This window comes from Micropterus salmoides, unplaced genomic scaffold (assembly GCF_014851395.1).
Source record: "Micropterus salmoides isolate LMB-PRFRI ecotype aquatic unplaced genomic scaffold, ASM1485139v1 Ms_hic_scaffold_8, whole genome shotgun sequence".
Taxonomy (NCBI): Eukaryota; Metazoa; Chordata; class Actinopteri; order Centrarchiformes; family Centrarchidae; genus Micropterus; species Micropterus salmoides.
This window is the reverse complement of record NW_024044570.1, coordinates 2,088,301-2,160,389: the sequence shown is the minus strand read 5'-3', so window position 1 is coordinate 2,160,389 and position 72,089 is coordinate 2,088,301. Positions and strand designations below refer to the sequence as shown.

General features: G+C 41.4%; 4 protein-coding genes across 4 annotated transcripts in view; 2 read left to right on the top strand and 2 right to left on the bottom strand.

Annotated features, from left to right (window-relative positions):
• Positions 1 to 1,323, bottom strand: part of fem1b (fem-1 homolog b) — an 11,769-nt gene extending 10,446 nt beyond the window's left edge. The window contains exon 1 of the mRNA XM_038705718.1: positions 582 to 1,323. Within this exon, the coding sequence (XP_038561646.1) occupies positions 582 to 829 (248 nt within the window). The 5' untranslated portion in view covers positions 830 to 1,323. The remainder of the gene's footprint in view (positions 1 to 581) is intronic.
• Positions 1,324 to 14,780: 13,457 nt separating this feature from the next.
• LOC119893700 (ceroid-lipofuscinosis neuronal protein 6 homolog) lies at positions 14,781 to 29,004 on the top strand. The gene is made up of 8 exons (XM_038706021.1): positions 14,781 to 14,944; positions 15,632 to 15,833; positions 17,583 to 17,681; positions 17,770 to 17,958; positions 19,976 to 20,031; positions 22,809 to 22,931; positions 28,300 to 28,428; positions 28,736 to 29,004. The coding sequence occupies exons 1-8, from the start codon at positions 14,781 to 14,783 to the stop codon at positions 28,881 to 28,883; spliced, it is 1,110 nt and encodes a 369-aa protein (XP_038561949.1). The 3' UTR covers positions 28,884 to 29,004.
• A 4,257-nt stretch (positions 29,005 to 33,261) lies between these two features.
• calml4b (calmodulin-like 4b) lies at positions 33,262 to 48,359 on the top strand. Its single transcript, XM_038705087.1, has 5 exons — positions 33,262 to 33,375; positions 33,472 to 33,502; positions 34,451 to 34,591; positions 45,299 to 45,487; positions 47,726 to 48,359. The coding sequence occupies exons 1-5, from the start codon at positions 33,373 to 33,375 to the stop codon at positions 47,821 to 47,823; spliced, it is 462 nt and encodes a 153-aa protein (XP_038561015.1). The 5' UTR covers positions 33,262 to 33,372; the 3' UTR covers positions 47,824 to 48,359.
• Positions 48,360 to 65,088: 16,729 nt separating this feature from the next.
• Positions 65,089 to 68,346, bottom strand: rxfp3.3b (relaxin family peptide receptor 3.3b). The gene is given in 2 exon segments (XM_038707172.1): positions 65,089 to 67,411; positions 67,414 to 68,346. Coding segments are annotated over 2 exon segments (1,203 nt in total). The 5' UTR covers positions 68,075 to 68,346; the 3' UTR covers positions 65,089 to 66,869.
• Positions 68,347 to 72,089: the final 3,743 nt, after the last annotated feature.

The window sequence follows — 72,089 nt, the reverse complement described above, 5'->3', positions numbered from 1 at the left end:
TAATCAATCCACCAAGATAATAATCTTCAAATGAATAGATCACTGTGTAATAAGATAAGATAAACGGGCTCATCTATGTCTGAACTTTGTCTCCAAAGCGACAAATGTTTCTTTAATAGAAAGTAGAATCCCGTTTACAGCGTTGGCCCAACAGGGACGCCGTTTCCGGAGAGATGTTATTGAATTTTGTTTTTCATGCTGAGAGCAACACAGAGAGATGTTTTTTGAGAAAGAAATGATCGGTTTTATTGTCTGGTGGTGGCTACTTATACTGTGACATGCTGTCAGTGTACAAAGCTGCTGAGTCTCTCTCTTTGTTATGCTTTGCTTATTTCTGTTTGCATGAAATGGTGATTGTGTTTGTTTACCTCCTGTGGTGTGGGGGTCAGAGACGTGAGGTATAGGTCATCAAATTGGAAGAATAATGCCGTATAGGAGCACTTTGATTAAAAAACTGCACACTTTTACACAAAAAATTTGATAGAAATCTCAAAACCTGGACGAATAACTGCAAAGTTTTCTTCATGTCACCAAACCCACAGGAGGTTAAAGTGTAAGAAACTTAACCTGGCAGCTCTTACCCGTCAAAGCGAACCGTCCCGGTCTGCTCGGTGTCCACCCTGTAGTGGTCCAGGAGCAGCCGGACCACTTTGTCGTGTCCGTTCCGGGCCGCGATGATCAGAGGAGTGGACCTCTGCCCGGCCAGCTGGGTCACATAGCTCAGCAGATACTGGGTCTCCGCCTCCGAGTGGTTGAGCAGCAGCGCGGCCAGGGTCAGGACTCGGCCCTCGCTGGCTGCCTTGTACACGTAGCCGGCCAGAGACTCCATCTGCGCCCGACAGGTAGCCAGGACCTCCGCTTTCTTCGCAACTGGCGCCCGCAATGTCCAATCCTCCAAAGCAAGCCGCCTCCCATTAAAATGTCGAAAGCGGCCCCAGTGCACACATGAAAAATGTATTTTCTCCGTTATGGCTACAGGAGAAACGTTAGTAATACCGACTGGTGAAGCTTTAAGCTTAACTGTCCGATGCCGAGCGTCCAGCTTCTGGGTCTCCGGAGCCTCTGGAGTCAGCTGGGGCAGCTAGCCGGTTAGCTACTGTGCTAACGTTAGCTAACTGGTCAACACCGTCTTCAGCTTCCGGGTTTGATTAGACAGAGCCCGTGTCGTGTTACTCGCCTTTAAAAAAAATACATCATCTAGTGGGGGCTCTGTGTAAAACTCAAAAAAGCGACAAAAGATTTCAAGAATAAACACAAACACTTTCACCTTTCACACTAACTACTCACTTGCCGGAAGTTACCGTTCAACTTAAAAACACCTCCAACAGGAACTTTGTCCAGCAGATAAACGTTCCGCCACTCGGACTTCCTCCCCCCTAAAATATCTTTATTTCACAATTTAACTGTAATTTAAGTAGTTAAATGTATGGCGCAATATTTAGAGTAAATCATGGAGGAATGCAACAACAACAAAAAAAGAAACAAGATATAAAAATATGAATAAAACTTTATTAACTAGCCTAAATAAGTACAAGGTAGATAATTATTTTTAATGGCCTGGAAACTATCTGTTGCCTGGTTAAAATACAGAAAAGGTTTTCTGAAAGAGAAGGGGGATTACGACTTAAGTGGAAAATCAGCTTTCGAACAACCAGGAAAAGTTTCTGTTTATTCTGTCAGTGGCATTTAATTGTGGAATAAACTAAATGATGTCCAAACACATTCCGTTCTAAAAAGATGTTCAAAGAAATCATATTCCAGAGGTACAGAAAAATACAATGGATCTATTGAATTATTTGATGTATGTGTATTGTGTTTGTGTTAATAAACTTATGTGAATATAATTATATTTGAATATGTATTTTTCTTTCAGCATAGATTTTTTAGTTCTCTAGATTTATAATTTCATAATTGTCTTATTAATTATGGTATATGGGGTATAAAATTAAATAGGCTACAGCTGTGTAGCACACAGAAGCTGTGGTCACTATCTATGGAGCACTTGTCTCCTTGTCTGTTCGCATGAGAGGCGCAGAGCGACCCCGTGGGGCCAGGCGACCACGCAGGCAGAGCGTCGCTTCCCATGTGAAAAGACCTTTATGCTGCTCCTTGATAAAAGAAAAATGTTTCTGCTGATACCTGTTCAGAAAAACCCCAAGAACACTGGACTCTGATGGGAACTTGGGAACAGCTCTGAAATAGAGAATGGTGAATAAATAAATAATAAGTGGAAACCAGTAAACAGGTGGCTGATTAGAGGCAGAGTTACTGGGATTGTTCCTGACACTGTGAGTCAGAAATCAGCTGTTCATCAGAGTGATGGCTTGTGGGAAGAAACTGTTCCTGAGTCTCTTGGTTTTGGCGTACAGTGCTCTGTAGCGCCATCCAGAGGGGAGGAGCTGGAACAGGTTGTGTCCGGGGTGAGATGGATCTGCACTGATGTTTCCTGCCTGTTTCCTGACTCTGGAAATGTATAAGTCCTGAATGGAGGGCAGGTTTTCTGCAGTCCTGACTGTCCGTTGTAGTCTGCTCCTGTCCTTTTTCAACAGTGATGGAGGTGCAGAGGACAGACTGGATGATGGCTGTGTAGAAGTGGATCAGCAGGAAGTCCTCTGCTGGGCCTTCTTGATGATAAAAGGAAGGGGACATTAGTTCTCTGCATTTAACACATCCTATTTAGGAGCAGAGGGCTGCCATGGTACGGCGCCCGGGGAGCGGTTTGGGGTTCAGGGCCTTGGTCAGGGGACACCTTCGCCATTGGTTCGGGCTTGACTCGATTCGGCGACCTTCCGGTTTCCAAGTCCTAACAGGCATTAGCAGGCATTTCCATGCTGATGCAGAGTCGCCATCTGAAAAGCTCTTTTCACTGTAAACCAGGGTTTATTGTTGTTGTATGTGCAAAAGGTTTTGGTCGAAACACATGTGTCGTCACAAAAGCTGATGCAACATGTCACAATGTCAGTTAGATCATCCAGGTCTTTGGCTGCAGCCTCAAAAACACTCCCACCAGTAGAATCAAGGCAGGCCTGTAAATCCAGTTTTGACATGTTGGTCCATCTTCCAACCACAGAAACCACACAGAACCAGACAGCGATCGGAGAGTCCCAGGGCTGCACGGGGAACAAAGCGACACGCGTCCTTTAATGTTGTGTAGCAGTGGTCTGGTGTGTTAGTTTCCCTGGTGGGACACTAATATTAGGGATGCAGCAAAATGAATGAAAATCCGAAGCCGAATATAATGAAAAAAATTGCAGAATACTGAACAATTACATTCACATTTTTTTCCCTTTTATTTTCCCTTTTTTTTTTTACCGCTGCATAAATCAAATAGTCAAAATGGGCTTTTTACTCAGTGTTTCCTACAGTATTTAGAGAGACTATGGTGGTGGTGGTGGTGGGGGGGCGGGTCCGGGGCCCCAGAGGGTCCGGTAAAGTAAATTACATGAGTCCATTTCCTTTTAATGGACACATGTAATATGTTTTATACTTTCTGTGAATATAATCCAATCTTATTTCCATCATGTACCTGTGCCTGATCGCCCTGGGCTGTTTCAGTTACCATAAAGGCTTGAATAAGTGCGCACTCCAAATTTAGGTGCGGCTAGCTTAATCTCCTTCTCACAGACGAGTGACAGAAACACTCAAAGAGGTTCTTTTCTAAGAAGTCAGCCACAGATAGAGTGGATGTGCTGGGAGACTTGGATGCTTCCACACTGACGACTATTCGGTCTTTTGACTTATTAGGCCGAACACCGAAAGTGATTTTTTTTTGCCATTTTCGGCAGATTAATTTTGGTGGCCGAACATTCGGTGCATCCCTAACTAATATGCTGTCTGTACTTTTAGAGGTCACGACTGAGGTTTGCTCTGTTAAAGTCCCGAGAACACTGGATGTTTTTTCTCCATGTTTGCTTTCTGGTCGGCCCAGATGTAATTAAATTTAATTTTCGATGTATTTATACTTTATTGTTATACAACACAAGGTCGTATAACAAAATAAAATAAAGTTTGTAGTCTCTTCCTGCTACAGACACAGAGCTTAACAGATAATCACATTTATATTAAGATATGGTAACATAAATGAAAAATGAAATAAAACAACATACAGTTAGCTATTTCTATACATATACGAATCCACCCAGAACATCCCAGTGCATTTTTTTTAATTTGCATCTGGGGAGAATGTAAACAGCAGCAACAAGACGATCATATGAAAGTTTCATCTGAACAATAGTCCATCTTGACTGAGTTGTCTTGTATGATGATGAATAAACAACCTTGTAAGGCCTCTCTTATATTATATAGTTTGAATTCTTTCTCTACTCCTTTTCTTGCTTTTCTGCGGGCTAAATAACTTACTTGGGATTTAAAACATGTAAGAGAAATGATCTTAGTTACGATCCATGCTGAGTTCTGTGGTGAGGAGTTCCACATATTCACCCCCTGAACACAGAGTTCAAAGGAGGTGAAAGGTGAAAAGTTTCCCACGTCTGCACTCGGCGGAGCAGCTGCCAGAGACGAAGGAGTTTCACACTTCAACTTCAATGTGAAAACGCCATGAGATGCATGAAATCATTTTCAACCTTGCTGACACATTTCTACATGTTTCATCAGTCCAACCTTAGCTAGTGTACTTCAAAAACCAGTCTGATACATTATTTATCAACTTTTAAATGTCTTCCATTGACTGGCAGTGAAGACTAAAACCATGTTGACGCAGCTTTTCTGCATTACGTGTTAGTCAGGACTTTTCAAACACATAGTACATCCAACAGTCAAGTCATTTGTTTATACTGCCAAAATCAAGGGCTTTAAAATTTGTGCAACATCCAATTTAGTCTCTCAGTTTAGATTAAAAACAGACAGTTCAACCTAATGGAGAATAGAGAGAAAGACAGATGCATGCAATAGCCAGACAATAAGGGATGGATATCGCTTCTCGATACCTTTATGGTAGCAACCAAAACATCCCAGTATCAAGTAGAATCGAAAAGTTTCCAGTCAAAGCAGTGCTTCAGTTGATACTTTTTGTAACCACATCGTGGCAAAAATGTACTATTTCTATAGTTTTGCTTGGAGCCAAACACGCAAGCAACCCACCAAAAGAAACAAGATCACACATTTTTTTTCCCTTATGTGCCCGCACCATAAACTGTACAAAAGCCTGCACACGCTCAGTCCATGCGATTTTAACAGCCGCATTCGTCACTGCATAGATATTATATTGTTTATCTGTTAATTTTGGCTCTGGTAACATTGCAACCTAAACAACCTACTAAAATGTAACGTGAAAACAGGACAGACTGCTGATTGGTCGGCGGGGGAAGCCTGCTGTGACCCGCGGGAGGAGCGCGTGAGGCCGGCCAGCCGCCCGCTCACAGAGCCCTCTGCTCCCGCCGTCACACAGACCACTGCAGCAACGGCAGAGGAAAACACAGCTGGAAGCTTTTCATACATAAGGTTCAAACATTTTAGTTTAAAAAAGAGAAAGCTGTGTGGGTCGCTGGTGTGTGTGTCGCATTGAACATTATGTCGCGGCAGTTGTGTGTGGCGTCGCTATGACGACAAGCTACTTACTATCTCTGGGTACTATCTGCAATGGAAAACGGAGCAGGGCCGAGTAGAGTCGAGTCTATCGATTTGCGCTATGGTAGCATTTTTTTGCAAGGCAGCACAGATCGTCAAAACACCGGCAACAGTTCAACGTTTAGTCCTAAAAGACGATGCAACTCTGGAAATTCACAATCACAACCTGTAAGTTTGCTTTATTGGTTGTGAATTATATTTAAAATAAACACGGCAATGTAACTTCACAGACTGTTCAAGTGCGGAGTTGTTGTAAACGTTGGCTAACGCAGCTAAAGTTATAGCTATAATGCTAATGTTACACCTGATGTGAAAGCTACTGAGTAAATGTTCAAATAGTTTGGCCAACTTTTATATAAAATTGAGCTGAGATATGGTGATTTCTGTAGTGGTTTATGGTAAGATGTGGAACATGATGTTTTGGACTTGTGAGTAACTTCTACCATCTGCTAGGTTACGGTCACAGTCTGAAGCGGCTTTGATTTGGATCACACTACTTTGTTTCTTACGACCCGCCCTTCTCTGCTTCTGGGAACTGCGCATGTGCAACTCCCAACAAAGATTTTGTACAAGTAAGATGCATCACTCTGTAGCTCAAGAGCGGAGCGTCCAGCTGCAGCAATGTGCACCATGAGAAAAATATGGTGTAAACCATGTAAACCTGTTCTTTTACAACCCCTAAATAAGAATTTGAACCTGAAAATGAGCAGAATACCACCTCTTTAAAAAACTTTCAAAACATTACCTTAAATTTGTTTCCCACAACGTTTTCGGTCACTAAACTATTTCACTCCTCCTCCCTCATTCAAATATATAATATAAAACTCCTGTATACATTTATTCATTTAGCTGACGCTTTTCCAAAGTGACTTACAATTGCTATACATGTCAGAAGTCGCACGCCTCTGGAGCAACTAGGGGTTAAGTGTCTTGCTCAGGGACACAATGGTGGATGGGTCACAGTGGGGGATTGAACCCGGGTTTCAGGCAGGCAGGCGTCTTACCCATTGCACCATCGCCACTAATACTACCCGTGCCGTGAGGATGACCTAGGAGCACAGCAGTTTATTTACATCTGAAGGACAGAGGACACTCGTTTGAGGACCACCAGGCGCACATTTTAGACATTTTAACGAACCGGCGGTATCGACGATTCTGGCAAACGACCCCTCTGAGGTTAAACAGCTGAGTTTCCCTGCCAGTCAGTCAGAACTGAAGAAGTCCTTTGGATGAGGGATGAAACGTCTTCTAGTATCTTTAACCAAGTCCAGTTGCCTTGACTTTAACCTTCTTTGGATCACTGTAAATGTGCTTGTGATGGCTAAAAGGCTATAAAGCACAGCTCTCTGACCTTTACAATCTGTAGGTCGTAATGAAGGCCTCTACAAATTGGACTGTACTGACCACCACCTGCAGGGGGAGTCTGAGCTTCTACTCTCAGGTGGGACTTTCAAAGGCTGTTGTGTTTGCACTGCAGTTAGTAGGCTACATTTGCACTAATGATTGGTACTAAGCACTTGTTGCACTTGGAAATTAGCTCACTTTTGTTTTTCACGTGAAGTGATCTTGTACTGTACTCTTTGTGTTGTATTTATGATGGATTGAATTTGGATGGATTTTTTAGACCTGACTACAATCAAATTTCGCCTAGTGGGATAATACATTTTGACTTGACTTTTGACTTGAACATTCAACTGCTGTCCCTTGGCCTGATGATTAAACAAACTGTTTTAAAATGAATTGTTTGTTTCTTTTGACATGAGTTAGCTGTTTCACCTGCTAATTCAAATCTTCATATATTAAAAAGGAAATTCAAACATCTACAATTCCAGCTGGGCAAACTCCATCTGCGGAGGAACACTGGGTGATATGACTGAAAGCTCTAACACCTACTAAATTGAATGTGAGGTGATTTAAAAGGGAAAGCTGATATGTGGTAGTAGTTTTCTGACTGTGGATTTAAATCCTACCATGAAGTTCTCGTGATTGCAGCTTCCAGATGTCCTGCGGTGTCAGTCCGCGTTGTTAGCGCTGCATTACCAAGGCAGCTCTGAGCCTCGCTGTCTGACTCACTGAAGGGTTTTTACCAGCAGAGAAACCGGTGCAGTCAACCTGATCTGACAGCCAATGAACCGTGGGTGATTTGACCTCTGACCTTCCTCTGAGAATCATCTCTGAGTGTACATCTAGGCCAGTCTGAGCGGTCTAATAACACACTGTATTCATGTGACAATGACTTGCATCCTCACTAGCTTATCCAGGTGTTTTAGTAGAGGCCTCTCTCCACAGTGGAACACATGAACAACATAAAACCAGATAAATCTCTTCTTCTTTTTCCTCTTTTCAGTTTGCAAACAACAAAACAGTCGAATCATTCTTTCATGGTCTCAGAATAACATAGAATAGCAGCTGCATCGACATGTAATGAGTGATGACAGAACATGTTAGACAGTCAGACCTGCGTTCAGTCAACCATATTGTTCTCATGTAAGTTTATGGATTTGGCAGCTCTGCATTGTGAGAGGCGTATTGATGCCACCTGTCTCAACGTACAAAAAACGTCCATGAGGAGCATGCGTCTCGTGGAGAAAACTGAATAAACGTCTCCAGCAGCAGGACATAAGGCATGAAAGTGGATTCTGAGTGGGAATAAGTGGGCAGAGAAAATGGATGAGAAAGTCGAGGCGTTCACAGGCATCTCCATCCTTCTGTGTGCTTTCAACTGTGACTCCAGCAGCGGGTGCGTTTGTGTGTGCGTCCCATTGGCTGTTGCTGAGTTACAGAGACCGTTTTGCACACAGCGTGAATGAGACTGACTTTACCAGACATCACAGAAATAGCACGCTGAATTCAGGATGGAATATCTACAACGGGACACAGTCGCTGGATCAGTAACGCTCAATTTTACTGATTTAAAGTATTTCACACATTTATTAGACATCAACCTTCATAACAAAACAGATTTTTAGCCTCCAAAACAAAACACGCTAACATTTTCTGACCTGTCCCCTCTAGAACCTGCAGGGCCGAGGTTCAATCAGCGGTGGAAAGTAACTAACATCTACTCAAGAACTATATATTTAAAGGTTCAGTGTGTAATACTTAGGAGGATCTATTGACAGAAATGCAATATAATATCCATACTGTGTTGTCAGCGGTGTATAAAGACCTTACATAATGAACTGTTATGTTTTTACAACCTTAGAATGAGACATTTCTATCTACATACACCGCTGGTCCTCTCACATGTTGCGTCGCCGTGTTTCTACAGTAGTCCAAATGGATAAACTGCTCAACAGAGCGCGTTTCATCACTACGTTGAATCCGTACAAAGACAGAAGAACTACAAGAAACGTTAGCAGTAGACTGGTTTATTAGAATTAAGAAAAGAAGAGAAATTTGGACAAATGGAGGACCACACAGTGAGCACAAGAGAGCGTGTCGGAATCATCAGAATCTTTTTTCCTCCTTTAAATCTTTATTGCAAAAAGAGAAATAAAGTGTACATGGGACATAAAGAACACACAGAACATACAGAACTTTGATTTGTGTAAAATCACATATTGCATTTACAGATTTTGCAAACATGTAATTTGTAATGTGGTTATAAAGGTTAGTTTGCTGCCCATGTAGAGTGAACTTGATGTCTGCGTGTTGTTTATACGCTCTGATAATATTAATCCAACACATCTTTGTAGCAGAGTCCATGCTGATTCCACATTCAGACTTCAGAGCACATGAACACACACTAAAGTCGGAAAAACACTGTGGTATAGCTGGTTCATTTGATATGAGAGCATTTCATCAAATCTGAATCAAATAATAAACCTGCTCATAAACTCTGAGGGTTTTTAAATTCCTGATTAACTGTGTTAACTGTGACCCACCAGATGCTGCAGACTGCCGTCTCTCAGCTTTCTTTCAGTCTCATTAAAACACGTTTTACAGGTATTCACCATCTTTACGATGAACCCCAGTTGGAGCATAAGCTTCTAACCGATTTAATCTGAAACCAGATTAATGCTGTCTAATAAAACACTGGGAGGAGGCTTATACAGATTACAGGCTTATCTGCTGGGAGATCAACCTGCGGTTTAACTCTGAGGCCGCTGTGTTTTATCATGAAATCATTCAGCTTTGTTTCAGTCCAAGGTCAACTGTGAGGAAACATGTTGGGCTTTTGCAGAGACACAAAGAAAAGTCCAGAGAGGACACAATGAGGACGGGGATTCTCAGAGAACATCACAAGACAGAAGAGGATTTACATGTGAAAGCTAGTGAAACTGTAACTCTTTGAATTTAGTGTAGAAACAGACGTCCAGCTGGAAAAGAGAGATGCAGCCATTCAGCCGGAAGAGACCGAACGTAGCTCTGCATGCAGCAACTTTCATGTGCAGGTTTGTAAAATTAATTTTTCATAATTAGTCCCACCCTTAATCGACTATTCCAGTCATCTCTAATGATTCACACAGCTCGGTGATGATTAAAGATGCACCTCCTTCCTGGTTTTATTTTGGCACCTGAACCACAAAAGGTTCTTCCTCACTCACTACTGAAAAACAACTCGGATCACAATTGAGTCATTTCCTCCACTCTGTTTGGGTGAGGTTAACCTCCTGAGTGGATGCTTTACAGACAAACCGGTTTGATTGGATGGATTTCAGTCATTCTTCTGTGATGGTACATCGGCAGGAGCTCTTATTCAGTGTCATTTTGATTATGCGTGCCTGTCTTGGTATGCAGGTGCACCTATGATTCTTAAAAAGAAGCTGCAGACATTGCAAAAGAAACGAGGGTGATTGGTCCTTAAACTTCCATCTAGGACACTCCTCGCTCCTTTCATCAGCCTTAAATGGCCGAGGGTAGAAGAGCGAGTTTCACAAATCAAAATGTGTCTTCAGGCTGATGGCTCCAGAGTACTTGCACAACTACTTTCCCAAAATCAGGGCATCCCGTAATTACACCACAAGAGGGAGTGTAACTGATTTGGTTGAATGGGGAAGGACACTTTCCTGTAATCAGCTGCATTATGTGGAACGGGTTACCGATGAGCATTAAGATGATCAACTCTTAAGTCAGCTTTAAGTCCTCACTAAAAAATGGCTGAGTGCTGATTGCCCTCATAATGATTATAGTATGATAGTAAATAGTTTGCACTGTAGTCAATATGCTGTTCACACTAGTTTTTACTTGCTTTGCAAAGGCTTATCTAATTTAATTAAAACTGAATGCACTCATATAGAGTAAAGCAATGTTGTGACTGAACAGTCAAATTGTTATTATTTTTCCATTTCTGAAGTCTTACTTTACCTATGCGACCGGGCTGGACGGGAGGGGAGCAGCTCTCCAAACTTAGACTGATCCTCGTTATTGCTGAAATGTGATTGGCACAATGGCGGCGATCAGAGGAGTTTCCTTTCCATCCAGTTTTTGTGACAAGTGCGACAGAGATGTAAAAGGTGGCAAAAAGAAAGAAAGAGGAAAAAGGAATTGGTGGTGATAAAAAAAATAAAAGAAACAAAGGCGTCCCTTTGTGTTGAAAAGAGGTGGAGACAAGGGGCTCAGATAACTGGTATGAAGAGACACTTAGCTTGTGATACATCATGAGACACGTTATTAGGTTTATGAGAACGAGAAGATAAGATCCTTAAACAGCGTTTTAAAGATATCCCCAATGTTGAAATTTTGATCATTAAAGGCTTAATTTCCTGCATTCTGGTGACAGTTTCTGCACCAATTTATGGTGGAAATATTTTTATTTATGTGAAAGGAAACACAAAATGTGGTAGCACGTGACATTTTAAAATATATCGATATAACAGAATCTCAGTCAGTGCAGCTCTCAGTCATTCTGTGCTGATTTCAGATCAGTTTCTCCTTTAAATCAACTTTTGTCATGTTCACAGGGAGAGAACGGAAAACTTGGCCAAAAAGAAACTGTGTCAAGAAGTTGTTAAAGTTACTGCACGTTTTTGGGTCATTTTATAATCTGCAGCTTGCGTTTTTTTTTGGACAATGCACATTTGTTTCTTCTATATTTTATTTGCATCTCATGTTTTCTTATTGTGCTAATAAACCTTTTTTTGAAGGCATTTTCATTTGTTATGTAACTGCAAGCTATATTTCTTGTGTTTAAAAACAAAAACAAATTATGCTTTAAAAAGTGATGGGGACAAAATCAGCTATCTCAAAGAGTGGTGGGGACATGCCCCCAGCGTCCCCAGTGTAAATGACACCTATGAAAAGAAGGAACAAAGCAGCAGCTAACCTCTTACAAGATGTTTGTCTCAGTCTCATGTCTGCATGTATTAGCTGTTTAGGTCATATTTATTACTGATGTTCTACTCGTGCATTATGTAGCAGCACAAGCAGAGGCAGAGTCCAGCTCAGGGGAAGCTGAGCCAGGGAGAGGCCTGCACAGAGCTGAAGAGGAGGGCTTTGATTTTTTATGCACACACACTGCTCTATTTTATGAGACTACATTGTAGTTTTTGATTATATTAAAAAAACACACTCAGTTTCTGGGGATGTACAGTATTGTGTGTGTGACCGGTTCATGTGAGCCTGAGCTGGTCTTCTTGAAGGTCTTCATCATAATCTCATTCATTTTATCCCACAAACACACTATTATTATATTATATATATATATATATTATATATATATATATATAAAAACTACAAAAAAATATTTCTTGCTCTCAAAGGACGCTTGCATAAAAGGCAGAATTTCAGTCGCAGTCCATCCCTGTTGGATTCTATGTAGGACGTCATCTTTATGAATTAACATTATTGAATATTGGATTGTCAATTAGATTTTTTTTTTAAAGAGAAATGATGTTGCCTTCCCAAAAAGGATCACAATAGAAATAAGTGGTTTGGCTTTATTGTGTTTTTATCCTTGTAATGTTTTTTTGTAGTTGGAGCATCTCTTAGAGAGCGCCACTTTTATATTTACAATCAGTCAATCAACCTTACCGTGAGGACTGGAAACCAATAGAGAAAAAAAACAATGGAGATTTTGAGAATGAACTAAGAATGTTTTGAGACAAAAGCCCTAATCTTCCACCTCAACCACACCCATTTCTGAAATGAAGTGTGTTTCCTTTTAACATTTTATTAAAGAAGAAGATGCATTGGAAATAAATAAATAACTCAATTATCACAGAGGCTGAGGTGTTGATACAGAAAGACTCCCAGGTGAGGTACACAATGCGATGAGGAGGCTGGAACCTTCGTCACATTAACACATGAAACCAACAGAAATGTCTGATTTCCGTAACGGTCTCCACGTGGTTTGAGCTTTGACTGGAGCTCATTTAACGAAGGCCTCTTATTCTTCTTCTGCGGTGGTTAAACGGCAGCGACTGGAGAATCAGCTCCACCAGCTGTTTATCTCCATGAGCTCATGTTCCCACAGCAGCAGTGGACGGAGACACACGTTCTCTCAGGTTTGTGCTAAATTCGGATGGAAACATGACTACTGTCACACATTCTCATTCATGCGTTCATCTCATCAGGACTGGACTATTTGACTCACTGAAAAACTCCAGCTGCTAGAAGTCTTACTAAAACCAGGCTAACACCTGAGCACATGCACAGGATCTGTGCTTCCTTCACTGGCTCAGGTCAAACTACTTATTACCCAGAAAATGCTTTCTGCTTAGCATAATCTCATTATTCCAAAGAGTAATGATTTACTGTGGGCAGAGCATTTTCTTCCCGTACCCCACTCGCCCAATCAGAGAGACAGATTTTTAATCGAGACTGAAAACCTAATTATTTCTGTGCTGAAATTATCAACTCATTCTGTGATAATCTTTTTTTATGAAGTGCACGGAGACACTGTGGGATGTTACACTTGAAAAACACACAGTTTAATGACTTACTAACGTCAGGACAACAGAATAATAAGAGTCTTTTTACCCCGCAGGAGATAAAAATTCACCATCCACTTGAACATCTAATTCCACAAGAAGAAATTACTTTAGTCTTTATCCCCCCCCCCAGTGTTCCCACCACTCTGTCGTCCAGTAAGCACTGAGCCCAGCTGGGTGTGTAACCTGGGGTCGGTTTACAGTTTGAACATGAAATTTCACAAATATATTACACTTTGAGAGGAAGTCTGAATTGTGTTCTGTGCTGTTGGTTCGTGTCTGTGAAGTTTGTCCTGCTGATGTATTCGTCGCTGGCTCCTCTCTGAAAATGAGATTGTGGATGTCAGTAACCTGATTACATAATGAATGCAGCAGGACATTAGCCCGTCCTCTGCTGGGTGTGTGACAGATGAACGGATGAGATTAGAGCTGGACGGAATCCACATTCACAGAGTTTGAGGATTTTAGGAGGAGAGCATACGTCAGGTCACGACTTTGGCTTCAGGCCTTTTCAGGACTCATCAAACCCGCTCCTCTGTCAGCCCGTAGACCCAAAACGTTATCGCTTTTTAGCCATGCGTGGCTCTCTGGATGGAGATGTGGCATAAAGAGCGAGAAAGTCCGCATAAGGAGGTGAATGGATGAGTCAAACCCAGGACTTTCACACACACAAGACCAGCTTTTAAGTCAGCTGAGTTTTAAGTTAAATGGCGTTTCTGAATCACTCGTTCATTTTCATGAATTACCTAACGTACTTACTTTAAGCCAAACCAGAAACTTTCCCTAAACCTAATCAAAGTGTGACCGTTTCACAAGGTTAACCACGTGTTAACTTAACATCACATGACTTACATAACGTAGTTAAGGCCTGTTGCTGGACGTGTTATTATTTTTCCAGTCAGAGTTTTGACAAGTCCCGCCCTACTGTGCTGTGATTGGCTAACACTCGTTGACACTACTGATGATACTGATGATAATGTAATAATACTAACACAAATCTAAATGTTTCAAACCTTTTTAATCTACAGAGGGAGTGCAAAAAAGAGTGACAGACTAATTTCAAATCCAAAAATGTAAATACAGATAAGAAGCTTTGCTTTTTTGCCTTTAGGAATGAGCTCCAACAAAACACTTCCTCAAATTCAACAGTCTCTAAAGCAAAAAGCAATTAAAACTGCAACAGCTAGTTTTGCAGTTAAAAAATAAATTTAGATTTTATTTCCCCCCAGCCTAAACCCTTGTAATTTTGAACTTGTTGTACTGTTATACCTGCTTTGTACGTTTGTACTGGAACTTTATACAACTAACAGCATAACAACAATGGATGGAGGGGCACAGTGGGAAGAGTCCATTATTCTGGATTGCTGCGACACACCTCTACAGCCTGAGACCACAGCCCGAGAAACGCCCGCAAGCGTTCGGCGGGGAGGTGGGCCGGGCGGCTACGCTCGCTGTAGAGCTAGCATCCGATCACAAGGACACAGGCAAGTGACGAGTACTAGCCAATCGCAGCACAGTAGGGCTTGTCGAAACTCTGGCAAACTCTTGCTGGACTGATACTTTCTGACGGTCATTGATGTTGTTTCTGGAGGAATTGACAAATAACCTATTGTGTAGTTTAGGTATGAGGACATGTTGTAAACATTATACCTGCTAATCATCAGCGTGTTGTGGCCTTTTGTCTTTGTTTGGCAGTCGATAGGGTGGAGAGACAGGAACCATGGGGAGAGAGAGACAGGACATGCAACAAAGGTCCTCGACCAGAATCGAAGGCTGAACGTTGCAGTTTGGTGCCTTAACATCAACTATACCAGATGAAAAGTCATTACAGTTCATCCTGAAGGGAACACGAAGGCCTGAACGCTCTCATTAAGAAAACCATCTAATTATTCAGCTCTAATTAGCAAATGAATCAGGAGTTTATATTTATATTTTTTTTATATTTCTGTAGTTATGTTTATGTGTACTCTTAAGCACAGATACGTACCAGGGCAAATTCCTCGAATGTGAAAATGTATCTGGCAACAATTCATTTGTCCTACTTTGAGTTGATTTGGTGCTTTCACGAATGTCTTTTGAATCGTGTTGCTAACTTTTTACGTCGGCATCATTTCAGATACGTTTTGGTTTCTTTAACTGCATTACAACATTTAGGATCTCCTTCATGGCAGTCGGAGTCGCTGGGTTCAGATCAGTTGGTTAGAAGACCTTTGTGCTCGTCTGTCTTCTGTAACGTGTTCTGTGTTCTGCAGCCAGTCGGCCGGTTCTGCTGCGATGGAGTCAGTTCTGTCAAAGCCTCGGTTCCACCTGGATCTCTGGCTGAGCTTCACCGTCCAGAACTGGATCCTGGATGTGGGCCGGCCTGTTGTCACGGTAAAAGGATGATAACTGGCGATAAGTCCTGCAGGATAAATGTCTTGTTTCCCTAATTACCCAAGACTTTATTGAAGAAAAAACACAAAAAGAGAAAATTATCCTTTCTATGTTGATCTGTTTTTAATTTGTTTATTTCCGTTTAATGGATTTTGTTTTCCTGCTGTGTTTTCCAGTTTCAATTATTTAAGATTAAAATTCAGCACTTCATGATTATCATGATTTGTCATGGCATTATCAAATTATCACTTTCTCTGGTTCCTAATTCTTTTAAAGAGGGTGGGTTCAGGTTGAGTGGGACACTGTTAGTGCTGAATGTCTGCTGGACAATAAACAGAGGTCTTGATTGGTGAAACCACCTCACCCAGAAACCCTCATGGTGAGAATGCTGATAAATTAAACTTTTTATCAATTATTCAAATCAATTATTGAACAGCAGTGAGAGAGAGAGGAACACCATTGTAGAAAGGATGAAAGCTGAAGGTTACTGCATTTATTTCAACTTAGATTCATTTTTATCAAAACCCCGTTTTGAATCTTTTGATTGGTGGACTATAAATAATCGAGGAATAGACACATATTCGGACCTAATGACTGTGCCAGTAAATCTGAATGAATTATACTTTGGTGCTCATTGTCTGTGTAAAATGAATTTAACGATTACATTGTGGAGAATCTTAACTGCTCTAACAATGTGCAGCATGTCCATACTGACAAAAGTTTTAACATTTATGTTTTTATGCAGAATCCAAGCAGCTTAGAAATAAAGCAGGCAACTTGGTGGGCTTCAAGAAATTTTATACATCCAGAGAAAACTAAATAAACTATCCTGCATTTATTTGTCAAACAGTGTAGCCACACCAGGACAGGAAAGGGGACAGGCGCCTAATTGGGACTCTGCTTTTAATTAAAGTTGCAGTGGTAGCTCAAATCTTTTATTAATCATCCTACAGAAAATGGCACGCACACCACAGTGCAAGGGAGAGAGACGGAGAAAAGAAGTGAGAAACAGCAATCTGTGTGGATGAAAGACAATTAGAGGAGCTGTAAGAAAACATACATCAATGAGGTTAGACCCTCAGGGTAAATCAGCAAGTCTGATCTCCTTTAATGATCTTTTGCTTTTACAGTATTACAGCTTTTAGTCACAGCATTGATTAGTCAGTGTAGCTGACTACTGAATACTGTGAGTTATCTAAATCAATGCATATATGAAATTTAGATTAAACAGAAATATCTGAAAGCATATTTTGCATTGTTTGTTCATGTGCATGTGTTGTTTTAAAGCTAAAGTCAGCGTCCCACTCTGTCCCCAGCAGGACATCAGAAATAGTCCCTCTCTCAGTATTTCATTTTCTCTTTAAAGCCCCTTAAAACCTGAAATTTATTTCACTTAAACATGAAATATTTATGACTCGTGTTGAGTTTAACACATGAGTGAGAAGAACACATAGACTGAAAGAAAAACTGAACTCTCCCTCGTGAAATAACCAAACTGCAGAAAATGTGTTTGTGTAGGATCCCATCGCTCACAGTTGGAAGCTGATTGGACAAAATGAGTTTTCAGGGCCTTAAACTTTTTTTCTAGGTTAAAATATCCCCCCAATGATCTGGTACAGCACTGACAGCTAATGGTAAAAGTTTTTCTGAAAGAAGCTACATGTACTCAAACTGATAAATCTAAATGTTAAATGTAAGTCGTGTGAGGGAGAAATAAAATGCAGAATCCATGTTTCTTGCTGCCTGCAGCTCGTCTTCCCAGCAGACTGGTTTCCTCTGAACCGTCCCGGTGCTGCAGAATACCTCCACCTACTGTACAACATCACCACACCGCTCATCCTGCTCAAAGTAAACGAGACACTCACTGAATAACAAACTCGTGTGAAGATGCTTTTCTTTCGTGAGTCAGATCAAAACACCTGTTCTCCTGATGCAGATGCTTGAACGCAGCCCCAGGACACTGCCCCGCCATGTCGTCCACCTCGGCATCATCGCCGTCATCATGGGAACCAGCCTCCACCTGGCGGCCGACTCCATCATCAGACGGCTGCTGCTGATTGGCTACGAGCTGCATCTGTCAGTCAGAGAGAATCCAGTCATGAAGAACCTGGAACCCTCCTCCCTGGTGGGTTCTGCAGCTGCACATTAACACGTTAATCTGTGTTTTAGATTGATGAGTACACTATATTTTAAAAGGAGGGAATATCTACAGTCGCAGGAAAAAGTATGTGAACCCTTTGGAATTACCTGGATTTCTGCATAAATTGGTCATAAACTGTGATCTGATCTTCATCCAAGTCACAACAACAGACAAACACAGTCTGTTTAAACTAATACCACACAAACAATTATATGTTTGCACGTTTTTATTGAACACAGCGTCTATACATTCACAGTGCAGGGTGGAAAAAGTATGTGAACCCCTAGGCTTATGACTTATAATAAAACTAAGTGGAGTCAGGAGTCAACCAACCTGGTCTCCAATCATTGAGACAAGACTGGAAGTGTTGGTTAGAGCTGCCCTGTCCTATAAACACACAATTTTAATTTTGCTATTCTCATGAAGCATTGCCTGATGTGAACCTCAAACAAAATAGCTCTCAGAAGACATAAGATTAAGAACTGTTGATTTGCATAAAGCCGGAAAGGGTGATGAAAGTATCTCTAAAAGCCTTGATGTTCATCAGTACATTGTAAGAGAAATTGTTTATAAATGTTTAGCACTGTTGCTACTCTCCCTCGGAGTGGCTGTCCTGCAAATATTACTACACGAGCACAGCGCAGAATGCTCAACGAGGTTAAGAAGAATCCCAAAGTGTCAGCTGAAGACTTACAGAGATCTCTGGAACATGCTAATATCTCTGTTGATGACTACGATAAGTCAAAAACTAAACAAGAATAGAGTTCATGGGAGGACACCACGGAGGAAGCCACTGCTGTCCCAAAAAAAAAAACATTGCTGCACGTCTGAAGTTTACAAAAGAGCACCTGGATGTCCTATGGCACTACTGGCAAAATATTGTGTGGACAGATGAAACCAAAGTTGAGATGTTTGGAAGGAACACACAACCCTATGTGTGGAGGAAAAAAGGCACAGCACACCAACATCAAAACCTCATCTTAACTGTGAAGTATGGTGGAGGGGGAATCATGGTTTGGGGCTGCTTCACTGCCTCAGGGTCTGGAAGGGTTTCTATCATAGGCTTATCAGGAAATTTTGCAGGACAATATCGCTGAACTGAAATGGTCCAAAATTCCTCCTCACCGTTGTTCAGGTCTGATTTGCAATAACAGGAAATGTTTGGTTGAGGTTATTGCTGCCAAAGGAGGGTCAACTAGTTATTAAAACCAAGGGTTCACATAATTTTTCTCAGAATGCCTGAGAGCTGCACTACATTATATTCTGTTAGATTTTTAATTGTTAAATTCAACAGCCTGAAGAAACAGGTTTGACTTTGATGCTTGCAGCTAGTGGTGAAACAACTAGCCTCACAGTCAATCAATAGTCTGTTATTATCACCTTAATGGTTTAGTCAGTTATCAAACTGAATACAATCACCAAACATAAAAACAGCGTGTTAAACTTAGTTTAATCTAAATCTTTGGAGGTTTCAACTGCTGCTCAGAAACCTTAAGATAAGACTTGTTAGTTACTTCATAATTATTAAATATTTTTTTACTAGAAAATTGATTGATAAGTCATTAGCAAAAATAAGGGCCAGATGCATCCCCTCTTTTAAATATGAATTATATGTACCTGACTATTAGTGCCTGAGTGATTTGGACAAAATAATTTCAACCACACCACACGGTCCTCATCAGCAAATTTCATTTTACCTTCATGTGAGAGCTGAGATGATTACTCTATTAACTGACCGAAAGTAAATGTATAATGATTTCCAATTTACAACAATTTACAACAGTACATGTGTCTGATGCAGCCTCCGCCATGTGGAAAATTACAAGTGAAATTGAATTTGCGAACCTGCCTGTGAGGACGTGTCAGGAATAAGAACAACACAACAGACCCACAATCTCGGGGACATCATGAAAAAGTTTTTCCTGTAAAGACACAACGAAGGAAGAGAACATCAGTCTCTCTGATAAAGGCTCAGAGTGATGAACGTTGTTTTGTTTTGCAGATCGACTCTTTTGAGCTTCTGTTTTACTTCGACGACACTCTTGGTCATCTGATGTGGTAAGAAGCCCCCGAACTATTTTTTATTGTAACTTACCAATGTTCAGTCGACACACCAAACACCATGAAGTCAAATGTAAATCGTTTTCCAAAAATGCAAGAAGATATTTAAGTTTGGTGATATTTTAGATTTTTATGTTTTTGACACTGTCTGACTTCCTGTCTGTGTCTCTCAGCTCCAAGTCCAAATAAATATTAAATATGACCAGACTTATCCTTTAATGCATTTGTTTATAAGTTATTCATACTGCGGTCAAATATAGTTTCTTGCTGCCTACCAAATTCTATCAATACAATGATAAAAAAATACACAGTTACAAGTAAAAGTCCTGCATTTAAAATCCAGCAGCATCTCCTGTGACTGATATCTGATTCTGTCTGACATTAATCGATTGTTTCTGCTGAGGTATCAATGTTAGAGCAGCACATTACTGCTCAAGGTGGAGCTTTAACCACTTTATATTAAATTAGCAAAAACAAAGTTCAAATCTACTTTCAGTTTTTGGACTTTTCTTTCAATTAAATGAGCTTTTGGATCAGTTGAACAGTTACTGAAATGAAATCATCATGCAACTGCCAACAACTGAAACACGACGAGGAGACACTCATTAAATTTCCATGTGCACGTGTATTTTACAAGCGTGTGTAAAATGTAACTAAAGCTGTCAGATAAATGCAGTTGAGATAATATTTCCCTCTGAAATGTAGCAGTAAATCTTCATGAATCTGTTAAATTGTCAGTTTTGGTTTACCTGTGAGATATTTGTCACACTCACAAATGAAGGAAGCTCTCACATTTAATACAGTTCTTTACTGGCACTATAACAAATTTCAATCAATGAATCACATTCTCTACTCACTCTCTGTATTGTGATCTCTGTATTGTGAATGTAGCATGTTGCACACAACCACCTGCCGGTGTCAAAGAAATTGTACTATTTGATTTAATACAAATTTATTCACAAATATGAACCATGTAAGCATTTCGGAAACACAGACTTCCTTTGTTTTCATTACAACTTTATTATTTACTTTTATCTTCTCACACATTTACATTTATTCTCATTTATAGGAATTTACAAGCGTTAGCCGGGTTTTGTCGCATGATCACCACTAACTGTAAATCAGTGAAATAATGTGAAAATGGCAACAAGAATGCGTATCGCATCACCTGAGTGCTTGTGCCCTCATTAAAAAGTCATCTCTACCAAAGGGTTCCTTAATTCAAGTTGCCAGAAAAGGCACAGTGAGGCTGGGGGCGTTGGGGGCCACTCCCCCTTGGCCTGTAATCCCAACCCATTCTCATCCAACAAAACTATTTAGTTAGGTTAAGGAAAAAATGGTTTGGGTTAAAATAACTACATTACTTAAGTTACGTAAGTTAAGTAATGTTATTTAACTAAAAACAATCAATGTTGAGTTTTTGTTTCACAAACAAACACCAGTCTCCTGGGTGAAAGTCTGGTTGCTGATCCATCCAACACATCTAACACATCCAACACATCCTCACCTCTGTGCGTCATTACTGACACCTTCAGACAGCATGACAAAGTGTAGATATATAACTCTAAAGGTACCCTTCAGCGTCTGTTTGAAACACCGCAATTTCCTGGGTCTGCGCAACACAAAGGAGTCGACATGCATACAATCACTAACTTACATTTAGGCACAAACCCCTGTGATGGTTAGAGTAAGGTTAAGGTGCTTTGGGTGGTGGTGGTGGTGGGGCTTTCCACGTCTCATGCAGACATGAACAATGACGCTAAAGGGCCTCCCCCAATGTGTCGAACCATGACGCTGAAGGCTTCCATGTGCGCCGAAGGAGGCGACAAGGCGTAGGTGTCTGATGCTCTGGGAATGAGAACGGGCTGGCAATCCAGCTTTATCCAACACACAAGGCTGATTATTCTGCATGTTCTTGTTGTTTGCAACTTTTTAAACGCATTTGTTTGGGACTATTTTTAACCAATAGTGTTTTTACAGGTGTTCCTAATAACATTAACAATGGCTCGTTCTAAGTGTCCCAGTTGTCCAGTGACACTTGTGTGGCCCTTGCAAATAATACAAATGTCTCTGCCACGTAAATTTCATTTCATATCATGCACAAACCTGGCACATTGCACGTATTGTTAATCTTTGTAGTTATGTAAATTAAAAATATATGTACACAATACTCTCTTCTGTTGCAACACGTCTGCACAACAAACCTAGAATAATGCACATGTAAATATCTGCGACGTTGTTCTTTCTCTGCAAATAGTTGTATAACTTTTTAATATTCTTATATAACTTGCATTGTCTATTCCATATTTATATATTTCTACTTTTATTTATGTTTGTCTACATGTAGCACCTTATCACCAAAGCAAAAACCTCGCATGTGTAAAACACTACTTGGCAATAAAGCTCCTTCTGATTCTGTGCTGAACTTTGTAAACGTAGATAGCTTAATGCCTGTAATTACACTGACACTCCAAGGATGTTTGCTATTCCCTTTTCAGGTTGACTGGACCATTAAATATTAAAACAGTACTGTATGTAGGCTTCTCTCAATGCAGATCGTGCCAAGTTTAAACTGACTTTGTTGTTTAGCAAGTTGAGTTCACGAGTGCTAACTCACAAGACAACACAAGCGTTCCTGGTGTCAGCACACTGTGTATATCAAGGACTTTGAATTGGAACAGTGGTGACTGGTGAAATTTGACAATCTATAAGCACACGAGCGCAGACTCAGAAAGGCCTAGTGTTTTTCTCTTTCTCCTCTCTGTCTCCTCCAGGTATGTTCCTCTCTTCCTCGTCCTCTTCCTCTTCTTCAGTGGTGGTTTTAGTCACAGGAAACATCAGGAGAAGATGCCGGCAGCAGCGTGGATGCTGCTTATACCCAGCGCTGCCTACTACTGGTAAGCCTGCTTTAGATCCCACAGAGGGGCTGTCCTGTAACTGAACCGTCACAGGTTCAGTCCCTGTTTATTGTTTATCAGGATCCACATTAGTTGTTGGCAATCAGCAATGTTTGCACTTCATACAGCAAACAAAATTACGAGGGCTCGGCACGTTAACACATTATTAATTAACGCAGACAATTATTTTATCACACGTTAATGCAGTTTTTATTATTATTATTTTGAAAGTCTGTTGCTTACTGGCTCTGGTAGACTACGCTGGATGCAGCGTGTGGGAAAAGTAAGACAGCGCCGCTAGTAAACGGCAGGCGCTCTATTGAGAGTGCGCTATACAGCTGTAGCCTATTTAACTTAAATTAACATTATAGTCTACATAACTTCACCTGACAGGCCTACATCTAGTTTTGAGGGGATGCTCTGCCAAGCGAATGCCCTCCTGTTGATGTCCTGTTTAGTTAAACAGTAATAGATTCTGGAAACTCCAAACAGCGAGGATCAGTCTCTCTGCCAATGATCTGTGCTGCGCGTCGCAAACAAAAAGTTTGAGACAATTCAACTTCAGCAGCGGACGGGCGTGTGCATGAGGCTATGCATATTCAGAGGGAATTTACATGGCAGAGCGTCCCCGCTCTGAATGCAACTGAAACAGAATGCATCAGGTAAAGCGCACAGAAGCCGTTGCCGTGGTTACTATCTGTAGAGCGCCTGCCGTTTACTCGCTGGCCGCTTGTCTCCTTGTCTGTTCACATGAGAGGCGAAGAGCGAATATGCAGGCGGAGCGTCGCTTCCCGTGTGAAAAGACCTTTCTGCTGTTCCCTGATAAAAGAAAAATGTTTCTGCTGATACCTGTTCAGATCAAATCCCAAGAAAACTGGACTCTGATGGTAATTTGTTTTACCAAGCTAGATAAAGGTAATTCCCTGGCAGCGGCAAATAGCTTTGGTTTTATATTTGATTAGATTACATTAATGTTTAAGTTGATATTTACAAGAAATATTTTATTGCCGCTGTGTAAAGGGAATACTGCTGGGAAAAAGCACCTTATTTGTTTACAAACCACATGTTATTGCACTTGTGTGTTTATAGCAGTACATTTAAATTAAAAGTGGCAACACATTACTTTAGAATTCATTATTCAATTTCGCACATAATAATGTGATTAATCGCAAGAAAATCATGCGATTAATCGTGATTTCTTTTTTTTTTTTTTATTACTGCCCAGCACTAAAAATGACATCAAAATGCTATATATCCAAAGCATTAAAGAATTACAGCAATTTAAATCAATTGAAAATAAAATGATCAATAGTAATAAATCAAAAGGAAGCTTATTTACTTCTTAAACCTTTTGTTGTAAGAGCAGATATATTGTTTCCTGTTTAAGTGGAAGAGAGCTGCAGATCACAGACTTCATGACTATTATGGTGGTGTTTTTACTACATCTCACCAGAGGAAAACTATTTGCTTTTGCTCTCAAATAGTGAGAAACAGATGGAGCCACTGAGGGAAACATGTGTTTGCTGGAGGTGGTGATTAAGTCCATTAGCGGGCTGCAGGTGCATAAATCTGCATTTACTTTGTGTTGAGAGCGTTGTGTAAACTGTGTGAGGAGGAAGCGTGAAGTCTGGTCTTGCATTCTGCACTTGACTTTGGCACATTTATATTCTGAGATGCTCTCATCCAGACAGACGTCCTGCGAGGCCAACAGCAGAAAGAGATTATATTCCTTTTTCATCAATATAAACACAATCTGAATCTAAAGAGCTCAGGGGCCGACCGGCTCCCTGCTGAAACGCTGCCAGAAAAACAGGAAAACAAACAAGGACATCAAAATAGAAGTAGTTGAAAGAAAATGTTAGAGAAGCCATAAGAAGCTGTGAAGTTATCAGAAAACTACATGCAGGCTAATAACCACGAAGTGTGTTATTTTTTCATAACTACACAGAGTTCATTCAAAGAGAATCGATGTTTTGAGGTAATGTTTTTAAATATGTTGGCACTGTCTTTTCCAAGCGGCTGAAACCTTCTGGCTATCAGGATGAGTTTAGACCACTGAAGGTGAGATGAAAATGCTGTTATCTGAAAATGATGCACACATTCAGAACACACTATATTCTCAGTAGCCATGGTATTAAAAAGTGAATTCAAAAAATGGATATCAAGAATAAACATGCACAGTCAGTTTGTATCGTCACTGCAAATAAACTTTGCAAAGAGAAAAAGAAATGTTTTTTTGTTATCTATGATCCTCTGTAAACGCCTCACCACCATCTGCAATTTATTTAATATTATGCCACTGAGCAGGTCTAGCTTGTTCCTTTGTACATACACAACAAAATTATAAACACTTTTGTTTTTGCCTACATTCAAGACTTTCTTATGCACACAAGAGGCCTGTTTCTCTCATATTATTCACAAATCTGTCAAAATCTGTGTTAGTGAGCACTTCTCCTTTGCCGAGATAATCCATCCACCTCACAGGTGTGGCATATCAAGATGCTGATCAGACAGCATGGGGATTGCACAGGTGTGCCTTAGGCTGGCCACAATAAAAGGCCACTCCTCTTCAATGGCTGTGCGAAGTTGCACAGGTCAGGTTGAGACCCCGATGAGGACGACGAGCATGCAGATGAGCTTCCCTGAGACGGTTCCTGACAGTTTGTGCAGAAATTCTTTGGTTATGCAAACCGATTGTTGCAGCAGGTGGCTGGTCTCAGACCATCTTGGAGGTGAAGATGCTGGATGTGGAGGACCTGGGCTGTTCTCTGAAACGCCTTTCGAGACGGCTTATGGTGGAGAAATGAACATTCAATTCCCGGGCAACAGCTCTGGTGGACATTCCTGCAGTCAGCATGCCGACTGCACGCTCCCTCAAAACTTGCGACATCTGTGGCGTTGTGCTGTGTGGTGGAACTGCACATTTTGGAGTGGCCTTTTATTGTGGCCAGCCTAAGGCACACCTGTGCAATCCCCATGCTGTCTGATCAGCATCTTGATATGCCACACCTGTGAGGTGGATGGATTATCTCGGCAAAGGAGAAGCGCTCACTGACACAGATTTAGACAGATTTGTGAACAATATTTAAGAGAAATAGGCCTTTTGTGTACAGAGAGTCTTAGATCTTTGAGTTCAGCTCAGGATGAATGAGGGCAAAAACAAGTGTTGCCTTTTATAATTTTAATCACTTAACCCCTAGTTGCTCCAGAGGCGTGCGACCTGACATGTATAACAATTGTAAGTTGCTTTGGATAAAAGCATTAGCTAAATGTAATGAACATCAAGTACGTTTTGTGAACACACTGCATACTCAGAACCTGTTTGGGATTAGTTTGCTGTCTGTCTGGAGTCTACAAGTATTTAAGTACAAGTTTAAGAGGTAATGTTTTCCATGTTCAAACCCTAGTTTAGGGTGTTAGCATACAAACATTAGCTAATTAGCAGTAAACACACCGTAAAGCTGAGGCTGATGAGAATGACATTAACATGTTGACCTGATGATGGCGCTACATGAACAGTCAGAGGATCATAAGTCATTAGGTGTGTTTGGGCTGACTTGGTCATCAAACATGAGTTGCAGGGAGGGGCTATAAAAACACTGCTGTAAAGTCAGACACCTCCCAAAATCTTTAGCTCAGAATAGTCTTTCCTTTAACTCTCAAAACATTAAGATCTCAACTTTATCTTTTTGAGATCACTTTTGTTACAAACCTCAGATTGAAGCCCAGGGGGGAGGTGGTAAGTACAATTAATTTGTTCTAGGGCAGAAGAAAACCAGGAAACAGGAGTAAGTTAACCAAAAAAAGGATTTATTTACAATATTTAATGTCTAAAATGCACTCGGAAAACAACTCCCAAAAGGGAAGCCAGAACAAGGGTCCTTTTTAAAGGGAACTAAGGTATCGGATAAACACAAAAGGAGTGATAGCTAACTGGCACACAAGCAAACAACAAAAAACAGTAAATCACTACACTTAACCGCGAGACTCCCACTGTTGCCACTACCGGTCACTGTCTCTGCCAACAACCACATGCTCGCCGCAGACTCCAAACACTCAGTAACACTGTCTCTTTTGTTGTAGACCACCATACTCTCACAGACAGCTTCCTTCACCAGCCCTTATACTCTCCACTGATTAGGAGAGTGGAATCAGCCGCGCTCCTCACGTTGCTGGCTGCAGCATTGGGGGCGGGGCAAGGTGCTGCTGGTGGCAGAGAGGGAAAACACACAAGCACAACATCCCATATACACAAATGGCTTAAAATCTGATTTGTTGCTCCTAAAAGCCCCTTAGGAGAAAAGATAAGATAAGGAGAGACTGTGTTTTTGAGACTTGGGTAAGACAAGTGGATACTGAATTGAGATTACAATATGTGAAATGGAAGAGATCTTATCATTGTATCTTTTTGAGGTCATTAATGTCTTTCTTTTTCTCCAAAAAAAAAGCAGTTCAGAGCACAAGGGAGATATTGGAGCTTGATTCTAATGCATTACGCTCTATGCTTGGGGAACCTTACTAGAGGGATGTCCTGAGCTGGGTTTGAACCTCGGTCCTGAAGTTGTAAGGGTGACAACACTGCCACTGCACCATCTAGCCACAATTAACAGTAAAGAATAGATTGTCTTTAAATATAGTACAAATTTTCTTCTGATTTGAAAGAGGAGAAATACCATACTCACAATTAAAGTCCTTTAAATTCTACTCAGAGTATTCTAAAGTGAATGTACTTAAGTTTCAAAAGTAAAATTCTGCTCATTCTGCATGACATTGTTGTATCTCATTTCTTACATGCATTCACTACTTTAACAAATTGAAATATTAAATTTGAAACTGTATTTTTTCATTGACAATATAAATGTTATTCTTCTTTGCAGTAACTTGTAACTACAGGGTTCAGATGAACAGCAATAAATACAATACAGGATTTGAAATACAGCAAAATGTCCTATATACTGTGTGTCAGTATGTCAAGTAAGTATACAGACCAAACCTCTGCACACCTGCGTGTGTGTGTGTGTGTGTGTGTGTGCGCGCCTCCAGGTGTTAGTAATAATTGATTAGGTAGTTCTCAGGTGTTGCTGCCTAATTACTTTAGTCAATGAGGTCAGCACTTAAGGATGAAAGCAGAATTCAAGAACCACTTCAGGGGTTTTAAATATGAACAGTACATCCTTCACATTATTGCTCCATAGTTATTTTTATTTCTCAAATAAAAAAATAAATTTAGCAATTTGAATGGGGTTTTTTTTCCCCCCACAAGTTTGGTTTTTAAACATCTTTGAGCTCAATAACATCTGCTTGGAAGGAAGTTAACAACAGCAGAGCAGTGAACAGACACATTAACTCTCCCTGTTTCTCCTGTCAGGTACCTGATCACTGAGGGACAGACCTTCATCCTCTTCATCTTCACCTTTTTCGCCATGACAGCCACAGTGATGCACCAGAGGAGGCGCGGCATGGTTCCCGACGGCAACGGCCTCTTCGTGCTCTACGGGTATGACACACTAGTACATTTTGAATGAACATTTTACACACTTAAAAAGGTGCACAGTCATAACTTCAGTTGCTCTAAAAAGCAATGAAAGTTAACTTGGACACATCCCAGAAACCTTGGCCAGGGTGGTGAAGCCAGGGGTTTCCCCTTAGGGGTTAAAGTTTTCTTCAAAGATTTTTACATGAAACCAAATTTCGTGACAACCTGTCCAAGCTGTTGAGTCATTCTACACAAACAAGATGACACAAAACAACCCGTGTGTTCAGATACTTTACACAGATGTCTGTTAACGCGCTCTGGTTGGTAGTTTCTCTGCAGCTCTGTGTCTGGTGGCGGTCTGGGTGGCCTGTCTGTGGAACGACAGCGTCCTGAGGAAGAAGTACCCCGGGCTGATCTACGTCCCGCAGCCTCGTGCCGTGTTCACACTCCACCTCGGTCAGAAAACCCCGGCATAACAGAATTTCAAAAGACAAGTTTGAATGACAAAAAGCCATCACTTTAACAGAAAGATGAAGAAGCCAAAGTTGCATAGTCCATGTCAGGAAAGGGCTTAATAAACCTTTTATCACTCAAACAGCAATGTGTCACCTGTACCTGCAGCAACCCCCCACAGCTACACGGCCCAGGGGCTTGTCTTTTTTAAATATAGTAAAATATTGTAGTTCTCAACATGGTCTCAGGGCAGATTTCACTAATAGAAATGAAAAGTGAAATTAAACTTTTTTTAGTTTAAAGTTTAAACAATCAGTATCACAACTTATATTTAGGATCTAATGCCTCTTTTGCACCGTATGGTACTAGCTCGCCTCGACTCTACTCCTTTTGTTGGTTTTCCAACAGGGAAAAGTTGTATCTGCACCTATTACCTGGTTCCAAGCGAGCTGAGGCGATACTAAAATGTGACGTGAAAACATTGGAGACCACCGATTGGTCAGAGAGAACCTTCACTATTCACTATCATCATTATGCACGTCAGAGGCCAGCTACAAAAAGTTTTACAATTTTCGTACATTATTTCATCACTAAATCATCCATCCATCATCAGCCGCTTATCCTGCGTACAGGGTCCCAGCCGCATGTCTTTGGACGGTGGGAGGAAGCCGAAGCACCCTGAGAGAACCCACACAGACTCGGGAAGAACAAGCAAACTTCACACAGAAAGGCCGGGGCAACCGGGATTTGAACCCACAACCTTCTTGCAGTGAAGCAGCACTATCCATCGGACCACCGTGCCGACCCCTCACTAAATCCACTAATGAGAAATTTTGAGGTCAGTTTTGAAGTTGAACAACTATGTAGATTTCAAATATTGGCAGTTTTACGAAAATTGATGTTGGATCGAAAATGTGCTTAATTGTTTTCGGAGTTGAGGAGCTCTGCAAGTGCTCACGGAGCCCTCTGGTTCCACAGTCCTACCGACTACTGCAGCCAACGTCGCAGAGACTCCAGCAACAACAGCAGAGCAAAACCCAGTTGTAAAATTTCCATACCGATTATTCTGTCTTTACATTCTGAGTAATGTTGTTTTAACTTAAATCAAGAGATGAAGTTAATTTTTAACTTAGGTTAGAGAGCCGGGGCCACACTTAAACCACACCTCTAGTCACCTGACGAGCCTATCTATACCCTTGCTACTCAGCCGGCCTCATTTGTCTCTGATTGCTCGACCCCCCCCCCCCCCCCCCCCCTCCCATTCAACTTCCCCACTCATCCCTCCCTCCCACCCTCCACTAGGTACTGTCTGGGGGGCCAGTAAATTATTTGGGTGGAACCACTTCCGAGACGGAACCCCCACTCTGAGTCTCCTCCGCCCGGTCATCATGCACCCTCCCAACCGGGCTATCAGACGGCATCCTTCCCCTCTACATCCATTTATCTATCCGCACATTCAGAATATTCAATACACCTTTAAATGACATACTATTGTGCCGTGGTCCTTGCTAGTGAAACAGCTGGTGTGTGTGTCGTGTTGTACATTGCGTTGCGGCAGTTGTGTGAGGCGTTGCTATAATGACCAGCTACACTGAGAGGATACAATCTGCAATAATAAATGGAGGACGGCGGGCCAAAGTCGAGTTGAGCTGGTACCAGTGGAAAAGGGGCTTATCTGTGGACACTGCAATGTCAAGGGAGGTCTACAATGCGCCCAGTCAGTGTTACGTTGATGAACCCCAATCAGTCTGTTTAATTAGAGCTGGCTGTGGGGCTCGTGACACCACATGGCTTTTGATGAAAAAGCCTTGGAGTGCTTTCAGCAAAGTAAATTAAATGTATCAACATAGTTTTGTGTTTGGTTTTTGTCTGTTTGCAGATGAAACAGACCTGCATTTTTCTCAATACGCACGTGTTTTCATCCTACTGTATGTCCATATGGCGTCTGTGGTCTGAATAAAACAGTACTAATTAAAATAAATTGAATCCCCACTTGGTTGTGTGACTGATGTTCAGCTGTTGTTTGTTTCCTCTGTGGTTCCAGAGAAGCTAAACTCTGTTTCCTGCTGATTTGTGTGTTTTCTCTCCATTTGCCTGTTGATCTCTGATGCTTTTTTTTTTTGAGGAGGCGTGTGTTTCGAATCGCATCTGAGTCATTCACATTTTGGAAGGAAAAACATGTTTCATATGGAACATTAAGATTCATCTAGTTCAGCTGGGAGGCATCTATACATTATTGTCAGTATTCATAAAGAAATCCACCTTTAGAGAAAGCACAGAGACAGATTTCTACACCAACAGCAGCAGAATATAGACCAGAGTGCAGTAATGAGGAGGGGGACTATCTTACGAAGAGAGCAAGGACACAGCCAATCTCTGCTCCTGTTTCCCTCTCCATCTACACAGCTCAAACCTTCAGTTGTCTTAAGGGTTTTCTATCAAGACAGAATAAATGTTGTGGGTTTTTCACATGGACATGTTTCAGATCAAATAAATTGAAATATTAGACAAAAATAACACAAGTAAACACAAAATACAGTTTTTTATTATGAAAAAGTGATTGCCCCCCTTTTAGGAAAGCTTAGTTCAATATCTCAGCTGCCACACCTGTTTTCAATCAAGAAATCACTTAAAAAGGACCTGCCTGACAAAGTGAAGTAGACAAAAAGATCCTCAAAAGCTAGACATCATGCTGCGATCCAAAGAAATTCAGCAACAAATGAGAAACAAAGTCATTGAGATTATCAGTCTGGAAAAGGTTATAAAGCCATTTCTAAAGCTTTGGGACTCCAGCAAACCACAGTGAGTGCCATTATCCACAAAGGGTTTTAACATGAATCAGTGGTGAACCTTCCCAGGAGTGGCCGGCCAACCAAAATTACCCCAAGACCGCAGCAATGACTCATCCAAGAGGTCACAAAAAACCATAACATCCAAGGAACTGCAGGCTTCACTTGCCTCAGTTAACATCAGTGTTCATGACTGGGCAAACATGGCCGGCATGGCAGAGTTCCAAGACGAAAACCACTGCTGAGCAAAAAGAACATGAAGGCTCGTCTCAGTTTTGCCACAAAACATCTAAATTAACATCAAGACCTGGGAGAAAATACTCTGTGGACTGACGAGACAAAAGTTGAACTTTTGGAAGGTGTGTGTCCCATTACATCTGACATAAAAGTAGCAGCATTTCAGAAAAGGAACATCGTACCAACAGCAAAATATGGTGGTGGTTGTTTAATGGTCGGGGCTGTTTTTCTGCTTCAGGACCTGGAAGACTTGCTGTGGTAAATGGAACCATGAATTGTGCTGTCTATCAAAAAAAGGAGGAGAATGTCTGGCCATCTGTTTGTGACCTCAGGCTGAAGCGCACTTGGGTTCTGCAGCAGGACAATGATCCAAAACACATCAGCAAGTTTACCTCTGACTGGCTTAAGAAAAACAAAATGAAGACTTTGGGGTGGCCTAGTCAAAGTCCTGACCTGAATCCGATTGAGATGTTGTGGCGTGACCTTAAAAAAGTGGTTAAGGCTTTTTCACTTTTTCACACAAGGCAATGTAGGTTAAGATTTTTTCCCCCTTAATAATAAAAACTTTCATCTAAAAACTTTGTGTTTACTTGTGTTATCTTTGTCAATTTGTTGATCTGAAACATCTAAGTGTGACAAACATGCAAAAAAACAAGACATCAGGAAGGGGGCAAACACACTTTTACACCACATAGCAGTCACTTTAGCGTCATTGTTCAATGCCTAAAGTAGGCCTAGTATAAATAACAGGAACGTCACAGTAAAGAGGTGGTTGGGGTGGACGGGCGGGGTCAGAAACTGGACTTTCACCCAGTGTTTGTGGAAGTCTGGTTACTTATGTAATTAATCACGTAAGTAATGCAGTTATTTTTATCCAAACTATGGTGTTTTCCTAAACCTAACCAAGTAGTTTTGGTGCTTAAACCTAACCAAATTGTGATAATTGTGACATTAAACACTAGTTTTATTTTTAAAGTCCGTCGTTGCTAACTTGACAGTGGAGCCCTACATGTGCAAAAAAACTAAAGGATAGGGCACAAACAAGGCTAAAGTTGGGATGAAAACGGGTTGAGGCTTCAGAGGTCTGGTGAGCTCACTTCTTTCTGATTCCACACCAATAGATTTGTTTCATTTTTATACATCACTTGAGGACATGTTTCAGACTTCACACTGCTCCCTCTGAGACACTGAAGGCTTTACGATACTATTAAGACATTTGCAGTGGAGCTCCCCAACAGCTAAAGTCATGTGCATGTGGGAAATCTGTGGAGTTCCCCTTTTAATGCAAGAAAAATTAAAACCAGTGTGGCACTGAGCTCTAACAGCGGGGGTGGGGCATCGGTGACTTTCTTCCTCATGGAGTCCCAGCCAGGATGCTCCATCCACTTCACTTACGTTCCTCATCTTACACCGGCTAGGATCAGTTTCCTGAGCTGAGTAACAGCCGGCAGAGTTCAGACCATCTGCCCGCTCACACACAGCCACAATGGTGAGATAATTACTGAGCCTTCTTTGATATTTTACCTGCAACCTACTTTCTACTTTTCCCCCATTCACTCGTGCTGTTTTCCTCCTTTCATTGCAGGCGAAGTTCCTGACACAGGATCAGATTAACGGTAAGACTCTCATACATTTCTGGTTACAGCTGGAGCAGTAATGTGACACGAGCGAATTCCAGCTTCCAGCTATTAGAATAAAAACTGCCACTTTGCAGATGACTGATACGTTTCTTTTAATGTAATGTTTTGGCAACGCCGGGAACAAATTCAGTCGTTTTTATGAGATTATTTCTCACAGACAAGCCGAGCCAGAAGCAGCAGCGTTGGTATTTAATCAGAGACAGCAGAGTTTTCCGTGTGCCTGCCTCAGTACAAAGCAGCACTTGTTCCTGTTCACGCTGAGCAGAATCACACAGTAATGTGATTAAATACAAAGGTTTCCTATCTGAACACAGATTTTAGACTAATGAGGAGAAATTTAATTCAGATCTTTGTATGTGCTTGAAAGAATACAGGAGTTGTTGTGGATTTAATGGTTTTGTTTCTATCAAATAGATTTGAACTCACTAGTTAATTGACTGGCAGTCTGTCAGCTTTAGATTAATTATTTATTAAATGTTTATTGGTGTTAACCAGCTGTTTGCGGCTGAGCAGGAAGTATAACCACTGCTGCAAAAAACAAAACTAGCAACTTAAACTCTATTCTTTTTTGCATTTTTCGCTCTAGTTCCTGGTGAAGATCTTCATAAGTCTCCATTTTTACGTATTTCTATTAAAAATATTGCATAAAGGATTGTCTAGAAACTGGAATAGAACTTCTTTGATACGTTTTTGTTGAATAATATATTAATGTGATGCTGCAAGACACCCTGAAGATCTAGGCAAACCTAAAACTGTCTTTAACGTAGGATTAAGAAGGTAGCTCTGATCAGTGTGCGTATAATCCTCTTTGAACCTTCATGACTTTTTCATCCAGCTCCTCATGTTTATTCATGCTGGATGTGTCCAAGTCTTTGCTGTTCTTTTCTTTGCAAACCTTGGTTGTGGTTGATTGTGTTGTTGCAGACTTTAAGGAGTGTTTCTCTCTGTACGACCGCCAGCGGAAAGGGAAGATCCAAGCCCAGGAGCTGATCAAAGTGATGCGATGCCTCGGATCAAACCCCACCCCCTCCGAGGTCCAACGACACCTGCTGAGCCACAACATAGGTACACCTGTGGCTGTGTCACCTGTCTGTGGTCCAATTTTTCTTTCATCCACTTGGAATTGTATGGAACATTATAATCTAAAGGCGAAAGTAGACCACAGAATAAACTTTGAATGATAGCCCCCTCATTTGAACAATGAAGCATAAACACAGAAATAAAATTCATACATACATAAAATACATTAAAACATTTATAAATTAATAAATCAAATGAGAAAGTAAAATAGCGGGACTAATACAAATGTCATAAAGTTAAACACAAGTTAATAAAAACAAATTAATTTAGAAAATGAAACATTTATTTATACTTTTTTTAAAATATTATTTTGGTGCATTTAAATGGCTTATTTATTAATTGAGTCATTTAATTATTTAATTTTATTTGTTTATCTTAATTTATTTTGGCAATTTAAAAGTAAGGCAAGGCAACTTTATTTGTATAGCATATTTCAACAACAAGGTCATTCAAAGTGCTTTACATAAAACATAAAAGCAACGTAAAATATAATAAAAGTTACAGTGTTACAATCAGGGTTAAAAGAGTTAAATGGAAAATAAAAACAGGCTGAGGGGTTGAGCAAACAATTGAGTTACAATCATTTTAAAAAGAGAATAAACAGAGAAGTACACAAATTAATCTACTCTCTCTAGCTAGTCTGTACTTGGGTCCATGGCAATCTTTGGCGCCACTGAAACTCCAAAAACCCTCAGAGACTACAGAGAAACCAGGACATGTCTGTCCGCAGGCCACTTTGACCCAGTTATACTCTGGACCCACCTGCGCGTTTACAGGTAGACAGAGGTTCCTGCAAATCACACAGGCGCGAGATTTAAGACCACTTCCTTCACTCTGTTCAATCTCGCTACCACAATCATCCAACTCAACTACCTACTCATTTCTCACTGTGTAAATATTTAATTAAAAGCAATGGTAAAAAGCTAAAAACAAAAAAAAAGAAACAGGACAGTAAAGGTTACAGTGCAGTGTAAGTTATCAATAAAAAGAAAAATCTTAAATATTTAATAAAAGCAGAGGTAAAAAGAAAAGTCTTCAGTCTTAATTTAAAAGACCTGACAGTTTCAGCAGACCTGCAGTTATCTTGTTCCAGATATACGGAGCATAATAACTGAACGCTGCTTCACCTTGTTTAGTTTTGACTCTGGGGACAGAAAGCAGACCTGATCCCAGACGACCTGAGAGGTCTGGATGGTTCGTAACGAAGCAGAAGATCAGAAATGTATTTTGGCCCTAAACAATTTAGTGCTTTGTAAACTAACAGCAGGATTTTGAAATCAATTCTTTGACATAAAGGAAGCCAATGTAAAGACCTCAGAACTGGACTGATGTGATCCACCTTTTTGGTCTTAGTGAGGACTCGAGCAGCAGCGTTCTGAATCAGCTGCAGCTGTCTGGATTTCTTAGGGAGCCCTGTAAGGACACCGTTACAGTAGTCAAGTCGACTGAAGATAAATGCATGGATAAGCTTTTCCAGGTCTTGCTGAGACATAAGTCCTTTAATCCGTGAGATATTCTTTAATATGGCTCCTCAAATTCAGGTCTGAGTCCATGACTACACCAATATTTCTGGCTTGATTTGTGGTTCTTAACATTATTGATTAAAGTTGAGCACTGACTTTCAATCGTTCCTCCCTGGCGCCAAAGACAATAACTTCAGTTTTATCCTTGTTTAATTGAAGAAAATTCTGGCACATCCAATCGTTGACCTGCTCAATACAGTTACTCAGCACCTGTATGGGATCATAGTCCCCTGGTGAAATGGTTATGTAAATCTGTGTCATCTGCATAATCATGGTAAAATATTTTGTTGTTTTTCATAATCTGAGCCAGTGGAAGTATGTAAATGTTAAACAAAAGAGGTCCCAGAATGGAGCCTTGGGGAACTCCACATGTCATTTTTGTCAGCTCAGATGTGTGATTACCTATAGACACAAAGTAGTCCCTCTCCTTTAAGTAGGATTCAAACCATTTTAGTACTGTGCTAGAAAGTCCAACCCAGTTTTCAAGTCTGTCTAGTAATATGTTGTGGTCGACCGTGTTGAATGCAGCACTGAGATCCAATAATACTAAGACTGAAATTCTGCCACTGTCAGTGTTTAAATGGATGTCATTGAAGACCTTAACAAGAGCCGTCTCAGTGCTGTGGTGTGGTTGGAAACCTGACTGGAAGACATCAAAACAGTTATTTAGTGCCAAGAAAGCACTAAGCTTTTGAAAAACAGCCTTTTCAATGATTTTACTTAAAAATGGGAGATTTGATATGGGCCTGCTCATTAGTGAACTGTCTAGATTGCTCTTTTTTAAGAGTGGCTTAATGACTGCAGTTTTCAGGGCCTGTGGGGAAAAAACCTGAGAGGAGAGACATGTTGACAATTTGTAGTAGATCTGAGGCCATGCATTTAGACACATTTTTGAAAAAACCTGTTGGCAGAATATCAAGGCAGCATGAGGAGGATTTCAGATGTTATGTCCTCCAGGTTTTTATGGCTAATAGAATCAAATTGTCTCATGCTATATGAATTGTTTTTAAGTGGACACAGGGACAAGACATATCCTGTTACTGACATGGAGGCACTGATTGCTTGTCTAATTGTTTGAATTTTGTCTGTGAAGAAGGAGGCAAATTCATTGCAGGCCCTGGTGGATAGAAGTTCAGAGGCTACAGACACAGGAGGGTTGGTTAGCCTGTCCACAGCAGCAAACAGGACACGTGCATTATTAGTGTTTTTGGTGATGATGTCAGAGAAGAAGGACCGCCTTGCATTAAATTATAAATGTGAAGTCTCTCTTTATAGATGTCATAATGAACCTGGAGATTTGTTTTCCGCCACCTGCGTTCAGCTTTTCGACACACTCTTTCTTGAGTTCTACTCAGCGTGGCATTTCTCCATGGAGATCTTCTCTTACCAGAGACCACCTTCACCTAGGCTGATGCAATGACATCAATAACATTTGTAATTTTAGAACTGAAATTATCTGCAAGCTCATTGACTGAGACCCGTGAGAGGGCGGGTGTCGAGGAGAAAGCCTCAATAAATTTTTCACTAGAGTTTTCAGTGACATGCCGTTTTGTGATCACCTCTGTTTGTACATTTGTGTTCACGCAGATAACACTCTCAAAGAAAACACAGGAATGATCAGAGAGAGCAACATCAGTCACCACAACCTTGGAAATGTCCAGACCCTTGGAGATGACCAAGTCCAAAGTGTGCCCCTTATTGTGCGTGGACTCTTTTTTTTTTCAGTGTCATTTTTAACTTCAGCTCATTGTGAGCAGCACGTGTAACAGAATTTTAAACTGAAATGCACCATGGGAGTCGTAGTTGATTTCTCTCCTTCAGTTAATGTGCCCACAGATTTCTTGTATCTTCGAATTTTTATCAAATAACTAGATATTAAGATATTTTCAAACACAGTTGTTCATGTTTTGTTTTGATGATGCATCCAGGAGAGTTTCATGCTGATCCAAGCAGTAAAAGCGCTCCAACTCTGCATAACGTAATAACGTTTATGGGGAATTTGAATGGGAACCAGAGGAAATAAAGTACACTGCTGCTCCTTTTCACTGTGTGATTTTGGCTTTTTCCGAAAGAAAACATGACTCATTGTGAGACATATACATTCGACAGCCGATTCGAGAGCCAAAGACAGTCCAACCGATCCAACCATGAAATGATGCAACATACACTGGCAAACGCTGTTAGCTTCAATTTTTGAATGAAGATGAGAAAACTGTGTCCCTTTATGGCTAAAACTTGTTTTGCTGTATTTTCAAAACATAAGGAGGGAAGCAGATGCTGCTGATGACCACGAATTCATCACACCATCTGATGTGTTTTAAAAATCTGTTTATTTTATTCTAAAAGTCTGACACACACTGTGATAAATGTTTATCAGACCCACCTCACGCAGTGTGACGCGTAATAAACCTGCCAGATGTCTCTGGCTGGGAATTCTCTGTATGTTTTTGAGACATAAAACGGGCCTGCGACTAACTAGCAATCATTTAGGATATGATATAAAAAAACCCAAGATGCTTGTTTGTCTGTTCTCCAGTTAAAACTTTAAAACTCAAAGATATTCATTATTTACAGAAATGTAAAAACATAGAAAAGTCAACCCGTCCTCACCAGAAAAACGGTGCTATAGGTCGATGTTGCAGCAGCTTGTTACGACCCGTTTCACAATGTTTTCCACGTGTTAAACAGAATGTAACGTATCAAGATCCAGTATGCCTGTCACTGGACTGGTACTTACCAACGCTCACTTGTTTTGGTGCACGTGACAAACGGAATGAGGACGTGTTGATAAAAGCAGAACATCTGAGGAGATGGAACCTGTAGATTTTTGGTGATAAAACGCTTGGTGATATCGACAGCTGGGATTGGCTCCCCACGACCCTGTACGCAGGATAAGCGGTTGACGATGGATGGATGCTCTATCGACTGACAGATTAATCAACTAATGTTGAAAATATATGAACACACACAGAGAAGGCAATCGAGTCATGCTGTGAAAGTGCTGCATTAAAAAGCCGTCCGTGTCTCTGCGTTACAGCACGTGTCGTCACCTCGTTTGACATAAACATGAAGGGAAACGAGTGATTCCTGCGTGATGATGAGGAAACACAAGACAACACGACACCCTGAGGTGACCGTGAACCACAGGGAATCATGTTGTCTTCCTCAGATCACAGATCCTCTCTGATCTTATTTCATCTCATTTCCATCATCATTACTGTTTCTGCGCAGGCTGTCATCATCCATCCTCCCTGAAGGACCACAGGAATACTCAGCAGGAGTTTCAACCTTAAATAATAGGAGCAGAAAGCACCAGAGCACAAACCCCTGCCAAGAATACACAATCATCTACATTTATCTTTGGATCAGGATCCTTTAACTCCCTCATAAAACAAACTTCAAGGCCCGCCTTTCTTCACCTGCGTAACATTACAAACATCAGGAACACCCTGCTTAGAAATGCAGAAAAGCTAGTCCACGCATTTGTTCCTTCTGGGCTGGATTATTGCAATTCCTTATTATCAGGATGAATAGGTCCTTTTAGACCAGGGGATGGGCAAATGAGTCTGGCACTGGGCCAAATGTTTTTCAAGACATTAGATGGTGGGCAGGCACATAGTCAATTTATCAATGATAATCTGTGTTGTAAGGTGTCTTTGTTTAGCTCATTCAGTAGTGCTCTGACTCCCGTGCGAAGGGTTGTCTGTGCAATCCCCGCTTGCTGTTATTAGAATAGATCGTTTTACATGTTCACAATTAAGTATGTGCAGGAGAGTCCCCCCCCCCCCCGGTCCACATCAATCTACGGACGCTTATTTTCATTTCCCCACTGTCACCAGGCAGAGAAAATTCCTGCATTTCTCATTTAGGGGAATCCCATCTCACATTTTCTGATGGCTTTTTCAAAGGTGTGTCAAGCAAGCCAGAGACTCTCACAACATAAAGTACTGCTGCAAAGACGTTCTCGCGTTTTTATTTTGTAGCCACAATTGCTTCAGATTTAGTACCAGCTGCTATAATGTTGTTTTTTTTTTTGCTGCTATCAAAGTAATCTGGCCAGGGGCCAGATTTGTTGCTGGTGGGCCAGCTTTGGCCTGCAGGGCGCCTATTGCTGACCAGAATACTGTGGCAAATGTACTGACAAGAACCAAGAAAAGAGCTATTTCTCCTGTATTAGCGTCTCTGCACTGGCTCCTGTAAAATAAGTGCTGTTGAATTTAACACCTTCAAAAAGACACTTTAGTAAGTAAACTTTATTTATTTATTATATATATATATATATATATATATATATAGCACCCTTCACAGACAAGAAGGGTCACAAAGTGCTTCACAGTAAAAAATAGAATAAAATAAATAATAAGCTTGTCTAAAAAGATGTGTCTTAAGGTGTTTTTAAAAAGGTTTCCACAGAATCCAAGGCTCTCACGGCTAAAGGGAGAGCGTTCCAGAGCCTTGGAGCCACCTCACAGAAAGCACGATCACCTCTTGTTTTATAACTTGTTCTGGGGACAGTTAAAAGGGCCTGGCCAGAAGACCTCATAGAGCAACCAGAAATGTGTGCATGCAACAGATCCTGGATGTAAGAGGGAGCTTGACCATGCAAGGCTCTGTAAGTAATGGTTAAAATTTTAAAATGTACTCTAAAACCAATCGGAAGCCAATGAAGAGCCTTAAGCACAGGAGTAATGTGTGATCTCCTGTTGGTTTTCGACAAAAGTCTTGTAGCTGCATTCTGTACAACTTGCAGTCGGTCTATGGAGGATTTGTTTAGACAAGTGTACAGTACATTGCAGGGCATTGCAGGGCAAAAATCACCATCTCAGTTTTGTCTGTATTTAGTTGCAAAAAGTTGTCCGCCATCCATTTGTTAATGGAGGCTAAGCAATTGTGCAACACGGACAGTTTGTCTAGGCTATGAGGACTAAAAGATAAATATAATTGGATGTCATCAGCATAACAATGATAAGATATGTCTTCAAAGCTACCAATAATCTTTCCAAGAGGAAGCATATACAGACTGAACAGCAGGGGAACGAGCACAGAACCTTGGAGCCCACCACAGGACAAAGGAGCAGAGTCTGACATATATGTTCCTATGGACACAGAGAAACTCCTGTCAGAGAGATAGGAGGAAACCCAGTCCAGAGCTGATCCAGTAATGCCCACAGTTGTTTTCAGTCTATCAGAGTTCATCAGAGATCTAATAGGACCAGCACAGAACATTTACCCCCATCAGCAGCCATCAAAATATCATTTGATACCCTAAGGAGGGCAGTCTCAGTTGAATGGTTTTTTACGAAAACCAGACTGAAATTTATCAAAGATATTATGGGAATCCAAAACATTATGTAGCTGGTTCGCAACAACCTTTTCTAGAATTTTCGAAGAGATGAGTTTAAAATTGAAACCAAACATGGGCCAAGTAGATGTATGGATTTTAAAAGCAAAGATGTGGGTAAAATATCGACAGGGCTTTGTGAAGGTTTCATGGTGCCCTCTAACTTAATGATGTCATTCAGGGTAATGGTGCAGAAGGAGTCCAGTATTGAAAGTCTGTGATGTTTAAGTATATGTGGGTTTGCTGATGGAACAATGCCTGCCCTGACAGCTCTAACCTTGTCCACAAAGTGAGACAAAAAGTGGCTGCAGTCAACATTTGAAAACACAGGGATAATACACGCAGCAGGAGAAACAATGTTGTTAATGGTCTCAAACAGAGCTTCAGGGGTTTTTTGACAGGCAGATTTCAGGTTAGTAAAGTAAGAGGATCTAGCATCCTTGATCATTCCGTTTAAGTCTATTGAGAGCTCTTTAAGATGCAGGCGTTGGACTTGGAGCTGAGTCGCTTTCCATAAACGCTCAGTTCTCTGACAGACACGCCTCAAGCTGCGAATGGCGTCATTCATCCACGGGGATGTTTTAACAGAAGGAATTTCTCTAGTGTTAAGAGGCGCCACTTTGTCCAACAGCAGGGCGCAGTGATCATTAAACGCCTGTGCACAAGCGTCCGCGTCATTCGAAATAAGAACCGAGCTTGCGTCAAATGCGGCTGAAAATTTCTCAACAGTAAGCTGGTTAATCAAACGTGAGCAGGACGCTCATTTAGCAGGCAGAGGAACCTCATCACAAACAAGATCAAATAAGATGCATTTGTGATCACTAACTACAGCTTCGATGCACACATTATTAATGTTTAAACCGTGAGAAAGAACAAGATCGAGCGTATGTCCCAGAGACATGCTGAGTGAAGTTAAAAGATTCAGTAATATTTACAAATTCAGAAGCATTTTTGCAAGTCATATCATCCACATGGATATTAAAATTAAAATGCGTAGGACCAGAGACATGCTGAGTGAAGTTAAAAGATTCAGTAATATTTACAAATTCAGAAGCATCCACATGGATATTAAAATCGCCAACAATGCTCACTCTGTCCAGCTTAATAATGGATGATAAGAAGTCAGAAAAATCAGTAAGAAAAGAGGCGGCTGGCCCAGGTGGCCGGTAGACTAAAATACAATAAAATGTATTTGAACAACCAACCTTAGTCATCTGTAGTTCAAAAGAAGAGTACGTGCCAGCGCTCACTGACTGGCAGATAAAATGTTTTTTAAAAACCACAGCAAGACCTCCACCACGGCCTGTGAGTCTCGGCGTGCTGATAAAATTGCAGTCCACAGGACAGAGCTCATTCAACTGATAGTATTCCATATCCTTCTGCCAAGTCTCTGTGAGCAACAAGAAGTCCATGTTCTTGAAGGTAAATAAATCACTGAGCAAAAGAGACTTGTTTGCAATTGAACAGGCATTTATCAGACCCATCCTGAGCGGTGCAGGAACACCTGAAGCAGAGAAAGAGGCTCGCGGCGGCGACCTTAGATGCACGGAACACACACCGCGGCCAGTGGTAGGGTTTCTCCAGGGCACGGGACCAGAGTCCTGGGGACGTCAGGGAAGACAGAACGAAGACATGAAGGTCTGGAGTCGCAGTCAAAGACCCCCAGATTCAAGAGTTTTTTCAGATGAACCTGCCTCCCTGCCCTTTTTCCTCGCTTTCTCTGCCGTCTATTTGTAGGTCGTATTAGGCTCTCTCCCTGCCGCATGCAGACAGCAGTTGCAGTCGGACAAACGAACGGGGCTGCAAACTCACCTGTACCACTCCAGGTACATCTGTCACCGCACTCCGCCATGGAGGATCGGATCAACAGCAGTGTTTGGTGATCATACACCCATGCAGTAGACACAACGTTTGTTGACAAACTTAGTAGCAATATAGCGCAGGAAACAAACAAAACGAGTAGAGACGAACAAACAGCCGCAGCGGCGAAGCCAAACACAGGCGCCATACCGGAACCGGAAGTGAGGTGAGCTAGAATGTGACACACCCTGTTAGTCCCGCTAAAATGCACATCCGAGTATACACCTGAAGCCTTAAAATGATGGTCTCTTCAGAGGGGTGTGGTTAACCACAACCTACTTAAAGGTTCAGTGTGTAAGATTTAGTGTCATCTAGTGGTGAGGGTTGTAAATTGCAACCATCTGTCCAGTCTACCACTGCCCCCTAACCTTTCAAAGAGCGCAGAACAGCACAATCCATCATAAACCACACATTTGAAAAAGTTTTTATACAAACATTGACAAGGGAAACACATGATTATGGACCCTCACCAAAACTGCCAACAAACATATTTGCAGACCCCTGCAGTATATTATTACTACTTCTTCTTCTTCTTCTAACGTACATATTCAACACAGTGATGAGTGTCTGCGCTGCCTGAATTCTACCAGAAGTAGAACAAGAAGAACGTAGTGACGAAACGCGCTCTGTAGCGCTGTTTGTCCGTTTACTCCTACTTTCAAGTATAAAAGCAAGTTATTTAATTTCTCAAAGCTGAGAATCACTCTCACTCTCCCAGTTATTTCAGACAGAGGTCTCCAAGTGGTCAGGAGCTGCCAGCAGGGCTTGTGATGGTGCTGTGGAGACTGGAATCATGCACAAATATTTCAGGAGAGGAAAAATGTTTCTGAATTATTTGACGACTCGCAGTTAATAAGACGAGTCGGACAGCACAGGCATAAACTTTTTTTCACCATTCAGTGTGAATTTATCTGAGAATATTCTTAAATAAGGAAATCTCTTCAGTGATTGGTCCTTGGCTACATCGTCATCCAAAATCCTATTTGCGGCTCAGCAAAGTGTCGTGAATCAGCTCTCAGACCGACACTTAAGATTTAGTCCTACACTTCACTCAAATTAGGACTGAGATGATTGATAACTTTTCAGCGCAGCTTTGAGCCAAGAATTATTTTCCTCTTAAGTCAGTTCTTAGCAGAGTTCCTGTGAGTCATTCTGAGAAGCTTGATAAATGCAGGCTCTGGTATCTTGAAGATTCAGCAGATGTCTGTGACTATTTTAATGAAAAGCCAATCAGTATATTTCTCTCTATGTTGGACTCACACAGCAAACAAGCGTATATATTTGGAAATGTGTTTTTTTTAATAACATTACAACCTTTGATGTACAAATGATTCTTTAGTTCTGCTTTTGCACATTTCAGAACGTCCTGACTTTCTCTGCTTTAAACTCAACTTACTGGAAGAAACCGGCTTATTCGATGTCTGTTTACCAGCTTGGTTTTTTCTATAACGCTTTCTGTTTCAAAACCGGTAAGATAAACTGAGCAACACGTGGAGGTCAAGCTGAAAAACAGTTTCCGTTCCTGAAAAGCTTCACCTTGACAGCAGCATTATTTTCATTTTATTTTATTACGGTTTTAATATTTCTCTCTGTGTACATGAAATGCCACTGATGTTTGACTTTCTCTTGTCTTATCTTTGTATAATACATATTTAAATACATCTAAAGGGAAATTCTGTGTGTACCAGCTGGAACACACAGCTCACAGTTTCCACCCATACAGTTTATTCGACATGTTTAAACTGTCACCATCTTATCTAACAACGCCGCTCTTTACATTCTGTTTCATTGCTTCAGTGTTTGAACAACTTATTTCATAGTCACTGAGTGATATTATTTTTTTCCCCCCTTAAGAGAATCCTTAAACTTTTCCTTCTCCTCGTTTTTCATGCAGAGATCAATAAAGTTGTGTTTTATCTATACATCTGGTGACATAACAGATACTGTAAGTACATTATTTTTCTGCAGATTGGGGCGGAGAGCTGGACTTCTCCACCTTCCTGAGCGTAATGCACCGGCAGCTCCAGCAGGAGGCGCCGGAGGAGGAGATCCTGGAGGCCATGAGGATGGCTGACAAGGAACAGAAAGGCTTCATCCTCGCCTCGGAGCTGCGATCCAAACTCACCGGGCTGGGAGAGAAGCTGACAGATCGAGAGGGTGAGAAGCATTTACAGACACCTAAACAAATACATTTCATTTAGAATAATATCACAAGGTTTACATGTCTGATCCTCTGAGTTCCTGTCAGTTTTTAATCCCCCAGTGTTTAGTTGTTTTGCTGTTTACTTTGAACTGTTGTTCCCAAACCTATTGTCTTTGTTCTATTATTCTGCCCCCCCGTTCCTTCATTTTAATCCTGTTACGTGTCGCCCCCAGGACATCAACAAAAACTTAAGAGGTTTTGCATCCAAGTCTGGTTCCAAGTGGGGGATTTTAATTTCTGCAGATAATTTGAAAAAGGAGCCGTAGAAAAGAAGAAAATAAGTAAACCATTAACATTTTACGAGATTGTGTTTAAAGTGATCTACTGGTTTTAGTTTCAGTCTACTCAAATGGGATTTAGTTGCACAAAAACACATTGCAGAAAATCTCAACATTAAGTGTCTGTGTGATGAAACAATAAGACAGATCCTCTAAAGGGACCGTCTGATTTCCTATAACAGCGCTGTAAACCCACACAGGTGTTTTCACTTATTCTGGCTGATTAGACCTCTGCTTGGAGCAAAGCTGCAAATACATGAGGTCACCAAACTTCACAAATCAATAACAGTGATAAGGGTGTAGCTGTTGGCACCCAGACAGGTGCAACAAAACAAACAGAGGCCTTTAAATGATGCCGGGCGGCTGCTGTCTGTTGTGCTTTGAAACATGTATAGATTTCCATTTAACAATGTCAATAAGCAATTTCTTTATGTCCTATCTTGTTTTTTATGTCTCAATGTTTTTCCAGTTGTTTATTTTGTTGTTGTCTGTTTTATATCTCATCACTTAATAAAAAAAAAGATTTTCATTTAACAAGAAGAAACATTTGTCAGCCACCGAAAGTTATCGCTGCATCGTCTGTCAACAATATCTCTCATTTATAATGACGTGAACAATGTTTAACAGTTGGAAAATGGAAATTACAGCAACTGTTATGACATGAAGAGGGAAGAAGTCTCTTTACATATGGCCTCGCCGTGAACTCCAATAAGTGATCAAAGTTGCCCACACAGCCCATTCTCATAGGGCGTAATGCACGTGGCAGCCTTTTACGGCATAGTTGGGTGTTTGTTTCTCATACGAAATAAAAAATCAACATTGATTCTTTTTATTTATGTTACGTAACTTATAAGAAATGTTATTTTTTAGTTATGTAATTTAAGTCATAATGTAAGTAGTGTAATGTAGTTATTTTAACAGTGTGGAAGATTTAGTGTCATCTAGTGGTGAGGGTTGTGAATTGCAACCATCTGTCCAGTCTACCACTGCCCCCTAACCTTTCAAAGAGCGCAGGACAGCTACGGTGGCTGACACAGCACAAAAGGTGTCTCTTTAGTTCGTAGTCCATTATAAACCACACATTAGATAAACTTTAGACAAACACTGGCAAGGGAAACACGTTCATTCTCTCTGTGATTATGGACCGTCGCCAAAACTGCCCGCCATATATAATATCTGGCCCACTGCCAGATTATGGTGCTTTGATAGCAACAAAAAATATTAATGAATAAATACTTTGATAGCGGTGCTGAAATAGATCTCAGTCATGGCAGCAAAAGTTACACACATAATCACTTCCTCTTTAGTGGTTTTGCCTACAAAATAAAAGCACAAGAAGCTTTGTTTACTGTAATTTATTTGCAGTTGAACTGAGCTTTTACTTTGAAAAATTCTGAATGACATTAAAAGAGTCTGTAGCTGCTTGGCACACCTCTGAAAGAGCCGTGAGAGAACGTGATTCCCCTAAATATCCTCTGCCTGGAGATACTGGGGAAATGAAAAAGCATCTGTAGATTGATGGATGAGGATCAAACACCGAAATAAAAACAGTGCAGCACATGGCGTAATGTGAGCCTGAAAAACAGTTCCTGCAGAATCCATTTGTTGAAGAGAGAAACAAAATGGTCCCAAGGTGGGATCGAACATATAACCCTCAATCTTTTCCTAAACTTATGCAAAAGCTGAACTAAAGGATCCCAGGGTGTTAAAAAGCCACGCCAAGGGGTCTTGACCAAGTGTCCAATTGTGACGACCTGGAATAAGAATGTGTTGAGACATGCTTCACCGAAAACCACAATTTAATGCATAAAACATCTCCTACGTAGAAAATTTGAGTTGATAATAAGTTCATATATTACATTAACATACAGGTTCATTAAACAAACTTTGATCGGCCTTTCACTCTGGTTTCAGTGGACGAGCTGCTGAAGGAGGCGGGTGTTGGAGCTGACGGGCGGGTCCACTGCGAGCAGTTTGCTAAGGCGGTGACACGCTCCTGTGCAAAGCGCTGACATCACAGTCAACATCCCCGCTGCAGTGGAGACACTGAGCTGCTCCAGGCGAACCTCTGTTCAACCAGCAGCTGTTCCTCAGTGCAATCTCTCATTTAGCATTTCTTCATAATTAGCATCAGTCATCCTGAAAAATAAAGCCTGTTCCTGGAGTTTCCTTTTCATATTCTCAGACAAATTACCTTTTAAAAACAACCAAAAACAGAAGAATGGATTAACTTGTCTGTGTTTGTTTTTAAGCTGCAGAAGTTAGAATACTTCCAACTAGCTTACCACCTACAGTAGTTACGTAGCGTTGCTTCCAAGGCCAAGGAGCGTATCATTAGCTAACGTAACTTATTGTTTAGTGAAATAACAGGTAAAACAGTAGAAAATTCCCCATTCAGGACACAGACATCTTGGATGCCATTACATCAGAGTTTAGGCTAACATTAGCAGGTATTTCCTGATGACACTGATTAGTCCTCATTATCAGAGCCTTTTGTCTCGTAAATGTGAAAAATGTTGTATGAATAAACGAACATACATCGAACCTCTGCGTTGCTTGTCCAAGTTTCTGTATACCTTTTGCCTGGAACACATTAGCTTTAGCGTCTTAGCATGATATCCTGTATGTTGCCATTAAGACAGCGAGTTGGAGCTTTGCAAGGGGAGAATTTAAATTCAATATTTTAATGTATTCATAGTTCAGTTCGGTGACCTGGAGGGCAAAACAGCAGACCAACATAGACGCCGCAAAAGCAGTCAGATTTTATTTGGATCACCTTTCAACTTAAGAAAAAGAAAGATATGAACACAACACAAGTGTTGGATCCGTATAAGGTTACAGAATCCGCTGCCGCATATCTACCATTAAAAACCGCCAGGTTCCTGCCGCCGCTCAACTGCAGTAATGTTTACTTTTACCTTCTGGGTAATCCCTCACCTAACACAGCCCGGGCTTTTCTCCTCCTCGATTAGTGCGTCTGAAAGCACAACAACCATCCAGCATTTTGGCAACGCAAATGTAACAAACTCAAAGTAACAGTGCATCACTTGCTGAACATCTTTTTCCAAGGGAGCGTTTTCCTCGGAATGTGACGTCACGTGAAAAGTATGAATTGGTGCATGTTTCATATCGGTCAGACTCACATTACAGGAGATACTTTCCCATCCTCAGGCATAATGTTGTTTTTAAGGCCCAGTCGCACACAAAAGGGTTTTTCTCCTTCATTTGAAAAAAGAATCTCTGTCTATATGAAAAAACACAATTGAAGTGCTGTCAACAACCCAACCAACAGGCAGCGATATAACGCTTACATTAATAACATGTTAGCCAATCAGAAGCCTGACAAAATATTTCTGGTAGGCTGCCAGCAACGGCAGGAAGGGGGCATCAAATATGTGGACTGACAGCAGAGTGGAGTTATTTCTCATTATCACACTTAAATATAAAGTTAGCAAAACAAATATGTTAGAACGAGCAGTGTTGGGTCACGTCCGCACAAAATGTCACCCCATGTAAACAAAGGAGACGACGGTGCGCACTCTGACGTCACGAGGCATCGACACTGCATCAAGAGTTTCTGCAAATCTTCACCCTGGCAAGAGTTTTCAGAAAGGTTTGTTTTCAGTGACCTTAAAAGCAGTTGACGTGTGGACAAAAGGCTAAGTTTTCTGAAATATCCATGTATGTTCAACATCTCTGCAAATCAGGAACCTGGCACTTTGCAAACATCTTCTGTATGATATGCTGTGCAAACACAGCTTGGAACATTTCATGAAGGGGAAGATTATTTCACTGTAAACCATCCTGTCATTTCCTGTTAGTAGAGCTCCATGCGTGGAAACTACATCAACTCGGTTTTGACTTTGCTGTAGTGAGGATACAAAGCACTGGAACCTTGCTCTAGAAATGCACAGTGACATCTCTTCTGGTCTTATGTAATCGCTCAAGGAGAGCATGGATTTAGGAATAAACTGCTCTGTCAGAGTCCTCTGGTTTAAACCTGCTCCTGAGGGACATTTGGACGACTTCAATCTCTCTTTGAGCCTTCAGGGGCAGCTTGTTCTGCATCTCGCTGTGGAGTGTTCATTATTACTCACAATAAATTACATACTTCTCAGGATCCAGCTGAATAACTTTCACCGCTAATAGTCACCTCCAGGCTTTACCAGCTGGTTGCCTGTGACTCGTTAATGCTGATTATCAGGCACTTCACCATAAACAGAGTTCACCCAGGCGTTCCACTCAGCCAGACTTTTCACTGCATTGGTCTTCACAGTCAGCCTCGCTAACCTTGTCTCTTACTGAAGTCACTGGAGGGAATCCTTTTGGAAAATTACATGGATTTATTCACAGAGTCAAATAAATATTACTAAAACAGATTCTGAGTTAAGTTAATAATCCAAAACTGTTTCACACAAATACCAGTTTTTCTGCTAATTATGATAATCTGGTCTTAATATCCAAGTAGGGTTGGAGTCAATGAAAGTTCGCTCAACTTCGCTTTGAAAGCTGAACTTTTTTCATCTCCTCTTTGGCTGAAAAGACAGAAACAGTTTAGAGTTGACAACCATTAGCACCAACCTGAAAATGAGATTAAGATATGAAATGTTAATTAAATGTATCTGACAAACTGAAATAACAGGTATACTTAGATTACTCTGTGTTATTCATAAACTCAAATATCTTAATTCAGCTAAATTGATGAGTTTAAGATTTGAGTCTCCTAATATTTATGTGATTCGAGGGGCCAGATTTATTTCCTGTGTGTGTGTGCGTGTAGAAATTCACGTGAACTTTCACATGAACACCTTTAACCTTCCCAAAATTTCTATTGGCTGTCTGTACAAATTGTTGAACATAAATTAAAAACCAGGGCTGGGTACGTTAACACGTTAATTAATTAACACCAACAACTATTATTATATCACATGTTATTGCAGTTATTGTACCGTGGGTCACAGGAGGGGCGGGATGTTGATCAGCCTGCAAATCACCACCCAAACAAGCAGCGGAGGCTTCGGCAGACCACGCTGGATGCAGCGTGCGGGGGAAGTAAGACAGTAAACACCAGGCGCTCTGTTGCAGCCTATTTAACTTCAGTTAAAATTACAGGCTACATAACTTCACCTGAGAGGCCTTCATCTGGTTTTGCGGGGACGCTCTGCCGTGTGAATTCCCTCCTGCTGATGTCCTGTTTAGTTAAACAGTAATAGATTCTGGAAACTCAAACAGCGAGGATCAGTCTCTCTGCCAATGATCTGTGCTGCTCGTGTACTTCACACTTGCTGCTGAACACAGACTGTTTCTGCTGCTCCCTGTTCAGAAAAAAACCCAAGAACACGGGACTCTGATGGCAACTTGTTTTAACGAGTTAGATAAAAGGTAACACCCTGGCAGCGGCAAACAGCTTTGGTTTAATATTTGATTACATTAATGTTTAAGTTGAGATTTACAAGAAATATTTTATTGCTGCTGTGTAAAGGGAATACTGCAGGTAAAAAGCTCCTTATTTGTTACATTTAAATTAAAAGTACACAATACACTACTTTAGAATTCATTATTCAATTTTGTGCATAACAATAATTAATCACGATTAAGAAATGTAAATGTTGCCCATCACTAAATTAAATTAAATCAAGCAATTTAAAAAGTTAAAAGAAACAGTATTCTACGACATTGATACGGTTAAAATGGATATATAGGACAAGATAGAAAAGAAACTATGCATAAAAATGAATAAAAATGCTGTTTTGTTGTATTTAAGTATGTCTTGAAGTGATTTAATCAGGCACGGTGTTCCAGAGCTGAGGAGCTCTAAGTGTAAAAGCCGGGTCACCTTCAGTCTTGAGCCGGGACTTAGAAACAGCTATCAGAGCCCTGCTGCCTGAGGATCTGAGGCTGCACTCTGGCTCACAGGGGAGCAGCAATTCAGCAATGTAGCTGGGAGCAGAACCAGGAAGTGCTTTAAAAGTGATGTGAAGCGAGGCTAAAACAGGACTGAATGCAATGAATTACAGTAATCCAACCGAGTCGAAATAAAAGCTCAGATGACCTTCACAAGAACAGGCCGAGAGAGAAAATACCTGATTTTTTAGATGTTTCTTTACTGGAGTTTTTTTATCGAAGGGATGGACAGTAGCCACATTGGGAACAGGCTAACCTGCAAAATAATCACTTATGCACCAAAATGCCGGGTGAGGCCGGTGTGGATCCATCCTCTGGTTCATAACCTTACAGGACGTCATTGAGAAAGCTGTCCAACAGTAAAACAGCACACACGTTTAAGACTTTTCCAGGTGTTGTGGGGACATTTACATTAACAGTTAATCCACTGGGTCTTTACTTCCTTGGATGGTGGGAGAAGATGAAGACTTCTGTGTGGTTCCAACAGAAAGTGTTTGTTTCCTGTGTGAACTCAATTTTAACTCAAGTGAAGCTATATCCACCATACTTAAATTTACGTTTACACTTACTCATTTAGCTGACGCTTTTATCCAAAGCGACTTACAATTGCTATTTATGTCATAGGTCGCACGCCTCTGGAGCAACGAGGGATTAAGTGTCTTGCTCAGGGACACATTTATGGATGTGTCAAAGTGGGGAATTGAACCCGGGTTTCTCACACCGAATAAGGTAACCAACCTACTTACTTTTGTTGCCTAAACCCAACCAGACTGCTTCATAACGTTAACCAAATGTTTTATTTTTTATTTGAAGTCCAACCGGACGTTGCTAACTTGAGCTGATGTAGCATATTTATTGTTATTTTGACCATGGATTCCTGCACATCCACAAATTTTGCTAAAGCCGGACTCAACAAAAACAACAGTAGTAGCCTAGTTAACGCAATAGTGTAAATGTAGCACGAGGTTATATCCACAATACTAAGTTTTAAAACGAATACGATCTCCGTCCTCACCAGTGCTTTAGCTGCGTATCATAGTTGATCTCCGTCTATACTGAAACAACTGGGAGTTGTCACAAAGTAAATACCAATCCATGTGTAAAAATGTTATTTACACAGTACAGAATATTTTAATAAAAACACCAAAACTTAAACTCTGTCAGCAGCATCGTGTTTCTGCTAAGAGCCAATCAGGGAGCCAAACGTGAGCGTCTGCGTCATCGTTTTTAAAGTCCTCCGTTTTCACCAGTTCGCACTAAAACGCTACCCCGGAGTTTTAAGACAGAGCTCAAAGTTTTAGATAGAAGTAGACAAAAAGGAGACATCTCCATTTGAGTTAGCCATTGCCGATTTTGACGGCTAAAGACAACAGATTAGCTGTAACTACCTAGATAATTAACATTGACTTAACTTCACTTTCCTTTAATTGTCAAATGACCAGTGTCAGTGCAAAGTGTGTTCTGCACAACATGGAAAAAAAGCCATTTTGACGCTGCAAGTTGGAAAGGCCATGAAATGGACACGATCCTCCAAACCAAGAAATGCACTCCTCCAAATATTTATTCATCTGTGCGCACGGATTGTTAAACCAAACACACGCTCCATATATAGAAATTCAATATCTGTGGGTTTACGGCTGATTCTGGCCACCGCTCTGTGTGTCATGTTTTGAAGCAATTTGGTCACCTTGAGGAAAATTGTTATGTACTTTCATGTAAATCTACAGTGAAGACCCCTCCAACAAGTGAAGCACACACTGTGGAGTCTCTCATGTGGTGGAGGAGGGGGGAGACTTTTGCAGTCACTTGACAGAGTTAACGGAGGGGACAAGATTTATATGAAACACTTTGGGTGACCTTGTTTCACCATAATGTCACTTCATACAAAACACGCGTAATTAATCTTGTAAAGTGATAAAATCTGAAGCTCACAGCCAGACTAACGTGTGGGCAGCCCGCTGCTGAAAACACTTCAGAATGAGAGATGAGTTCAAGGGTGAGAGATTTGTTTTAGTGATAAACGAGGGTGGCGAGCTTCATCAGTCACCTCAGTGTGACTGAGCACTGGTGTTTCTCGATCAGACAGTTGGAGGAGCTGCACCTCGATGACACTGGGGACATGCATTAGGTTTTCACGCCATGTTGTGAATGTGAAATGCATCAGGAGTCTCCAATTCAGGCATTTGGATTTGTTATATTTGACAGAGTGTTAAACTGTGTTTCATATCACATAATTACTTTGAGATGAAACGAGCACTGAGCCGGCCTGCCCACTGGCTTGGCAGTAATCATCGCCACACGACACGGCACATCAAGTCATTCCTCTTGCTACATGAAACCTTGTTAGACGGCTGAAATTATGAGACAACGGCCTGGAGGTCTGACCTGACACAGGCTGGATTCCTCACTTCCACTCTGAGCTCATGACCTGCAGTAACAAGTACAAACACCAGGGGGCGACTGTCTGCCCTCAGCCTGCAGAAGAAATAAACACCGACAGTGTTAAAGTGCTGGCAGCAAAATAAAATTCACACTCATGATTTTGACTTCAATGAAACAAACACCATCACAGAAAGAACATTCACTGCCCTCTGGCTTTCCGTACAAACAGCAAATGAATACTAGAAATATTTTTAACTAACTTAACTTTCATTTGTAGATAATGACTCAATTATCTCTTCATCACGACAAAAAACTGCATTTTTATCTATGAGAAGATAATGATGTAGTCAAGAGGTGATCTTAAACTCTTAATTATCATCATGAAAACAAATGTTTCATCACCTCGAGATAAAAAAGCCTTGTGGTCTCTCAGAGTCTTTCATCAACAGAGAAAAGAAATTGATGAGGTAGCTTAACAAGCACATAACGTTTGTGTTGTGGCAACTGTTTACTCTCGAGATAATGAGATGAAGCTGATTAACTTATAACACAAGATCACAGTTTGACATGTTGAGATAAGGAGATAGATTCTTTATCTTGGCCATAAGTGTATATACACTGAGCAAAATTATAAAGGCAACACTTTTTGCCCCATTCATCATGAGCTGAACTCAAAGATCTAAGACTTTCTCTCTGTACACAAAAGGCCTATTTCTCTCAAATATTGTTCAGGTGATCAGACAGCATGGGATTGCACAGGTGTGCCTTAGGCTGGCCACAATAAAATGCCTTAGGCTGGCCACAATAAGAGGCCACTCCAAAATGTGCAGTTTTATCACACAGCACAACGCCACAGATGTTGCAAGTCAATACAGGACACCCCAGAGCATCTCATATAGACGCTTCTGGAAGCGTCTATATGAGATGCTCTGGGGTGTCCTGGTGCGTCTCACACAGACGCCCTTTAGCGTCAAATAACTACGTTTTGTCACTTTTTCTGAAAGCGCTGGTATTGGACGCCCTGAGATGAGAACGGGCTCTAATTTCTCACTTTAGATCAACATTCTGTCTTGCTACTGGCAACACCTTTAGTCTACTACTGAGCAGGCTTGCAGACTTGCTCAGCGAGGAGAGGCTGATGGGGGGGAGGTTAGGACAGTGATGTGTCTTGGAATCCTTCTGCATCTGATGGCTCATCACCTGACAGCGATCCACTTGCACAGAGTAGGCTAGACATGTACAAACGCTGTATTCGTTTTCAGTTGCCAACAGCAAGGCTAGACTGAATGGAGTGAAAACTTTTAGGGAGGCATGATCATCAAAACGATTGATGAAGCACCCACATTTTCCACCCACAGGATGAAAACAAATACAGAAATTGGTATAGCAGGCTGATAACATAAGGTTATCAAAAAGACCAAAAAGAGTATTTGGCCTATCTTGCACCCAGCACAAAGCGGTGCAAAGTGCAGCGCAAGTGTCTAGTTTCCAACAGGCACAGTTGACATTAGCACGCCAAGCGACCAAGTTATAGCAAATGCACTTGCGCCCATCTGTGCGCCCATGGGAGTTTAGGTCTTAAAATGAGGTGTGGTCAGGCACATTGCCATTAAGGCAGCAGAAAGCGACTGCACCACTGGCCCCAAAAAACAGGTCTAAAGTCAGTGGCACAGTATTTCACTGTTTTGGTTATTTTAGGGGTGCATTACTGTGACACTGTGCGCAGGAATTGGTCAGGATAGAATGTTAATTGATATCCTTTGTTCTTCTCCACATCCAAAAGGTCCCACACACAGTCCAGGTTTATACAGTGAAACTGTTTGGTGCAAAGCAGCCGTCCTCCTGATCAATCCTGAGCTCCATCAGAGTGTCTAAATAATTTCAGAAGCTAAAAGCTGAATTCTGTTTCCTGCCTTCCTTTATTGCGCACATGACGTTTAAAATGACCGACAGCAGCATCTCTAAGCATGAAAGAAAATCGTTAAAGAAAACACTCATACATCAATAAAACACAAAATACAGAAACCAGTGTGGGAGAGATGTGAACCATGACCAGTTATCATAGTTTATATTAACGCAGTGCAGTGAGGATCCAGATGTTTCATAGAGGAGACAGCATCTGTCTGGTAACAGACTGGAATTCTGACACTTCACTGATGAACTACAGAGCAGCAGAGTAACAAAAGCTTCACGATCAGAGATGGTTTTTATATCACATCCACACATCTCTCCATATCCCCTCTCTTCAATCAGTAAATTGGTGTTTTTCATAATGCACCATTTATACCCTATTATTATAGCAAGCGCACCCTGCTGTGAAAGGGAATGGGAAATGACACTGGTGTATTGCATGTTGTGCCCTACACGTCCATGACAAATTCACGACTCTGACCCTGGCAAGGGGGCAAATCTTACAAGATTGCACCCTCAGTCAAATCCTGGCGCCGGGACTGTGCTGATCATTCCTGTTTTTAGTCCACTAGACGACAATAAAACATAGAAAACAAGTAAGTAGTAGGAGACAATTCACTAAACTGCACTAAAGTCTCTTATGAAGCAAGTAAAGGACAATAAAGCCGCTCATCCAGCCTATCTAACTGACTGCATCTGATGAAAGCAGCCGGCGGCTCCGCGAGTAAAATCACTGGATCAAAGTATGAATGAAAGCTGCTGCTCTAAAAAAGAAAAGTGTCGGATTGATATGATGGAACGCAGCGATCGATCGGTGACCAGTGATGTGACTTGTGTTAAAGGATATCAAAAGAGGAAATAAACTGAAAGCCTAAAACTGAGCGGACTTTGATACGAGTTACATCATCTCAATTTCCCTGAAACATTTGGCCTAATAAATCCCAAGCCAGCATGATCATATTCTGGGTTATTCAATAACGAATTCACAATCAGAATCAATAAATATAAATGCAGATAATATCAACGTTGTGCCAGTAACCTCTTCCTAGTTCCTGTGCGTCTGAGACACAGAAACCTGCAGGTGTTAAACAGGTAACAGCTGCAGAGAGAATCGTGCTGCACTGATAACTGAGACTTTATTAGTATCAGAACAGCTGATCCAGCTGTGATCGTTTACATTACATTTATTAATTTAGCTGACGCTTTTTTATCCAAAGCGACTTACAATTGCTAAACATATCAGAGGTCACACGCCTCTGGAGCAACGAGGGGTTAAGAGGTGGTTAAGAGTCTTGCTCAGGGACGCGTTGGTGTCACAGTGGGGGATTGAACCCGGGTCTCTCACATCAAAGGCAGGCGTCTTATCCATTGTACCATCACCACCTGCAGATCAGCTGCCACCGTCATCAGAAATGGACGTCGCTTGTGACGCTTTGAGGAAAGGACGTCTCATGTTTCTAAAAACATATTTCTTCGTTCCGTCTCTCCTGGCTTGGTTGGGACTAAGACACAAGGAAAAGACGCAAGTGAGGGAAACGTGGATGCAATCAAGAGTCTTGAGAAGCAGAAACCAGATGACATATCCTCTGTTCTGAAAAGGGAAACTAAATAACCTGCGTCCTCTCTAGCAGCCAGCAGGAGGCGACTCCAGCGGCTGCAGAAAGAAGTGTGATTGTATAGAAGTCACTGAGAAAATGTTTCTACTTGTCAGCTGATTTATTCCCTCAGTAAACACTTTCCTGATGCGTTTCTGGTCTCAGTCGCTCGTTTCAAGTCTTCTTCAACACAGCGTGATGTTCATTTAGTAAATTATGGTCCCATTTAGAGGAACAGAGACCAGGAAGCAGGGGAGGCTTTAGGGCGGGGCTACAAGCTGATTGACAAGTCTATCACGGCAACCTGTCAATCAGGATATCAGCAATGTACTGCTCCACCCTCCAATCCAAATATGATCACTTCTGGTTCGACAAAACCAAGATGGCGAAGGCCAAAATGCCAAACTGGAGGCTTCAAAACGGTGGTGCACAAACCAGCGTGTGACATCGCGGTGGCGACGTCCACTTCTTTGATGCAATCTGTGGTTTTTACAGCTTTTTCTCTGAAAACGATGCCATGAGAGCAGTGAGAGGGAACCAGAACAGTAAAGCTGCAAACAGAAAGATAAATGACGAGCTGAAGGTCACTTTAAAACTCTGTAAAGCTGAGAAGCTGCAGATTTAACTGATAACACACTTGCCACTCAGCTGACAATGTCATTTCAGACTTTTTTAAAATCTATTTTCTAAAGCATAAATTTGTTAGAAAAACGGTTCTGAAATATAGCTTGCAGTTAAATAATAAATGAAAATGCCTTTTACAAGAGAGGTTTATTTGCACATTAAGAAAGCATGCAATGCAATTAGAATATAGAAGAAACAAATGTGCATTGTCCAAAAAAAGTAACTTAAGCTAAAAAAACAAGCTGCTGATTCTAAAATTAACCAAAAACGTGCAGCACCAATCAGTAACCAACAACTTGAGACAGTTTCTTTTTGGCCAAAGAGGAGGGAAGACTAAATCCTGCCTGCATGTGTGTTGCCTCAGCAGGGATGATATTACAGGAGAAAAGCTGATCTTCAGGACAAACAGATCTGAAAGCGACACAGAATGACTGAGATTCTGTTATATTGATATATTTTGAAATATATACATTATATATACATGTTTAAAGACATCTCGTCATTGAGGATATCTTTAAAACACTTTTGTTTAAGAATCTCGTTCTCGTGAACCTAATATCGGGTACCACGACGTCTTGTGAGTATCTCTTCACACACCTCATCTAAGTCCCAGCACTTTTCAAAACTAAGTGAATCATAGCTGCCGCAATCATAGCTCGATAGGGCTGAGATCTGGTGGTTTGTGCCGGCTGATCCATTACAGAGAGAAGACCGGCTGACTGCTCCTCTGCTTCGTCCTGTTGTGAGACGAGACTACGTGGCTTGATGGATAGCATCAAGCATTCCTTCAACTGTTATCTAACAGGTTCTTTGCCTCACTGAAGTAGTAAGGGGCAGAATTCGTCCAATGAATCAATATCAGATTGATTGCAATAAAGGTCAGGAAAGCAACACAATCTCATTTGTATCTGGGAGGACCCTGAAGACAGCAGTGATTGATGATACAAGGATTGAGAATCTCACAACCTCATCAAGTGATTCAGTACGAGACTTCCAATGCAAAGTTATAAAAAGGGACAGGACCAGAACATGTGGTAAAGGTCTACCTGGTAAGTTCTGAAAATCTTTACGACGAAACAACTTAGCATAGCCCTGACTGAACACCGTTTTAGAAGACAACCATTTTTAAAAGTCGTTTGCTTGTCTTCTTGCGGACAGACCTGACAAAGTATGAAATCCTATGTTAAACAAATTGGCATCATGATGTAGTTGTTTCAGCATCACTGTGATCTATTTATTGCAATTAAAAATCAGCAAAATGTTTATTTTGGGTTCACGCGGCTGTAGTAAATTAGATTAAGGGTCCTGTTTTAGCCTCTCTTCCCTGCTCACCTGGTAGTTTTAGATTTGATTTTATTGATCACTTTTAAAGCACTTCATGGTTCTGCTCCCAGCTACATTGCTGAATTGCTTCTCTCCCGTGGCCGTCTCAGATCCTTGGTCAGGGCTCTGTTCAGGTTTAAACCTAAAAGGTTACCTGCCTGAGAGCCTGAGGCTTACAGGATCAGTGACATCTTTCAAATCACTTTAAGACATACTTTTACATATAACAGCCTTTTATTAATTTTAGTACCATCTTCCTTTTCTATCGTGTCCATTTCAACTGTATCACTGTTGCAGAAGGTTATTTCTTATTAACTTATTATTAACTTTCATTTTAAATTGCTTGAGTAAACTTCTGTCTTGAAATGTTTTCAATTTGTGTTCAACCATATAAAGCACTTGGTATCTCTGTTTTGATGAGTGCTGTATTAATTAGGTTTATAATTAATCATTAGGTGAAAATTCACTTTGCGTTGTATGTGAACACACCATAAGTTTTGTCCACCCTGTGCGCAGTTTTGCATTGAATCCAGTGATGTTTGGCACAGACTAAAGGGTTGTGGACACGGGTGTTACAACCACAACAAAACTCAAACTTAGTGCGACCAGCAACATACCAAAGTACCTGAGGATTGGTTATAATCAAATTAAGTCATTGCAAAGTAAGTAACCGATTTGTACGGAGTACCACATCAGCAGATGCTCACAGATGTGACACTTTTATGTGGAGCGAGGAGATAGTACTCCAAGTTTGATCTATGAAACCTTTAACTGAAATGATGCCACAGCCATGCTTTAATAACAAAGAATAATCCTACAGAGCGGGCAGGAACAGCAGGTTTGCATGAAGTGGCATGGTAAAGTGAAGATGCTTAAAGAGGTGGTATTCTGCTCATTTTCAGGTTCCTCATCTTATTTAGAGGTTGTACCAGAGCAGGTTTCCATGGTTATATTTTTGTCATACTGCACATTGCTGCAGCTCCTCTTTCCACCCTGTGTTGAAGGCTTCGTTTTAGCTGTGGAGTGATACATCTTGTCTCTAATCTTTGTTGGGAGTTGCACATGCTCAGTTCCTAGTTAAGGACTACTAGCCAATCAGAAGCAGAGTAGGGCGGGTCAGCGAGAAGCCGGTAAACGGCTCGGGTTCAGCCGTACGTGTTGCCGACCGGCTCGGCAACACGGACTGGAGCGAGAGTTTCAGAGCGGTGAGTTATTAATCTGTATCCATAAAGTTTTAGCTGAGCTCTGTCTCTACATCACAGGAACAACTTTCTGTCCACTGACTGCCTGGAGGGTAGCTAGTGTTTGGAAGGGAGAGGAGAGCTGTGTGCTGCAGCTCGCTGTTTCTGAGGAGTTCGCTCGGCGAGCGTTATATGAGGCGCGTTTTGCTTTCATCCCTGTGACGTCACAGGGATGAAAAGGGAAGCGGCTGGAGTTTTCTGTGGGAGATGGGAACTCCCTTTGGGCTGGACTTTGGGTTTTTTCACTTTGCAAACCTGTTACATGCACAAAAAAGGTTTATAACTCAATAAAGGAGGGGGAAAAAGATAAGAAAAAAATACCATCAAGAATCCCTACAAAACAACATTTTTTATCATTGTTGGGCCAGATGCTGGTGTACTGGTGACATAGAGCGCAAGGCAAATGCAATAAAACAAATAAACATCGACCTTTGATTTCATGGGGACTTTAAGGTGAAAAAGTAGTTTTGAATTGAACCCAAATTTTTAAACTGGACTGCAACAATATTTTTTGTGTACTGAGAGAAACATTGGTCAAGAGGATCAGTATTTAGCTTGTTCAACATTAGCAGCCAAGTAGTGTAACTGAAAATCAGGCAGGACCAGACCTGAATTGAAATAGCAATGCACTGAAAAACACAAGATATTATTTTTAGTTAGTTTACACTGCCTGGCAAGGTCAGAGGAAGACGTGACCTGTGCTCAAAACACTTGTAAAGCAACAAGCAGCAGGTCAAATCGTTCAGAGAAAGTATCAGGTTCACTTCTGAGTAATCTCAAGCCAAAAGATCTTGAATGGTGATGTATGGAGTGGGAACACTCGAGCGGCAGTGCTGACTAGCAGATGTTCACTGTTGCTGAAATCCAATTTGTACCCAGATATTTCCCCAAAGTGTGAAAGGATACCATGAGCAGATTATAAATTGACTTTGTTGGGTCTGAAATATGTAAAAAGAATATGCATCTGTTCTATTTTACCCTGGTAATTCCAGTGATATTTGAAATTTTGATAGCTACCTCTAACGGTAGAGGTGAAAGTTGGCATTCCTGACTTGACGGAAATATTTAGAATAATTCTTATTGGAATAGTTAAGTTTTTCCCTACTCTAAATTGGCTTAGCGTTTCAAATAATTAAGCCCACTCCACTTGATTGATTGAATCAATCCTGTTTGATCTGTTAAAATAATGGATGGGAAAACGGACTTGAAGCGAAGGGCTGGTACTTTTACTCATCATTAAGAGTGAAAAGAGAGATGTTAAGCAGAAGTGAGGTTGGTCGAACCAGATCATTTACCGCTCTGCAGAGATGCAGAGATATTTCTTCATTAGAGGGACACATTTTTCGTCTGTTAGATTTGTGGTGTTAAAGCACAAAGGGGAGCGTGATGTAAGGAAAATGTCCACTGAGACCACAGCATGGCCAGAGATTATAATGGGTCCACAGGGGCAGGAAAGTAACAGAAAGAAATGAGTGCGAGCTTTGTTGAACGGGGGAGAAGAAGGAGGGTGGATGAGGATGAACCAGAGTTGGTTGTTCTTGGGAAAACTTTAAATGTGATTCATGTTCCTTGCCGTTGCTTTTTAGAGCCCCGGGTACTCTTCAGCATTGTTTTTGCACAACAACATTGTGAAACGTCGGTTGGCTATAGGTAACAAAACTACCTGGTTAGGTTTAGCAAAAGATCATGATTTGGGTTAAAATGACAATGTTCCCTTTGTGAATTAACTTACCGAAGTTAAGTATCTTAACTAAAAAGAATTATTATTAACTTTTTATTTCACACAGGAAACAAACACTGGGTGAATGTCCAGTTTCTGAACCCCCCCCCCATCCCCAACATAAAGTGTGATTTATACTTGCATTGAATCAACGCCGTAGCCTCATGTGCACTTCCTCAAAAATGTAACTACACGTCGAGGCGGTGCGGATCGTAAGAACTATTGGCTCTGAGACATTGGTCAGCTGGGAAGCTTCGCAATGCCTCCGAGCCGACAGGAAGTGCCAGCGGCTGTAACACAGTGAATCAATATATTTGACCATCACAACCCGAGCGAAATGACTCGTTTCACTATCAGAATGTGATCCATTCGGTCGATGACATTTGAAAAGTTGCAGCCACACATATACAATTTTACCCCCATTCAAGTTTGTGGATGGCTAAACTGGAAGTTAGCCTGCTCGGCCACGAAAGGTCTAAACGGAGCACTGTAGTGCTACCGCTAACTTGCGTTTGGCGGTGTAGTTGCAGAATGACGCAGACACCAACGCACAAGTATAAATGCATGGCTACATGCTTAGGCTACGCACGTAGACCCGACGCAGGAGTATAAATCCAGCTTTACTCTGATTTTCTGTTATTTATACAAGGCCTACTTTTAGCGTTGAATGACGAAGCTAAAGCGCTTTGAACTATGACGCCAAAGGACTTGACAAAGTAAAGTATGTATTTGACACCCTAAGAATGAGAATGAGCTGAACATTTTAAGCTGCACTACTGGTCAGAGTCTAAAGAGTTGTTCTTTCTTTGTTCTTCTTTGAGCTGGAACAAACATCCCTAGTGGAGTCATTAGACCTTTTAGTTTTGTTTGAGAACATCTTGGTAAGAAAATGTAGGATTTAAAATGTGGAAGTTCGTTATGAACTGTAAGTTGATTAGTGGTAGGAAATGTAGACATTACATAAGTAAATGGACCTGTCCTGTCTGCGTCTTCAAAGTCAAAAGCTTCTTTCAGACTCTGTGTATTAAATCTGAATACAGTTACACTGAAGCCACCACAGCTGCCACGGAAGCACTGCTGACCTTATTAAACCACTGCACTGTGTGTGTGTGTGTGTGTGTTCGTAAGCTCAGACCTCTCTGATAATGGGCAGCTGTATATTCACAGACCAGTAGTTTGCAGCTTTACAGTATGTGATGAAAGATTCATGGAGCCGCCTCTGCGGGCTCGTAAGGGAGGGGCAAAGTCCACTTCAGTGTTTATAGGCTGGACTGTCTTTACATAATGTGCAGTACGTGCTGCTCTTTGTTCTGTCCTGGTTGTCCTCTTTTTTTATTGTGAAGCCCTTTGCAACGCTGCATTTGATAAGTGCTTTACAGGTACACATTATGCATGTTCCTGCTGCTCTCTTTTGTTTTGTTTTAGATATAATCCAAATACGTTTTCCCAGTTCTTCTAATTAAGGTTAACTTATAAAAGCAGAAGTACACAAGAAATCAACTCAGAAGTTTCAAACTCCAGTCACAAGAGTTATTTGATCTTCATTTCTTCCAACAGATTTGGAGGAATTTACTTTTTTTTAAGAATACAACCTTTTGTCCACACTAGTTCCAATTTTACATAATTTTTACCCCTCCATAAAAGCTCACATTTGTAGTATTTAAAAATAGCACAATTATCATTCAAAACCACAGAAAACCACACATTTCTATGAGAACATTTAACTTTTTATTGTTTTGTTTTAAGATAGTAACACTCATGACGTGAACATGTTATGCAAAGTGATTTGATTTAGTTAAAAGTGAGTTTTTGGCATGAACCTGTAGACCAGCCTATCAGGACCAAAACCTCACGGCACATGAACAGTTTCCTCCCATCTGCAACAAGGCCCGGGTGATCCCCGCAAATGTTTGCACAATAGGAATGTGATAAAATTGCATGTAAATAACTGTCACAATGCAAATACTCTTTTATTTTATTGTACAGCTTGGTTATTCCACAGTTTTAGATTTACATTTATTTATGTCAGGCAGCGACTCACCAAAGCAAATTAATTGTATGTGTATAAAACTACTTGGTAATAAAGCTGTTGCTAATTATTATGAGCTCTGATTGGTTGACAGCAGCAGCTCAAATGAAGTTTTTGGAGGATTTCAATCTTAAATGCTGCAAATGCTGGCATGACTGGACAGACAGAGGCAACCAGGGTGTGTTTAAAAAACCATCATGCTACAGCAGAAGCAAATAACAAGTTTACTCTTGATCTCGAGTTATTTTATCTTTTTTTAATTTTATTTCAACTGCTCTGCAGTGTCTGCAAACATTTCTACCATTAAGCTTAATTTCATGGCAAAGCTGTGCTTATTTGAACACTTTATTTTTTCAGTAAAGGTGAAATCCTGACCACTCAGAGTCCAAATAACTCTGCATAACATTTACACTCAAACATGAACTAAAATAAAATGGCAGCATTTTTGTACTAATTAGATGAAAATACACTTCTAGTAATTAAAAATAGAGCCATGACTTTTCACAGTGCATTATCAGAAAACACGTTGCTAACTCATTTGTTTTGTGTTTTTTTTTTTTTTTAGAGCTGCAACGATTAGTCGATTAAATGATGAGTGGATAAAAAATTAATCTGCAAATATTTTGATATTATTCTAAATTACTCTAAATAGGCTTTAAAAACAAGTTTTTAAAATCATTTGTTGGTGTTTACTTATTAATGTTTTCCAAATATTGTAACTTAAGTGAATTTTTGACATTAACGTCATTATTTAAAGCTCTGGACCCTGATTGGTTGACAGCAGCAGCTCGTCTAATTTTGTCTGCAGATTGGATGATTCTCACTTCAAACCCTCATAACTGGTTGGAAAGGACAAATTTGGACCGAGCCAATCAGAATGGAGCTCAGCTGTGAGGTAAACTATGTGCATGAGAAAAGAAGTGATGTTATATAGAATTAAAACAAATTTATACTCAACTGCTCAAACTAAATCTAACCTTTAAAATGTCTAAAGTAAACATCTTTGAGGGAACAGAAGACCTTCACAAAAATATGCTCCTTTAAGTGCTCTGATGCAAACAAAAAAAAATCTTAAACATTTAAAAATAAACATTTATCTTCATCGTCTCAAATAAAAGTCATCCCCAGGCTGTTGGGATTATCTTCACAGCAGAGGGAGTCACACACAGACAGAGCAGCCCTGAGGCCGCTGGCATGTAAACACTGGAGTTCATTTCCTACATTTCTGCCAGTAAATCTGATCCACTGCCTCACAGACTGAACCCCTGAACGCAGCACAGCCTACAGCCCCGTTTCCACATCTAAACACAAACCTTAAACAGCACCAACACTTGGATTAATGTCAACACAAAGGAAATATTTTATTCTCCAAACATTGTTTTTAAGGTTGTATTGGCAAGTATTTGTTTTACATTCACTTAATCAAGCTTGTACATTTTACAAATCAGCCACAACAAACACTAATAATACTCCACAGAGTGATGCTGCGCAGCCGATCAGACAGAGCTTCGTTTTCAACTCAGATCAGATTTGTGTGTTCGTACTTCGTGTAAACTCAGCAAGCTGCTCCTTTTTCCAATTCTATACTTCAACAAAAAGGGCACTCGCGCTCTGTCTGATCGGGGCCGGATCCTCCCTGCAGCACAGCGACCGGACTGTGACCGGATTCCTCTGCTTGGAACATAAAGTCTACACAGAGAGCACTTTAGAGGGCGAGGCAGCACTGGATGAGACACTGAGCCTTCACTTCATTTATAGTAGAGGAAAAAACAAAGAGTAAGCTTTTCAAAATCAAATAAACAACATCAGCATAACTGTTATGTGAGATCCCAGTCGGACTCAGAGCAGTCAAAGCGCAGATGGTTGGTTTTTACGCACCGCGCGTCCTGGTGCGCAATTTACGCGTGAATGCATGTCCTTTTATGTCTCACACATTTAAATTGCGATAAAATCTAATCAAATCCATTTGATGCAAAGTCAGAAACATCTCATACGCCAGGTATAGCAGTGATTAGTTGTCCGGTCCTTCGTTTTATATGGGAGATGGATTTGGCACAGTTTGCACGGCGTTCTCCGAAATACTGAGGCCAAATATGATCTTGTGTGCAGTGTTTTGTTAAAAATAACAGACAAGCTGTCAAAACTCCAGCAACACGTACAGTACAAAGAACAATGTCGCTGTGAGGAAAGCTGAGACAATTCGCCAGGATTCAGGAGGACAGTCAGGGTTTCTCTGAGTGAATAGTTTTAAAAGATCAGTCATCACTCAGATGTTGTCAGCTGGTTTCAAAGATTTTCTGTTATTGTGTTTTTTACTTTAAAGTGTGGTTTACCTCTGCAGCGGTTCGGTGTCTAACTGGTCCGTTAAAACAGACAGTCTGCAGTTCTCCGTCTCCACGTTGTTCAGCGGGATGACAACCTGCGTGTCGTCGGGCTCCGCTCTCACCGTCCCAGAGAACGGTCTCAGGGGGCAGGTGTTCGTCCCAGTGGGCGAGGAAATCCTCCAGAACAGATCCTTCATCTTCTTCCTGAACTCCCGGCGCATGAGGCAGTACAGCACCGGGTTCAGGCAGCTGTTGGTGTGCGCCAGGCACACGGTCACCGGGTGGACGTACGTGTGCACCATGTAGTACGTCTTATCCCAGTTGACCACGTTGAATTTCACCAGGACGCCCCAGAAGGTGATGGCGTGGTTGGGCATCCAGCAGATGAAGAAGGAGAGGACGACGATGGTCACCGAGCGGGTCACTCTGGACCTCCGCTTCACCTGGTTGTTGTTCATGCTGCGCAGGCGGACGAAGCGCAGCAGCATCAGGTAGCACACGGTGACAATCAGCATGGGGAAAACGAAGGCTACCAAGATCTTCTGAGGTGGTACAGCGCCAGCCACGACTGGCCGTCCGGGAAGCCCAGCAGACACAGCCTCTCCCCGGCCACGCTCTTCACCGTGGAGAAAATAGCGGTGGGCAAAGAGGCCACCGTGGCGGAGACCCAGAGACCGGCGATCACCCAACGCACCGGGCACACCCGCCTCCGGGTCCGGTCCTTCAGCGCCGAGGCCACCGACCAGTACCGGGTGACGCTCATGGCAGTGAGGAAAAACACGCTGGCGTACATGTTCATCACCGTCACGGAGAGGATGATCTTGCACATCGCGTTTCCAAACGGCCAGCTGAAGTCCAGAGCCGTGTCCACCGCCCAGAACGGCAGAGTCAGCACGAACTGGAAGTCCGTCACGGCCAAGTTGAGGATGAACAGGTTGATGCTGGAGCGTTTCTTCCTGCCCCGCCGCCCTTTCATCAGGAAGAACACCAGCAGGTTCCCGACCAGTCCGGCGGCGCACACCACCGAGTACACGATGGAGATGACGATGCGCAGCGCCGGGGAGCCGTCCGCCGGCACGTCGATGTCATCCAGGCTGCTGAACCGGTCCTGTCCTCCAGCGGACCGGTTCCATGAGGACGTGGTGCTTTGGTTCCCCAACTCTGCCATCCTCTCTGGTAACAGACCCGACTCGAGTCCAGCAGGGCGCATCACCTCCTGCGCTCCTGGAGAAAAGAAACTTCCAGCGCTGCCAGGTGCGCAGAGTTCCCGCAGCTCATGTTAACCCCGCGCTGTGTTTTCTCTCCTGCCCTCACCAGGCGCTCTCAACTTTCCGGAGCTGCTCTCACCGCCGCTCGTTACTGGATCACTGTTGAGCCCCGTGCGCGCGCAGCTCACTTTATATTCTGCGGGTGTCCGCGGAGGCGCGTGCCCGACCAGGGACTGGCGTGTCATTTCTAGACAAAACTACACTGCAGAGGGCAAGACCGGAGATTTAAGGGCTAGAGAAAGACTTCATGACCCTCTCCACCCTCCTGCACCCGTGTCCTATAAAACAGAGGGAAGGACACATGTAGGTCCTTCAGTGTTATAATAACCTCTTTGGGAATAAAGTGTCTTCAAAATGACTTAACAAGCTGCACAAATGGAGATTAAATCATTGAATAAAAAACTACCTGTTTGTGTCACAACTGGTGTTCTTAAAGATTTTGAAGTAAACACATCTTTATGAAAAAACTCAGTAACATTCATTTGTTTGTTATTATACAAATTGAATCTTGTTATCTTATCACCTCAGGTGTTTGGTTTTTAATTGCTCTCAAGTGGTTGACTCAGCCTGCTCTGTTTTACAGTGGTATTCATGCCTGGTGAATGTCTAAACATTGCTTTCCAATTAACAATATAAAATAGCTTACAAATACAGACAAACAGAGCTGACAGTGTGTTTCTAAAAACACCTTTCTGTCTGTCCTGTGCAGAGACACGAGCCAGTTTAAGTGTACAGCGGCATTTATTATCAGACGTTGACAAATGTTTTGCAGTGATTCAAACCACCAAATGAATCTGCCACATTGCAAAAAAATATGAATTTAATCTGACATGAAGGGCACAACGGGACTGAACAACGCTTAAGACCGGAGCAGACTACAAGACTTTCCACGTCGGCAGATCGCTGTGCTGTTCAGACTACACAGATGTCGTCACTACATGACCGGTCGGCGACAGGAGGTCACCCACAACACGAGCTGATGACTCTGTCACCCGACCAGGTCTCCAAACCAGGTTCTGTCAAGAAAACACACTCGAGATGTAACACAGGAAATGAAGCGAAACCATGTTTCAAATTGATTCTCACAGGGGGGCAGCAGGGACTGTCTGTGTTACAGAGAGAGTTGGAGCCCAGGTGCATAAAAACTGTTTAGTAATGAAAAAGTAGCTGCCTGTGTGCCTTCGGATACGGAGTCGGCAACAGCTCCAGATATTTGGCATGCTAGAGATCTGTCTTGGCGGACCGAAATCGGGCTTAAAATTGCGTAGTGTGAATCAGGCTTTACAGTTTAAAGCAAACTGCCACACAGTTTCATCACAGGCCAACACATTCTCACTCCCAACTCCATATATTGCTGCTTGTTAACGCCCTGGGTAACCCTTTAGAGTCATTTTTAGACGTTTAGGGCTTCATGGTCAAAGTAGCAACTCCTAGCCACAACAAATATGCAACATCCGGTAAAGTTAGCAACACTAAATATGCAATAAAACGCTAACGTTCATTTTCAAACGCCACGTTATTAAAGTTGTGAAACGTTGCAATTTGGTTAGGTTTAGGCAACAAAACTTCTTGGTTGAGGTTAGGAAACGATCCTGGTTTGTGTTAAAATAACTACGTAGGTCACTTAACACGTAAGTAAACTCGCGTAACTTAAATAAAAATATTTAATGTTGACTTCTTGTTTCACACGGGACACTAACCCCGGTCTCCTGGTTCACTGTCAGGGTTCTGGCCCTCCGTCCACCCCAAGCACCTCCTTACTCAGTCTTTTCTGCTAAATACCATAACATTTACCCCCACCACCAAAAAGTGACGCTACAGGGCTTCCCCCGACTGCACTGAACTATGACATATGACACTATATGGACCATGCGTCCATATGTGACGACTCGGGGAGGGAGAACGGGTTGCAAAGGCAGCGGTTGGTGATGCCGCCTCGGAGCAAGAAGGGTTCTGGGTTCGAACCGGCCGGCCAGCTGGGGCCTTTTTGTGTGGAGTTTGGATGTTCTTCCCATGTCAGAGTGGGTTTAGGACCCCCCAGGCTTTCTCCCACAATCCTAACTCATGCAGGTTCATAGGTTCATTGGTGACTCAAAACTGCCCACATGTGTGTATGTGATGAACTGGCAACCTGCCCGGGGTGTACCACGCCTCTCGTCAATGTGAGCTAGGATCGGCTCCAGCCCCCCGCCACCCTGCAAAGGATAAGCCGTTATAGATAATGGGTGGATGGAAATTTATGCAAGAGCTTAAATCTTTTATCAGGCAGCAGAAAGGACAGAAAATATGATTTAAGTCTTCATAAAACCAGTTGGGTGAGTAAAAAGTTAAATAACTGCCATTTAAAAATGAATTTATCTTTCTCTCTCTGAGCTCTCGCGGGCCAATAGTGTCATACATTACCCGCATTAGCTCAGGAAGGGAGTAAGTGAATTACTTACTTGATGCAGGTTCACTCAGTTAATGATGAATCCACACAGAGACAACAGTTCAGCAGCCAGATGGCCCACGGCAGCATTTTTCCCATCACCCTCCCCTCTGATCCAGCTGGTTGGTGCCAACAGGCTTCCCTGATCCCGCTCCACAGCTCTAACTCTGCAGGGAAAACTGGATTGTAGGTTTCAGCAGAGTAGAGGAACATGTTTGACTCAGTACACAACAGGCAGCCACGCTACATGACATGTAAAAGCAACATGAGGCGATATGAAAGCAATTTAAATACAATTAAACAGAGTTAAATAGAAAATACCAATAAAACAGGAGAGTAAAAGTTGCAGTGCAGTGTAAGAAATTAATTTAAATAAAAAAAGTCTTGATTTAAAAGAACTGAGAGCAGCAGACCTGCAGTTTCCTGGGAGTTTGCCCCCAGTTAAATGGTGTATCATACTGAATGCTGCATTTTCTCCCTAATCCGTTCAGTGCTTTATAAAACAGCAGTGTATAAAATTAGTTATCTGCCTAAAAGGAAGCCAGTGTAAAAACCTCTTTGATCCACTCTTTTGGCCTTATTAAGGACTCGAGCAGCAGCGTTCTGAATCAGCTGCAGCTGTCAGATTTTTAAGGAGACCTGTAAAGACACCGTTACAGTAGTCGAGTTGACTGAAAATAAATGCATGTTTTTCCATTTCCTGCTGAGACAGAAGTTCTTTAATCCTTGATATATTCTTCAGGTGATCGTAGGCAGACGTTGTAATTTTAATGTGGCTGCTGAAAGTCAGTAAGCCAAGAAGATCTGTTCAAATGGCGCTAAATAATAAATAATTGTATTGAATAGTCCTTGGCAAAGGAAACACATGAGTCACGCAGGAAGTAAAAATCGTTAGAGCTGAACAATTTTACCCCTTGACGTGTTAAGGAATGTCCATCTGCCTTAACAAGATGTCTGACTATCAATAAAGTGCACTGTATGGATGGAACAGCCAGAACTCTGCTGAATCCCTCAACTCCTCTTCTGATTGGTGTTACAGGGTCACTGACAATCACCTCAGCGTTCAGAGAGCTAACAGATCAATAAAGCTTTGTTTCAGCCCGCCCTTTCCAGAGAAATTACCATACAGGTCGATTATGCAGCAGCTTATCTGGCAAAATAGATATCGTACAGCGGCTGTTTTAAATTTATGTTTTAAAAAAGCCTTGTCGAAGGAGAATTTCTGTCACTGTTCTAATCTATCTATCTATGACCAATATTAGATTTTTGTTAGGCCGTGACTCTAGTGTCAGAAGTCAGATGACGTAGTATGAAGAGCGTCCCAGTAAGGAGGTGGTGGGTGGATGGGTGTGTCAAGTAAACTCCTGACTTTCACTCAGGAGAGGAGGAGGAGGTTTGAGTCCCGTGTGGAAGAAAGTCAAAGGTGACATGTTTTAACTTAAATAACGTTTGCAATGTTCTTAAGGTTCGGTACGCCTGTCACTGGATTGGTACTTGCTCATGATCTAACATGTCGTTTTGGAAAACTT

What these genes read in the sequence shown, in the direction of transcription:
- LOC119893700 (XM_038706021.1), top strand. Translation starts at nt 14,781, where the DNA reads ATGGATGGAGGGGCACAGTGGGAAGAGTCCATTATTCTGGATTGCTGC. An exon ending in ACTCTTGGTCATCTGATGTG is followed by an intron (nt 20,032 to 22,808) that starts GTAAGAAGCCCC and finishes TGTCTCCTCCAG; the next exon opens with GTATGTTCCTCTCTTCCTCG. An exon ending in CCCAGCGCTGCCTACTACTG is followed by an intron (nt 22,932 to 28,299) that starts GTAAGCCTGCTT and finishes TTCTCCTGTCAG; the next exon opens with GTACCTGATCACTGAGGGAC.
- calml4b (XM_038705087.1), top strand. An exon ending in GACACAGGATCAGATTAACG is followed by an intron (nt 33,503 to 34,450) that starts GTAAGACTCTCA and finishes GTGTTGTTGCAG; the next exon opens with ACTTTAAGGAGTGTTTCTCT. An exon ending in CCTGCTGAGCCACAACATAG is followed by an intron (nt 34,592 to 45,298) that starts GTACACCTGTGG and finishes ATTTTTCTGCAG; the next exon opens with ATTGGGGCGGAGAGCTGGAC.